At 38.3% G+C, this 72,089-nt stretch overlaps 1 protein-coding gene and 1 non-coding gene across 2 annotated transcripts; one reads left to right on the plus strand and one right to left on the minus strand.

Annotated features, from left to right (window-relative positions):
• Window positions 1–14,343: 14,343 nt before the first annotated feature.
• On the minus strand, window positions 14,344–14,415 carry Trnae-cuc. The gene has a single exon. It is a non-coding gene; the product is annotated as a tRNA-Glu (tRNA).
• Window positions 14,416–24,829: 10,414 nt separating this feature from the next.
• LOC124163044 (signal peptide, CUB and EGF-like domain-containing protein 2) lies at window positions 24,830–59,957 on the plus strand. The gene is made up of 20 exons (XM_046539828.1): window positions 24,830–24,848; window positions 31,618–31,784; window positions 32,828–33,073; window positions 33,607–34,162; window positions 34,814–34,930; window positions 36,922–37,188; window positions 37,995–38,303; window positions 43,042–43,158; window positions 43,991–44,233; window positions 45,650–45,772; window positions 46,011–46,118; window positions 46,234–46,350; window positions 47,774–48,032; window positions 50,172–50,275; window positions 52,722–52,886; window positions 53,826–53,987; window positions 54,076–54,270; window positions 55,697–55,849; window positions 58,614–58,693; window positions 59,561–59,957. The coding sequence occupies exons 1-20, from the start codon at window positions 24,830–24,832 to the stop codon at window positions 59,705–59,707; spliced, it is 3,654 nt and encodes a 1,217-aa protein (XP_046395784.1). The 3' UTR covers window positions 59,708–59,957.
• Window positions 59,958–72,089: the final 12,132 nt, after the last annotated feature.

Genomic DNA, 72,089 nt, shown 5'->3' on the forward strand with positions numbered 1-72,089 from the left:
TCAGCTCATCGACATCTCCGCTGCCGGCTCTTTAGGGAACTGTTAGTTGAGTTGCGATGGGTCTGTTAGATAACCGATGTGCCGAGCGTGGGTGGACGAAAAGTTTGAATTTCCTTTCACAGCTTCCAAATCGATTTGCGTTGGCATGATGTATCGCCCGCGGTGGCGTGCCATGCGATATCAGAGAAATTAACTCGAAAGGCCTTTGATAAGAGGAGCCTCATTTGAAATCTCGGCGATAACATTGGGACGTGCAGCTAATTGGTAATTGACACGGAACTCGCGGGAAAAGGACTGCTTGATTGGCAATCAGTCACCTCGTTTATTGCTTGATGAACTTTTAAAAATATTATCTCTAAAGCGATTCGTCATTGGCGTGATAATATTCGAGTGTCTGCGCGGTTCAGGCTTGGCTATACTCATTTCCACATGCTCTGATCCGCTTATTAAATTCAAGAATTCAGCGAATACGGTTTTGCGTATCTGTGCGTTTTTCTGCCGAATACTCGTTGTAAGAGTAATGCTTATTTTAAGGAATCATCGCATCATATTCATTGACGCATTATGACGCTGTATAGTAAAGTACAGTATTATCTAGATTACGTAATCGATAGCTGCCTTGTATTTCACCTTTTATCGTCTCTATTTCTCGATCATTTCTGACCTTTACAGGTTCTTTGCATTATTTTCACCTTATAGTACAACATAAAATAATTATGGCTGCCCTTTGAATGCTTTGGATCAATTTTTTCTCGCTCCCTCTAACCGAATGAGGTATTAGAAACTGAGCTTGTGAAGTTTGCAACTTTCATTCCTTTCCAACTGCTCGGTAACTTACGCATCCCAAAATTATCGAACATTTTTTTTACTAACCTCATGGAATAAAGGCAGCATAGGATATTTAAATATAGCTTAAACTAGTCAAAGTAGTCATATCACTTATTCGATCTTAGAATTCAATATTTAAGTTATTTTCATGGCGTATAGTGTTGATTTTATGCATTTCTGTATTAAATTATTGGTGCGCTTTAAAGGATAAGTGGAGTTATGTGATCAATACAATCATTTGACCTCTGGCAAGACATTGGGAAGTTCTTTTGAATGTGCACCAAAAACTTGAAAACTTTCCCATACATTCCAGAAGTATTAATGATTTTATTAGCGGTTTATTAGTATTTTTTGTGGAGGTACCAGCTTTATTGTCCTGACGGAATCGCTTCTCTTCCCTGGAAGCTGTGCATTAAATTCATACTGTGCATGGTAATTTTCCTCGAGCTTGCTCTCATAGGTCTACATCTACATCTACACAATACCCCGCAAGCCGCATAAATGGCGTGTGGTAGGGGGTGTTAAGACACCAGCCGTTTACAGCTACATAAAAAAGAAAAAAGGTCATTGATATCTCTCACATTCCGTGATATCATTGTTCTTGCTTCGTTTATGTTCTTTTGAATTGGATAAAAATCACTCCTCGCATAGTGAAAGAAGCAATGAAAAATATTTGTATCTCTTATCTGTCACATGAAGGGCTTCTTTTAGTCTCATTTCCGGCCATTGTTGCGTTTATTTTAAGAGTATCTATTCAAATGAAATGTGATAAAATATATCTCAGTCAGGACACTCAAATGAATTTTCTGTTTAAAGTGATGTACGACTTCTATTAGCCCACAACTTATGAAAATTTAGAATGGAAACCATGTAGACAGTATGATTTATAAGCGGGTCTGGTAAAAAATTAGATTCTCAAACTACTAGCATTCACAGTTTCTCTACCATTGGTTAAAAATTGTGGTTAAGGTTCGCAGCTCACGGGATCACTAACTTTTGCGTTCTATGGAACTCAAGCTGCCTTAGGAATGTCTTACTTATCCTGCTGGAAAGAAAGCAATGAGCTGATTTTGCATAAATCAAAACTCCCGAACTACCCAAAATACCTACTCCGTCATCGCATCGTGCATGAAACGCCAAATTGGTGCATAGATCATTTGATGATATCAGCAATAAACCGTGAAGCTTTGCTAAAGTTAAACAAGAAATGGTTATCACAGATTGTGTTGATTTTAAAACTGTAGTGAAGTATATGACTACATTTGGCCAAGTTTAATTTTACGTCTTCCTCAAGCAATGCGATGTGCTATCTTGTAAAAACTGAGATAAATCACGTAAATGATGAAAGAACTAGCAAAACTTCTTCTAGAGTTATTCTTGATCTAATGCCGTCAATGGTGGCCTAAAGGCAGTATACGTAATGACTGTTGTTACATAGGTTTTACGCCTATGTGATATCAGCAATCATAGCCGTCATTGCTAAGACCAATAGTTTTATCACCTCTGGCGTTTTCTGGTCAGCGCTTTTAACAATTAAGGCGATAATAATTATCTTTATGTGAACTAGACGACAAAAGGACGGCAATTCAGTTGACTCACGTGCCCGATTTGCCATTAAGGGGTAAACCACAACTATTCAAAGTGTAAGAGATAACTTCTCAGCAAAATCCATTGTATTGAGTTACAAAGCTCTGCCGCGCTATTGAGCATGCAACTATGCTGGCCCTCATTAAAGCAGTGGTGGATTTTCATTCACACGAAAAGGCCATAATTTAGAGGAGACGCTATAAATAATGTAGTATTTTGATGAACTATAAATTGTCTGGGCGGGATAATAACTCACTCGGGCTGCTGAAATGGAATGCTCGTCCCAGTATGAGAAAAGTTATGAGCAAGCCCTTTCGGAGTCGACTGAAGGAAAGTGCGACGAGTCCTCTATTAGGTCAGGGCTCACACATGCAGTCCTCCAGTCACTCAAAGCTCAAAGGACTCTATACGCTAGCTCTTGGCGTCCTAACACAGCGTCAAGTAGTTCTACGTTGGGCGAGTGGTCCTCCGCCTTTGGCATGTAATAAAACCGTTGAACTCTCGCCGCCAACAATTCATAGTATTACATGTTTAGATAATAGGCATTTGCGCCGACTCCATGGGGCCTGAGGGGGCCCGAACCCCCTAAAAATTTCGTTATTGGTGTGAGGAAAAAATGTGTCAGGCTTGTCGATTTTCCCCGGAGTGTGCAGATATCGAGATTCGAGTTATCAGGGTTCTAATGTTGTACACATGACTCTTATAAAATGCTTAAAACTCACTACTTATCAAATTTCCCGGGGCAAGATCCCCGGTTTGGGCCCCCCAATATTTTTTTAAGTCGGCATTCCTGATAATAGGAATTCTAATAACTATTCATGAATGATTATGAATATCAGCTGCATGGAATATTGAGCACAGGAGTTTGGTGGGGACCTCGAGAAAACGTAATTCACGACCAGGTGATTTTAAGGAGATCATTTATCTTAACTAGCTGTCATATGCTTAAGACGCCAGTGGCCCAGCGAGGGGGGGTTTTGGGGTTTAAAAGCCCCCCCCCCCATAGCTCAGAGAAATTTTTAAGTTTAATCCATTTTACTTAATTGAATTGATATTACTGATAGAATAGTGTAAGGATTGCTAAAATATCCCTAAGAAATCCGTAAAACTCACCATTTCGAATCGTTTATCTTAAAATTCCGCAATTTATTAATATCGCACCTACCGCTTATCCTGGTGGGTATTCCATACCCCCACACTCCCCGGTATTAATTGCACCTAAACCCCCCCCCCAGCCTTAGTTCATAGCTGCGCCTCTGTAAGACGCTAATCCGTAACTACAGACCATCGTGAGTCAAAGTGGCGGCAAGTGAAATTATGTGAAAAATGATTTTTAAAAAACGGGGCAGTCGTGGGACTGGCCGACAGAAGTGAAAACTGAAATCATTATTATCCATTTATTTTTTATATAGATTTAATATTATTAAAGAACTAATTTTTCCAGAAATACTCATTTTTCAAAAAAAATTTAAATTATTTTTTCAGCAAACTGTTTATTATTAAATAAATATTAAAAATACGATGTGTATGAATAGAAAGTAGCATCATTTATATATTAAAATATAATATGCTTTTGTTTCTTTACCGTACAAATTTTTTACATCTATAATTTATGTTACAATGTAATATGCTTTTATTGCACTATTACAATGTTTTTAAAACTAGTTTACATAAAACATTTTATACTTCTGAAAAGTTAATTTACATGTACAGTTTGAACAACACTTTCACCATCTTGACGACCAGCACCATCATCATCACTTTGTAAAACTGATACAATAGGTTTACGGTAGCTAAAATAAGAAATGGACAGTTTTGATTCAAATCTATTTAAAGGTTTTGTAAAGACCGCATCTATTGTAGTTTTATATTTAGTAGTACTGAGATTGCGATCATTTGACATTTTTAAACCAAATTCATTATTTAAAAATTCAATTAATGATATATTTTTATCGTCTGCAAAGTTTATGTTGAAATCTCCACTCAAAATCATTGGCAAATCATCAAATCTTTTTCCAATGTTTTTTGAAGCAATGCAGATGCGTCATGAGAATGTATAAATAAATTTTCATAGAAAAAGTCTCGTATAGCACGTGATGAATTATCCGGAGAAATGTAAACGGCAACCATAATGATGAACTGACTATCACCAGAGTGGCAACGACATATACACATATCGCCGATATCAGAAGTAGTAGTGTTGAACATGCTGGCATGCACATCCATGTAATTTGTGCAATAATAAAGAGTGTCCACATTTTGATAAATAGCTACTCCTCCTGCTGGTCGATTATTTCTTTTGAATCTTGCAACAAAGTTAAAATTTGGGATGTCAATTATTTCATCGCTACCCATATGAGTTTCTGATAAAATTAACACATTCATCTTCTTAACAAGAGCGTCAATTGCTAGATCCTGAACATATTAATAAACCATAACCAAGCATTTTTCATAGCCAGCTCGTCATTAAACGCACTGTATAGAAAAAGTACATATGTACAGTATAGAACTAGAAGCAGACAGATGCCAGTATTCAGTATGTAAAAGGGTAGCGGTGACACAACCTATACCATTGTATACACTATACACACTATACATATGTATATCTCGCTTTAGCGATCGCGGTGTCGGGTCGGTGACGCTCACGCTAATTCTATGCTTTTTCCCCATCCCACAAAAGTGCTTAACGCCGCTAAAGAAGTTTTCACTTCAATAAAAAAATAATAAGTGGATCGCTCTGCTCTCATAGCCGCGTTGCGGACTTTTTTGAAAACAGATTAAAATACGCCCTCGTGGCAACATAAACCAAGCTTCCACGAGACGGACTAAGGCTTCCTCTACGTAGTCCCATTTTTTATGCGAAGTGTTCTTGGAAACGAGGAAGGGAGATGGCCAATGGATATACTATAGCTTTTAATATGCTTATTTTTGTGAAGTAATTAATTGTTGTGGATTTAGTTTGTTTATTGATTTAATCGTCTTGATGCTGTCTTCAGTTGATCAGTATTGTAAAATGCTGTGGTGTTGTCATTGTAAAATGGTGTTATCCGTTGGAAATGAATAGATGTATATATAATTAAATAAATAAACAAAGCTTCTACGATACGGACGGGGGCCTCCCCTACGTAGTTTTCATTTGCCGGCCTCGGTGACGTTGGTGTAAAGTCCTCGCCTGCCAAACCGTAGGTCGCGGATTCGAATTCCGCCTGGGTCGGTGGTCCCTATCCAGGGCATGGATGTTTGTGTCGTGCTTTGTTAATCCTCCGTAGTAAAGGTGTGTATGTGCTGTTTACGGGAAGTTGGAAAATAAATAAATAGTGCGAAGGGTTATTGGAGACGAGGAAAGGGGAGAGATGGCCAATGTATGTACTATAGCTTTCGGTTGCCACAGGTGGATTCGGAGAGCGCTGCCCGTGGCCTTGCCTTCTTCACTTCATCCATCCTCTCTTTCTTAAACGGCGACGGTCTTGTGGAGGGGGTGGGAGGAAAGGGCGGGCCGTTGTGTGGGAAAAGTCGAGGCCGTGCTGCTCCTGCTGCTTTTTGAAGAAAGCTGAGCCCTCTTTATCCTCCCCCGCCCCTCCCTTTAACCGTGGCTGCTGGCTAGTATGGGCGATCCCTTCCACGGCGTGACTGGAGGGGAACGGGAGGAGAAGGAAGACAACTCCTCCTATTCTCTTTTGTGGCCAAAGGCAGTAGGAGAGAGCGAAGGAGAATTGGTGAGGAGGAGAGAGAGGCGGTTGTTGACCATCCGGCTCCCTCGGTGAGTCAGTTGGCAGGCGACGTCGGCCGTGGTTGCCAGTGGTTTCGCTCCTTCCTCTCTCTCTTGCCGCAATCTACCCCAGTTGTGTTCGTTATAGCGGTGTGTGCGTGACCGACAGCGGGCGATCCACTTCGCTACTCGTCCCCTGGTCAAGTGCCTCGCGGGACGACAGTCGTGGTTGCTGATGGGACCTCTTCCGCTGCTGATGCGACCAGTGCAGGGGTCGTGCGACGCTGAGAAAGTGTTCCGTTATTCGTCTTGAATTATTGTCATCCTCGTCATTACGATCGGGGCTTTATGTAGTGTGGCCTGCTACGTTTTTTTTAAAGAAAGACCGCAACGATCGTGGAGTTCAGTGACGTTGTACTCTTGTGAAAGGGTTATATTGTTGATCCTCTTGATAATCGTCCCCGGTGTTTTGGTCGGGACGTAGCAGAGATTTCTGGTTATTTTTTTGCGTTTTAACTGGGCTCTTGGTACTGCTACGACCAGAGCATTAAACTGTGTGTTTTACGAATGTTTTTAGGAAGTCATCCTCGCCACTACCACCGTGAATTTTTATTGAGTCGTGTGTATTTGCCGCCGGGACGTCGTGCTGAGAGCCTTGAGTCTTGTTGAAGGCGTTATCTGCAATTAGTACCGGCAGGATTTCTCGCTAAGTGAGAGCCCTACATCGTCATTAAGGGATCACTCTCTCCACTGCTACAGAGGCCTCCTGCACGGATTCTGCCGTTTTCCTCAGTCCTTTCCTGTCGCTTCGGGGAGAGTTCTGTTTCATCCATTTACGTCAGCACCCGGCACTGCTGAAGGCTATTTAAATCCTATCTTAGGATTTACATAAATAGGTGAGTATATTTTGGCATATTTACCTGGTTAGAGTGTGCATGGAACGAGAGCGATTTTCAATTTCAACATAAGCGATCAACATTGGAATGGGAGTATATCGAGATGGGCTTCATTGGCCGATTCCGGCAATAGCATTTCGTTTTCACGGTGTTTAATTGTATTTTTATGTTATTTACATAAAATGTCATGCTCATGACGAAGGGGAAGGATTTTTAAGGATTTTTATAGCATCAATTTATAAGTATTTTTTTAGCTACCTGTTTCATTTATTGCATAGTACTGAAGTTGGATTTTTAAATGTTGACTTCGGTTTTTGGCAGCCACCTTGAGCGATTTTGTATACATTTACCCTGAGTATTCTTCTCCCGAAATCCCAACTGAGTGTTGGATAAGAAGTTAGATAAGAAGGCAGAATGGCCACCCATATCAGGATTCGAATATCTACTTAAATGGAGATCTACATTTTACCCCACAAGCCGCCTATAAGGCGTGTAGCAGGGGGTGTTAGGACACCAGCCATTTACACATAAAAGGAAATGCTCTAACGAAACTACGACTGGCATTTATTAAAGTCCTTTATGGTTCGGGGGATGAAGGAATTCCCGTATCTATCCGTTCGGCAAAATATCTCTCTTAATTGATCGCTTCTATCGGACCTGGAGATGCATCAGAATAAGTCCAATCTCTAGTTTAGTGCTGTGTTTGGGTTCCACGAATACATCACTCCGTCCGTCGGATGAAACGTTATGCCCAAGTCCCTTTGGCGCCTTCACTTCCGCTTGACCGGTCCATTTTTAGTGTTCTATAACTCGTTCGGAACCTAGATATCATCTCCAAATGCATGGGGGGATAAGACGAACCCTCGTTAAAATCTGGGTGTATACCAAATTATTCAATTTTACCTCTGCAGTTTCGCCATTAAAATAAGATAAGTAGTGAATGCTTCTCGGGTGCTCCATGAGTAATCTCAACCCAGGTAATGCGGGATTACCCGAGAAGCACTACCGGCATACGCCGGGCAATCATCAGATCTTTTTTTCAAAATTAAATAAAGTAAAATTTCTATATTTGAGACTCGGGTAACGGGTTTCTCTCCAGTATTTCCTCCATTCCCTCTCCTCAAGATACCATTTATTCGTCTGTCGTTTCCTCAAATACCAATCAATCACATGTAGAGACTGATTTTCATATTTCGTCCTTGAAAACTAGCTCTCCGCTTGGACCAACCTCGACGGAATCTCAGGATTATGTGGAACACCGAAATGTTTTCGCTGGCCTCGACTGGCCGGCGCGGCGTTCGTGAAAAGGAATTTTACTTGTTGTTTGCGTCCTTCAGACTTTGTTAGGAACACCTTTTGGCTATATTCGGTAGCGAAAAGCTAGTGTTGATCGTTCCAGGAATATTCGACGTCTCTAAGGTATTTCATCGAAGTCATTAGTAATTTCTGACTCCAGTTTATCTTAGGTATTTGAAATGGAAACAGAGCTCTTGCTGAAATACTTACGAACTTATTCATCTTATAAGTCATTCAAAGCCATGTTTTCAGATACATCATCATATTGTTGTGTCATTGCTAAAAGTTATTTTCTTTGGGAAAGTCTCACTGGTATTTGAATGGTCCACCATGGTGATCTTTCCATTCTATTCGGGTTTTCACCGCGTCCGTTGTCCTGACGACGCTGGCTGCAATGTCGGCGAAACTGTTGTCACTAAAACACAACGGACGCGGTGAAAACCCGAATAGAATGGAGAGATCATCTAATCAACACCGCGAAAATCTTCGAACCTACATAATCCACCATGGTTTTTAGAATGAAACTGGAGATAGATTTTTTCCGAGAAAAGAACCTTAGTTTAAGTAGTTTCTACATTAATTAAAAGCAGTTATTGAAGCACCGTGATGTTAGTGAAACAATGGAATGACCAACAAATATTATCTAAAATGATGCACTTAAGCAGCCATTGAATAGAAAACTTGTTTTCGAAGAAGAGTAATTTAAATCTCTGTATTTGATGGGCTGTCCATTTTATTATCGACGACTGCGGGGTTTTTAGTTGGTTCAACAAAAATAATGTGGTTCGCACTCATACCTGGTATTGATAGTTTTCATGTCGCTTACTTGAAAGGAGCCTTTAACTGCTCCGCCTCCCAGAAATAATAACTTCTTTGTGCGCTATAGGATCTATTGTGTCAATATCAAGCCCTCGAGAAATCGGATGTTATTTCACCGAAGAAGGAATACAATTAATTTGCTCATCAGGGCCTTGGCGTGAATGTGTATTGGACATTTGTGAAAGCTACGCTGCTAATAAATTGGATTTGGACTAACGAAAGAGGAGACATACGCTAAATTAATTAATTAAAATGTCAGTAAAAATAGGCCAAGGAGAACGCTTGCTATCAATTTGTTTGAAAAATCTACGCAGTTAGTTGAAATACAACCGTGTCAATTGTTTTTAGTTCCAAAAAAACTAGTAATGGAGGAAGGTGAGTTTGATTTAGATCATTTTTCCACTTTTGTTGACTTGTGAAGAATATCTTTTAATAAAAACGAAGGTGTAGGATTTAGTCTTCAGGTTTTACAGTGGCAAAGTACCAATGTGGAATGGAGTAAACATTTCATGAATTTTTATGCATTTTGAGCGATTTTTGGCTTAGCACATGAACATAGCATTGAAATGAGTGAATAATGCAATCCGAGGTTTATCCTCATTAGGATTCTATTTCATGTGATAATGTAAATTATTTATGTTGTGTAATATATGTAAAAATCATCACTTAATTTGCAGTATTGCTTAATTTCACATTAATTATCATAAATGATATGGTAAAAGTTGAAATCAACATCAGTTCATTTCACAATTCTATAACGTGCATTTTTCATATTCACGCAAACTTACCGCAAATTGCACTATTTAAAATTTTCGCGAGTTTGAGCATTGGTGTTGATAATTTTTTATTGTGCTGGTGTATGTGCTCCTAAGTTTGATAAAATCTGCAGCTGTATTCATTGTTTACTTTGTATGTGGCAACCACTTAGGTTGGACGTGTTTTTATGAGCTCGGTGAATTTCAGCTCACAGTACAGTGCTTGTTCATAAATTTTTGCCCCTGTCTCCATATTCGCCAGGCATTGCTCTGCGTGACTTTTTCCTGTTTCCAAAAACAAAGAGAACCTTAAAGTGTCCTCGTTTTACAAGCATAAATGGCATTGAAGCAAATAGCTGACAAAGCTGAAGGCTATCCCAAAGATCGAGTTTGATAAGTGTTTCTAGGATTCGCACAAGCGCGAAAAATATTTATGGGGGACTGTTTTGAAGGCGACAACATTGATGTAGACGAATAAAAAAATATTTTATTCACAAAACTAAAATGCCCGTCATTTTCTGAACGTACCTCGTGCATATTTAGTATTTTATTCGCTAACTTTTTCTATTTCTTGTCATTATACAGATGTGAGGCTTCCAATGATGGCCTCTGCTTTTGGTACTGCGCAGCTACCATGCGCGCTCTCGCCCTCTCACTATGCGTATCTTAAGTAGCAATTACCTTGTTCTTAATGGCACCATTTCTTTGGTATTTCTTGTGCACTCTCGGAGTGATACTTGAGGAAATGTGACACCCAATGCAATCATTATTCATGGACGCGCGACCCACAGTCATCCCTTCACTCCGCTTCCGTTTTCTCACCCCTTCCCTTTTCCAATATTTTTTCGTTTTAATTTCCGGTGCTGCATAATGATTCTGCGATTTGCGGTGAATGGAATGCCAATCTTGTGCTTTCATTCATAAAATCTATTTCAGATCTTGAGATAGAGGGGGATTATCATTCCAAAATCTTAAAATTTGGAAGTAGCTCTCGAAAGAGGAAAGGTCAAGAGTTGAAAGCCGTAGCGCAATTATTTTTTTATGGTTTATGTGGTATATGGGTTTGCTATATCCAGCGGACTTAGTCAGTAGAGCTATTTCTTCCCATGAATTATCTTTCCGAGGAATATCATCATAACTGTTAATTTACCGGTGAAGTTAGAATTACCTTAAACATTGCACTAATCACGCCGGATTACATGAATGAGTTTACCGTGTTAAGTAAGATGAAGGTTTTTAGATATAATTTTCTTAGTGTCTATTGCAAAAAGTTCTATTGAAATCCTTACTTGCAATTCGTACTGAACGTGCTTTCATATTTGCTCGTAAGTATGGCTCAAATAATTATCAATCATGTTAAATAGCAGGAAACCTGCGGAAAACTGGTTTGGCACGTGGTATATGGATTTGGTGACCGACTGCTAGCTTCCTCCATGCCATGAAATAAAGAAAATTGGGAGGGTGGAAAGAATTTGGATGCTGGCGTCAGCGGTCTCTTTATAATCTCAGAAAAAAGCGCCAGATATAACCATGCCTTTAAAGTGGTGGATTCGTGTCTACGCGATCGAAAACAAATAGTTATCGTGCATATTTGAAAAAAATTGCAATCATAGACAAAATCCATCGAATTTGAAAAGCAACAGGAAGTTTAAGAGAAGGTGGATTCTCGGACCAACCATCTTAACGTAGACTTCATACATATAGGGCTGAAACAGGGGTCAGGCCTCCTCTGGATAGTTAGCGACATCGCTGGGATTTAAACCCAGCCCTTTTAGCGCGTGAAGCCACTTCATCGACCTGATTATGTAATGTATGCATCGGCTTCCATCAATACTCATCGAGGTGAGTGTAACCGTAGGCCTGTGGTCACAAACACGTTATGAGTTAAAACTGGCACTCGTTGAGATGTCTAACAGGGTATCACCTAGTGAAACGGGACTGCACCACCAGTCATTTCTGCCCCTACTATGTATGTAAACTTTTTGGAATTCGCTAAATCAATGCCCAATAGTGGGAGCTGTATGATCGGTGTGGAGGTGATCGTTGCAAACTGTCATTTCGATGGATAAGTTCTAACAACACGTATCTTAAAATTTGGCTGGTTTGACACAGGTATCTTAAACAAAGTGTGATAACATCAAACAGTAAAATTCAAGAAAAAACAACTTTTGTTGGCAAATGTATCAGTTTTATGAATTTTTGTTTTTATCATTTCAGTGTAAAATTAGAAAAAACAAATCGTTTCTTTGCTCTCCTGAAAAGTTCCTATTATTGAGACAGTTGTTGTTAGAACTTAGCCATCGATATGTATTAAATGTTGACGACTGGTGTTTTTTTTTATCAACTTTTAGCTTTGATGCAAAAAAAAACACCTTTGAGCTTGTAAAATGCGTAGTTACTGGCCAGCAGCCTTTGAATGGAGACACGTAATAGTTCAATTCCGAGTTCACGTAATGAATTACATGCGAATTTGTGATCTACATCTACATTATACCCTGCGAGCCACCTCAAGGGTGTTTGGCATGGGGTGATCAATCACCATAATCCAAGAGAATCATCCCCAACGGCATACTACACGGTCATAAAAATATGACGCATAGTAACGAAAAATACGAGCAAATTCATTCAGAGGCAGAACTTGTCGACGCTTAGCTATTCTTGTAGTAAATGCGTGCAAGATTAGAACAATAGAAATTTAAAAACATGCAATGAGTCGTCCTAATGAGTGAGGCCATTAATTTTATTAATCGAGAAATCGTTGCTATCGTTAATAATACGAGGAAATAATGGCTTTTTAATTCTCTCTGTCTTCTCTTTGTTCTCTATTTCCTTTATTTTCTCCTTATGATAACGTCAAAGATAGTTGGACGATAAACTAAGGGTATTTTTCACGTCGTATGACAAAAAATTTCTCCGAAGGATAACTCGTCTTCTGGAGTATCTGTTGACAGATTTTTGCTCACGACATGTAAATTCAATGGGAACCTCATAAGGTTAAATTTTCGACCTTTTCAGCGAAGTATGACAGCTTCAATCCTGTTTTTTATGTAACATTATGTGCAAGTCTCGTCCGGGAAGGTGTAAACTTCTTGTTTATATTCCCGAATGGGCCCCTGAAGGCTCATGCGTACCGAATGCTATTAATGCGTAAATTTAATCGATGAAAATTATTTCAGTGAAGTAATTAATGAGAGCGTATTTCTTGGAAGTCATCTCATAATGTATTGATAACATAAATCGCAATACTTAAATTTAATCGATAAAAATTAATCGCAGTGAAGTAATTTATGAGAGCATCTGTCTTAGAAGCAATATTATTATGTTTTGATGACATTAATCGCAATATTCTAGGAATCCGTCAAAAAAAAAGATAAATATGAGCTCAAGCAGTACAGGGGAGGGGATGTTGAAAACAGTGTTCCAGGGTAGGATGTTGGGTGAACGAGGGATAGGAAGGAAAAGAGTAGGTTTTTAGATGGAATGAATTGTAGTTGCACTTATTGTGAATTTAAGAGGGAAGTCAATTAAGGCTTCTATCGGAATACTTCTTTGGTACTCCATGGAAACCTTACCTACCTTAATCGTTAGAATACTTTAATGATTATATAAAATTTTAGCTAAACTCCAAGTAGTTCCTAAAATGTGTTTGCGTTATTGTTGACCGAAAATGAGTCAATGAAAAAGACAAAGTACGACCGGTCTAGCGGGATTGATGCGTCCTCCGAAACACGTGGGTGGATTCCGTGAGACTCTTTGGGAATGGGCCAGCTTTCGACACCCTTCCCTCCACTCATCCCTTCCTCCAGTCCGCGATAATCTTCACCAATGTCCCTTCCCCAACACCCCTCCCCTCACAATTAGCTGTCCCATTGAGAACTGTGTGGCTGGTTTTTCTTCCTCGAGGGACCAAGCCATCTGAGGCTTACTTAGCCATCTCCTCGGATTTGTGCGTAGGCGTTGGCAGTTGAGTGTGAGTGGGAGCAGGAGGAAAAGGGAAAGGCCACGTGCTCGGCACGGCGGAAGTGAGAAACTCAAAAATATCTAAGGAAGGCCAATGAAGGTGAGTGTGATAAAAAATAGTAAAATGTAGCCGTGGGATAGCATGGTGGCCTAATACTGCAATGGTCTTCAAATTGCTTTCTGCGGTCTTTTCCCGGAGCGTCGCGACGTGGTGATCATTGTTATTTCCCGAGTTTATCCACTGAAGTAAAGCTTAGGGCTAATTTAGGTAATTTATCGAGAATATCGAATGTGAACGTTTTCCCGAAATCTGTTTCAGTTTAATTTATTTTTATTAATCACCTCGAAAATAGCACAACTTGATCCTTATTGTGAGGGGCTGCCTCAAATAACCATGGACGAACATAAATATCCTTGCGTACGAACATAAATAACTTCAGTTTGGCAGGCGAGGACTGTTCTCCGCCTCCATTGAGACGGTCTAAAAAAATTATTCCGCTACCGGGAATCGAACCCGGGCCTCCCGGGTGAGAGCCGGGTATCCTAACCACTAGACAATACCAGACGATATGAAATAAGTATTGAAACACTGTAATTGTAATGGGGAACTACTCATTGCTGTACTTTTTAAAACTGGATTTGATGCCAAATTCATCGCAAATCATTGATCGCAATGATCAAGCATCGCAAAAAATATGTGTGGTTTATCATGCACAATTTGTTTAGGAATTTTGATGAGACCTTTCCTCTTCCTAGATAAAAAGGCATTTTTTTACGATTTATTCGATTTTTTCAATTACAGCCTTGTGCGTGTCTTATTTCAATAACCCACGAATAAGAGTGACGTTTTTGACAATTCCTACGAACGCAAACTATTAAGTAACCGTATTTATAATGGGAAACTGCTCATTGCAAAATATAATCCTTTAATTGTATTTTTATAGCGTATCTTTTCGTTAAATTAGATAGAGAAATTAAAAATTTGACTGTGTAAATAGGGGTGAATAATATGTCACACCCGCGTGATTCAATTGAAATTTAAAATCGACCCTGATGAAATTCGGGATCTAACTATTCCGAGGCACAGCTTATACTACCTGGATATAAATACTAGATGAAGCCTATGACACTCCCAATAAACAATTCTTGCGCTACGAAGTCACCCGGGGGAAGTAAGTGGCCCACTGACCGTGGAAGTCTGAAATGAAAAACACGTCTTTAGTTTAGCTCGAGGCGAGTTAGTATATCAAGCTTCGCATGTGTAAACAAGGGAATAAAGAACACGTAAGCGCCGGAAACAACTTACTTTGACGTGTTATTGACGAGACCGATTAGCGAAATAAACTTTCTATCACAGGAAAAACGCGCATCAGTCGTGAAATCGATTTAAAAGTACTTTTTATTTCTCTTGGTAGACAAAACTATCTTATTTCCACTAGTTAAATTATGGAGAAATGGGAGTATTCTTAACTCGCTGGAACCTTAGGCTGGCACTGTCAAGCAGAGACGCAACAAGGAATATGCTTTGGGGGGAATGGGATGGCCTACGGTGGCGACCCCCCAAGGCAACCGGGAGTCCGGGAAAAGTTTTGAAAAATGACATGCCTGGAAGTACATTTTACATAATTTTGGATTAAAAATTTAACTTTTAAGCGGATGCAGTTATTATGTGTCAAAATTAGGCAATAGTTTTAAATATTTTTTAAATTTCTCTGAGGCTTCTCTTGGGAGGGGGGGGGTTCTATCCCCTCACTCTCCCCAAATAGTTACGGCACTGCTGTCAAGGGTTCTTAAACAAAGCACAATATTTTTAACGCGTCGTCGGTGAAGACGAAGTTTCAGAAAGTGCGGGAAAGGAATTCTCTATGAAAGGCCCTGGGATCCTTTAATAGTTACTGCAGTGACGTATCACCTATAATTGTGTTAATGTTTCGACATTATTCTCACGACCTCTGAATAGATGTTGGGTCGACAAATCACTTTGAAGGATATTGATGCCTTTTCAATTGGCGATAAAGAAGTGGGGCTCAGGAACAGTGGTGCAGCGAGGGGGGGGGTTGGGGGATAAACCCCCCCCCCCCCCAGAGCTCAGAGAAATTTTTAAGTTAAATCCATTTTACTAAATTGTATTGATATTACTACTAGAATAGTGAAAGGATTAATAAGACATCTCTCAGAAAGCCGTAAAAATCACCATTTTGAACCATTTATCTTAAAATTCCGCAATTTATTAATATCGCACCTGCCGCTTATCCTGGTGGGAATTCCATACCCCTCAAACCCCGGTATTAGTAGCACCTAAACCCCCGTAGCCTTAATTCCTGGCTGCGCCCCTGCTGAGGAAAACAAGGTAGGGTGTGGTGTTTTTTTATGTTTAGTGGAACAAAAATCATTTTAAGTCATTCATTTCAACGTTGAATAGTTTGGAACACGAAGAAATATATTACGTTGCGTTTTCATGGACTGTACTCAGTGCATCAGTAAAAATGTGTTATTTTGTACCAGATTTAGCGTAAATATAGTTAAAAAAGCATAAATACAAAGATTTTGTAATGTAGAAGACCTAAGCAATATTCGCCTTTATTTATAATCTTGCTAATCCTTTCCCGACGTAAAGGTAGTATTTTTCATTGTTAAATAAGTTTAAATCTATGCTTTGCATAAAAATAGTTGCTGCAGGCATGAAAATTTTAAATCATGGTCCATATGCTCTGGTTCAGTTTTCAGCTGTGTTCTGAATAATTATCTGACCTAATTTGAATAAAATGATGATTTTTTATATTTAACGCTACATTTTAGGTTCTTTGCAGTAGAAAACTCATATTTCACCAGTAAATCTAAAATGGTAATTGTATATTTTCTTGCATCATCTACTTAAAAATTGTCAAGGATTTTTTTTTCATTTCACATTCCTCCTACTTTAATGTAAGTTATTGCGTTACAAGATTGCGCATTGCATCCAAGAAACTCCATTTTTCTATTTTTGTTCCAATTTCACGTCAATATATTTTGATAATACTTGGGTCTATGTGAGCTGGATGTCAGAATTAAAAATAAAGTTTCCCGACCTTTTTCTGTCTCAATAAACATCGCTCATGATGTGCTAACATTGGCTTTCAAACCGCTATTGTCACTTTAAAATCGCATTTCTTGCTGCGGCCCATATTTTCATATTATTATTATTATAGTATTCTACCGATAAAGGTAGGTTCCCATGGAGTACTAAAGAAGTGATCTGGGAGCCCCCCTTTCCTTTCAGCACTGCCTTCTTCAATTCACTGTAAGGCCTACTCCCTTTCAGTCTATCTAAAAATTCTATTCTTTTCCTTCCCCTCCCTCGTTTCCCTAACATTCTACCCTCTAACATCATTTTCAACATCCCCTCCCCTTAAATCGAAACTTGAAGAATTTACGTGGTGGAAGGGCTCCATATTAATAATGAAAAACACTTTGTTACTTCCACATAATTTAATTTTGTGTTTATAATTTAATTTTGTGTTTTTTTAATAGTCTAATTTTGTGTTTTTAATTATAATTTAATTTCGTGGAAGTAACAAAGTGTTTTTCATTATTAATCCCCTCCCCTGGAAGTACTCCCTCCATCCATACCTTCTGTCTCCTCCATATCTCATCTAAAAGCTGCCTCTCCTCGCCAACCATATCCAGCACTTCGTCGTTCCTTTTCCTCTCAGTCCATTTCACCCTCTCCATTCTTCTTCATACCCACATCTCGAATGCCTCCAATCTTCTCTCGTCTTCTTAATAAAAGCAAAAACCGATTACAATGCTGTAACAACTGGCGCTTTAAAAAACTTCTTGTTCGGCTACAATGATATCCGTGTGCGAAACATGGTTCTGTCAATTGATTTTCGGAATCAAAATGGCACGATTTTATATATGCGTAATCTGAGAATAAAAGGGAATAGGCTTGATTGGGAATTGAAGAGGGACGTTCACAGAGGGGAGGAGGGACGGGTGGGGTGATAAGTTAAATTTTTCATGTAAACCTATAATATTTTTATTAATTATTATATTGGTGTAAGGTCACCTTATTTTCCCATATTAAGTTCTCTATTAACGAATTAAAAGTTTGATGAAAAAGGCGCTCGTTTTATTCAAATTTTGTCATGTTTACGAAACAAGACATCCCAAACCCCACTCTCTGAAATGGAAAAATATTGAAGCGTTTTATGCATATTAATGTGCAATGGATTCGCTCTGGTCATCATTGGAAATACTAGACCTTGTTACCATTGGTAATAATAGGCAGAATACTGGTAGCTTGGAAATTTAAAGCGTTTCCGACACATCATAGACCACTACAGAAGAGCCAGATTAGCTGTTGACGTATGGCAAAGCCGATTCCTGGAGTAAGTCATCAACTAACCCCCGAAAACTTCACGGCTATCCTCACGGAACTCAGCGTGAAAACTCCCGTCAACAACCCTCTGTCATTGTTGCCACTGCTCAGCGGCCAAGTGAGGGGTACCAAGGGGCAACTAAGTGGCTACTATGCGCCGTTCTTTATTGAGGGTGACAACCTCTGTGACAGCTCAATCCGTCACAGCCTACCCATGCCTTCCCCATGTACAACATCGGCTTCTACCTGCTCACCGAAATGGAAAAAGCAGACATTTGGGTCCCAGAGCGGAGCCCTGAGGTACTCCCGTGAGGGGTGGAAACCCTCGGAGTGGAGAACAATCTGGGTACACCTGTTCCTTCCTCTCTTTCGCTGTCCCTCGACCTGCAGTTTTCACCCACTTTGAAGGGAAGTCGTAGATCTTTATCCCTACTTGGCCCCTTTTTTTTGCTCTATACATGGCCAGTCAACCAGGGTATCCTTGGGGTAGTGGAGCGGGGAGAATGGTTTCCCTAAGCATGGAGGAAAAGATGACACCTTAGCACCGCTGATAAAGCATCATTCCTTGTTTATGCCTTGTTACTGCGAGGCCGGTATGGCTTAAGTCACCGTCATATTTTTAGCTTTGTCTACTTATCATTATTGGTATGGTTGCCCAATTATGGTTCTGTTAATATTTTCTGAAAAAAAATTCGAATCAATTAGAGAGTAGAAAGCTAGGGCAGATAAAACATTTTCCTGGCTGATTACCACAGTTTTTCTATTAGAAATAAAAAAACATACCCTTTATTCTGCTCAACGCATCAAAAATATATTTTTAGATTTGTGTGCTTCCCTTTTCTATGCAGTTTTGTTTGCAATTCAAATATATCATAGGTGCTTCAGTATTCGTAATGAATAATGCACATTTGAGTATCATTGTTTCTCGACTCATTGGATAAGTTATTCTTTAATGATTTGTTCTAAATTTCCATTTGTTACACAATTATTCTTAATTCTTTTTGAACAGTGAAGAGTAGTATGGTGGTAACTAAATTGAGGTTTGCCTCTTTCTACATGATAGTCTGGGAGACGCAAAATTTCCCTGCGGGATATCCCAGATCCATTTAACCCTAGTTTAATTTATCCTAATGTCGTAGAGTATGAGTTCAATGCTGTTTTGATGTAACCATAAAAAATGCTACTTTATTCTTCACCCTGCTCTTTCAGGTTAGGCCCCTCGGCAGGGCCCTTTGCCTTTTGGCTTCGACCCGACTAGTGGTGAAATCGGAGCCAGAATACATGAGGTCTTCATTTCCTCGATGAAGTTCCTCTCCCATTGGACACTTTCTCGTTTCCCTGGTGCAGACAGTGCGTGGGATAGAGCGAACAAAATCTGGAACTGGTGAAGGCAGTGTGAGAGGAAACAGCATGAGGATGAAGGGTTTACTTTGTTTCCTCGTGCTGCTGGTATTAACCTGGATCGTGGGCAAGTATATTTGGCAATTTTGAATGTCTTTTTATTTCTGAAATTATCAAATCTACTCCACCTAAAATTATCTCTGACCCGTTAAGTCATAATACCAGGTGTGCGGTGACGATTTTTGCGTTTCTCTTGTTGATAACCCCATCCGAGATTTGGACTTCCATTATTTCTCACCGCCTTATATATATAACTATTCATAGGAACCTTTCCTCTTAGCGAGAGCAGAGATTTTAATGAGTAGGAAATCGATGAATTGAATATTATCAAAGCAACGTTCATTTAAGTAGGTGTTGGAAAATAATGCAAATGTTAAGGAAAGTTATGAGAAAACAATTCTATTGTTAAGGAAATAGTTTTAGTTTTCTTGAACGCGATGTCTAAAGTCAGGTTTTCGCAGGTTTTTCACGCCCCCCTTCTTATGTGGGCGTTTTCCTGCAGTGGGTTTTTTCGCTGGAGGATACTACACCCTTATCCTCATGTTTTTTCCCACAAACAGAAATCTTTTACACAAAATTTTCACATAGCATAGCTGTTTATATTTTTGACATTTCACAAACAGTGTATATTGTATATCCTTAGTATTGTAAACGTTTGTCTACCATTTTTAATATGTTTGCATTGACGCTATCGAGGGGTTAGGTGGAAGAGGAAGATGAGGTGGAAGACGCCTTAGTCTCAACCTCGCCAGAATAAAGGCATTTTATTATTATTATTATAAAGTCACAATATATTGGGATTAAAATGTGCCTTTCATTTCCATCAATTTTCGAAGAGAAAGAATTACTTTTCATGTAAGTTCAATGACGTACCCTGCGATTTACTTTACCTCTCATATCCTGAAAAAATTACCTGTCTGAGAAATTTTTGGCATGCCCAATTAGTTTTTGTGATCATGGAGGGGAAATACATTTCGGGGGTTCATTGAGTGGGGATACTCCCTAGACCATTTCCCCCACATTTTTGTGGTATTTAAACCGCTTTCGTTTCGGCCTTGAAAGTTACCAATTTTTCGTTTGCCCTCGTTCCTGGTTTATTTGCGGGCATCGGTGGTGGCGGAATCAAGTCCTCGCCTGCCAAACCGAAGGTCGCGGTTTCGAGTCCCGCCTGGTTAGGTTGTCCCTATCGTTGTTAAACGCTATTTCTCACGATTTAAAAGGCCTTCAATGAGCTGTATTCGGGGCGATGAAGATAAATAAATTATAAATTTCAATGGCCCCTTCATCTCATGTTTTATTGAGCATTATTTTTCTTTTTGTTAAAATTCAACGTTCAGAACAAATTTTCTAAAATTAAATGAAGAACTGGAAATCTACTGTTAGTTTTTATCATTAACTGCCTCTCAGGTGCTTAAATTATTTATATTTCGATTTGTTGTGAAGTTTTTTGTGGTAATAATAATAACAAATTGTTTGGCAGGATTTAGCTTCATGGAGTACCTGTACAAAGGTAGAGATATCACTGCTATAAAATTTCTGAAATGGTTTTTTTTCTAGAGAGAATCATATCTTTTGATACATGTATGTGAAAATTCTGGACTGAATTTTATACTCATCTCTATTTTCATAAAATCTTGAAATGTTTTTTTATAATACACAGCTGAACTACTGGCTTCGTTAGACAAATGAAGATAGCAGTAAAGCTATGTGAAACTTTCGATCTTCTGTTTAAAATAAACGCATAATTAAAAAACACTTGGAAGATTTTTGAAAGATGCTCTGTGAAAATATAAAAAAAGTTCTTAGGTTTTCGATGGACATGTCCGGAGGAGAGGTGATTGCTGCCGCGTCTCCTGAACATAAGAATCGTAAATCTCCCATAATATTAAAAAAAAAAGGCTATTCGGGCTTCCAGCCGGGTGGTCTCCCTCCATTCTGCCGACGTTTTGGAACACGAGTCGGGTTCCATCCTCAGGGCTAACCTAGGGTTTACCCCTGGGTTACCCTGGTTTACCCTAGGGTTTAACCTAGGTTTTAGCCCTGAGGATGGAACCCGACTCGTATTCCGAAACGTCGGCAGAATGGAGGGAGACCACCCGGCTAGAAGCCCGAAGAGCCTTTTTTGAATATATTCGCCGGGAAAGCATCAGATTTTACTTCCCATAATATTACCACTTATAGGATGCATAATTCTCTTTTAAGAATATTTTTGAGCACTAATTCCTGTAACTCAATTATTGAATCACTAGTGACCAACTGGCTCCGTAGAGACCGTCAGCGTGGACGGCGACGCAACCCTCGCGACTCTAGAAGTACCTGCTCCCTGACGCCTCCGCTTTCGAATTTTTCCTCTCAATTTATGAAACTATTGTCCGGAATGAATGGGAAAAAGTACCTTTTCAATTCGTGTCTATTCGGAGGTATGTCTCGCAGAAGGTTTGAGATGCATACGTAAAAGCGAGCATGTTTATAGAAAAAAGAGGTAGCTACGCACTTTTTTATATTTTCGCTGGGCATCTTAAAAAATTCTTCATTTTTTCAACAATGCAGATATTTTTAATAGAACAGCAATATTTTACACAGATTTTCGGATGTCTTCATTAGCCTAACGAAGCTAGCAGTACAGCTGTGTATTAGTAGAAAAAATGTCAAGATTTTATGAAAACAGAGATGAGTACAAACTTCAGTCCAGAGTTTTTACATAAACGAATAAAAATTATTTCTTCTATCAGCACACTTGCTTAAGGTGTTATAGTCTGGAGTGATTGGGAAAAAGTAAATTCTCAATGCGCGCCTGTTCGCCGGTTAGTGATGAAAAATCGATTTCGATTAAAATCTAAAATGGAGTTGTAAATGCCAAATATGTAGAAATCGAGATTGAGCCTTGATTTTCGAATTTCGATCAAAACTCGATTTTTTTACTTCGATCTTGACCATTTCATTTGATCTCAGTAGCCCTACTAATGGCCTATGATAATGTCACCCGCTCCGTGTGTAAGACTTTTCTCTGAGGCCAGTAAAATTTGAAAGCACGCCCTCATTGATCAAGAAAGCGATGGTGGGTGGCGTAGCATGGTGGAACTCTTTCATGATGCACTAAGGGTAAGAAAAAATCGATATTCCTAAAAAGTTTAGAGAAGTCGAATGGTTCTATGTGGTGATCCCAAAAATTTAATGTGGGTGTATTTTTTAATTTCTACCACTAATAATTAACGTGTTCTGATTAGATTTAATGGGATTTTTTCACTCGTCTCAAATGTGTGTTCTGAAAGCTTCTACGAACAGTAAACGTATTTCTGTACACTCTTTAAAAAAGAACAGTTGATTTTTTCGATTAATCGATCTTTCGGTTCAAATTTCGATTTTTGATGAAAATTCGAGTTTTTCCATTGCGATTAAAAATCAATTTAAACCGATATTTTTCCAATACCATAGCCGTTATGTCTCGCAGAAGGTTGGAACAGCATACAAAGGTGTGATTTAGTGAGAGGAAAGAGACTTGGAAGGTGTTAAGAAGAGGCAGGAGGTGAAGGCTAATCAAGATTGCCTCAGTGAAGTAAGACGTCGCTTTGTCTTCATTTGATCCGCTGTTGATGCGTGGCGTATCTTCCATTTCGCTCATTGCTTCCCGGGTCCGTCCTTCGCTGCGTACTACGTCCCAGGCGAGCTGTTTGTTCCGCTTGAGGATTAAGGGTTCTCTAATCGCAATCTTAAGCACGTTTTAGCAATTTTTACTCTGTCAAGGACCATATTTCAGTCAAGCATGATTTTCATTCTGAGCAACCCACCTTACAGTGAGATTAATGGATGGAAGGCTTGAATTAATGTTTCAGAGTCACAATCCTCCATCTTTATTGTTTTTGGTCGTGCAATTGTCCATGCTGTGAATTATCCAGGGTAGGTATTTGCTAGGAAAAATTTTTGTTCGTTTTGGAGTATCATTTTTCCGTAATAAAAGCCGTAATGTCAACTCAATTGGTTAAATTTCATAAGTTCCGTAAATATGTGCATTGGAATGCAAATAATGGACGGTTCACACAAACTTAAACTGGCGTAACATGACCTAACCAAGACCTACCGATGAAATATTCCACGCATTAAATCTCAGTCCGAGTATCACACTTGAAAACGATTTAAGAGACCTTTGACTCGTTTATATGACTTTCGATAGATATTACAATTTTCCTTGCTACTAGCTTTTTCCAAGAGACATTTGATCTTTTTCCAGCTAAAGACCATTCAAAATGGAGATAAGGCTCCTTAAGCTGTCGTGAATAAGAAGCCGCTCGTATCAAGTGTGCAAATATATAGTTACGCTTAGTTAAGTCGTGTTAAGTTATTGTGAATCTGGGTTAAATTAATTAATTCCGGAGGACGCAACTACTTTCTGAAATGGAGCGTGTGGCGGATATTTGAACTACTCTTTCTTCATTTTAGTCATTTTTGCATTGCATAGTATATTTTAAAAAGTTTTTGAAGACATCTTCGAACCATATATTCGAATAAGATACTATACCATACCAATGGAATAAAAAATACAGTAGATTCCGGTTATTCGGGCCACAGGGACAGCGTTTTATTTAGGACAAATCTGCAAGAACAAAACGCATTCAATGGATTATCTTGACTCTTCTCAGGTTTATTGAAACGAGGAGACACTTAAGCGAGGCACGTGTCGGTGGCATTTTCCTAATTATTAAGTTGAGGTGAAATTTTTTGAAGTCTATAGAAACAAATTAAGAGTAGTTCCCTCAGCATTTAGCTGAAACTGTGAACCTGTCCTCTTTAACCCTCTCTCACAACGCTTATGAAAGCTTCAATGCTATTATTCTCGCAATTTCAGGAGAAGCACACTTGAGTTGTTCATATGTATTCTAGTTTAACACGTACAGGAGCACTAAATGCTTTCGGGTTTTCCATCGGGTAATTTGTTCCATTGATGTTGAGGGCAAGAGTAATATTAAGTAAATGACAGCTCATTCATTAGTAACGCGTGTGAAGCACCAGATCATTTTTCATAGAAGAAAATTTTTAAAATTTAATTCACAATAATTTTACGTTAACTTTAAACGTCCATTGTGCAAATTTACGGAATGCTTCGGTTGGAAAGTGCAGATAATTAATCGGGGCAAATAGTATCGGTACCGATGTCCAAACAAACCGGTATTAACTGTAATTTAGCATGATACACATTGCATCAAATCACACTTTAAAGGACATGGTGTACGAAGTTTCAGGTAAATCAGGGAGTGGAATCGGCATTTGTCTAGCCGCCTCAGAGGGCGAAGATGGTATTGCAATTCCCACACCTTTTGCGGTCGGGAAAGAAGCAGAACGTGCGCGTGGGAAGAATTTTACCACTGTTTAGTTCGTAGGAGGTAACCTTTTTGCGGTCAATCCGCGCTCATCTGTCACCAACTCCCGACTGTGGGCGTGTTTCTACTCGTCGCGCGCTGCTCTTGATCCAGGCTCGTGGATTATTAATTGTACCCCTCGCTCTGGGACGGTCATTCTCTGGAACTACGTGTGATCATCCTGGATTAGCTCTTATTTCTCTCCTCTGACGCTCAATTTATATCAATAATGTCGAGAGGAAAAAATGTATTTGCGGCTGTTGACTCCGGCCAGGTGTCACTCGCTGCTCTTAGTCGTCGTTTGTTGTGGTGGCATTGGTCTTGCGATTGACGCGGTCATCTGCGTCACTTACGCTGTGCTCCCCGCCGTGTGAGAAACTGTGAGCTGCTGAGAAGGATGGGTGAGGGAGCGAAATTACAGGAGAAGGTGCCCGCTGTCGTTATTCGAAGTCGGGAGACGCGAGGATGCTCGGCAGGAATCCATTATAGTTGTAATGGCCGTTTTACACTGGGCACGTAATTGCACAATCTGACGTTTGCACGTATGTGCAGTCAAATTTGCGTCATGTAAAGCGGTTAATAGGGTGGTTTTTCTACTATTTTTTATTGCCTAAATCGAAAGATTATTACCCCTAGAGTACGCATTTCACGCTTTTAGATTTTTAAATGACGATATCTATTTTTCGCGATTAAATTAAAGTGAAAAATTTCAAGCGCGCGAAAACGCGACGGCTAAATATAAATGCTGGGAAAAGCCCGTGTGACGTCATTCTGGTTCCCGCTGCTGCCGTGAGAGGTGACCTTGGGGCGAGGATATGAGCGCCGCTACGATGCCGGCTGCTAGCAGGTAGCGCTTGGCTTAAATAAGGATTATTAACACCTTATCAAACGAAGGAAACTTTCCGACCATAGGCAATTTTAATAGTTGATTATTAAGAGATGATTCCCTGAGCTCTGTGTCTCAGGCATGCATTGGTAATCTCAGACGATGTATAACTCATATCTAGTCGTATAGAATATAGGTCCCTGTGACATCACGTGGAGTGGCATCGCATGGGCGCCAATCAGGCCTTTTTCAAATAAGGTTAAAATTGGCCATTAACATTCGTCTAAACTGAGATTTCTAATTCCAAATAATTTGTATATTATGAATACACTAATGTTGGGTAACGAATCGCAATCAATGCCTTTCGTTTTCTTTGATTTCTTTGATACCTACTCTATTACGAGAATGCATGGTCATGAGGTGACAGAATAAATCCTGCTCTAATTCCGTTCGTGAAATCGCACAATTGCACGCTATAAGGAGAAATAAATACAGATCTAACATGCGTAGTTACATCCCCCTGTGTCATGGCCTTTAAATACGATTCATTAAACGTATTCCGTTGTTTTGGGAGTGTTTTTTTCGGAATTCACTTATCATTTTAGAATAATAAGAATACCATTGCGTTTCTACGAATGTATATTTATTTCATAACTTCACCGCGACCTAGATTTTGAAGAGGATTTTCATCACCAGGCACATGCGATGTCTTATTCTATTACCAATGTTCCTGATATTATTAATATATTTAATTAACGACAATGTCAACAATAAAATTGGTAGAAAAAGACGTCGATGTGCCTAATATTGAAGATCCTCTTCTAAGCCTAAGTCCCAATAAAGTATTTCAATTAATGTATGTAAAAAAGCCATTCTAATTACTAAAAAATCATTAAATGCACCCTTAAATAAGCAATGACATTGAAAAATTATATTCGTGGACATTTTGTTAAAATACTAATGTCCAAATTAGATTGTTAAGAGAAATGTACGAGTTGTGATGACAGTGTTATCCGGATATTTCTACCTCCGGCACTAAAGCTGCAACTAATTAATTTTTTTCTATTGGTCTGTGTGTTAAAATATACTAAGGTCAAATGGCACTTACAGGTTACGTTTACCATGTGAGGCGAATTGCGAACAAAATCATAAATAATGAAAACCATCGTGAAACATTAATATAGATATTGACATTAACACGGGCTTGCAGGAATGGTGCTTATCATAGTGCATAACTGCAATTTTTATGTACTTCTATTGGAATACCTCTGCGTTAGAAGCTAAAAAAACTCTTTATTCCAATTCTATATCTCCAAGAGCCCAAAACGTGGTTGTAAGAGAAATTTTCCAGCAAAGGAAATTCCGAACGTGATTCTAACCAATCGGAATACACCGTTCGGAAAGAAATCGGATCGGAATTGTTCCGATCACTGTAGAGCACATCGCGTGCGTGTCTCTGCTGTATTTTATAAAAATTATTTGAAGTATTAGACGAACTTATGAAAATAACGTTTCCTAAACCTCTCCCGTGTTGTGTAAAATCAGTTTTCAATTAATTTATCAGTTATCTACAATTATTTATCGTTCAACAGCTCTTGCAGATTATTGCAGGAGATTTTCTCTGTCGTGCGGAAGGAATTCTTTATTTTTTAATCATCAATATTTATCCTTTTCACCTCATAGTGGTCATTTTAATTTCAAGTTTTTATATAGAGTTAATGAAACGTCGTAGGTGCATCTTATGGTCAGATTATCACGTCTTCGTGATGAAATGCCGTACAGCTTTTCTATCGCGTTGACATCGTTTTTATATTGTGTTAAGTGATTGGTTCCTTTATCTGAGGCCATTTGATGTATCTTTTTGCGATAAGGGGGAAGTTAAGGATGAAGTTGGATGATTTCTATGCCCTGCAAAAAAAAAGACCGATGACGTAATGGATGAGATTGGTGGATTCTCATGCTCTGAGACGTCGGAGTTTCCTTCCAGGTGTCGAACGGTGCCTTCCGCTTTGAATTGACTTTTATTTTTAGATCAACTAATCAATTCCCAGTTATTCGTCCCTAAGGCGCTATCTGTACCTGAGTGAGACGTTATCTGGACGTGAATGACGCGATCTGGCGCCATCAATCTCCCTGCTAGTGGTTTGATCTTACTTCTCGTTTGTTGGGTCCGCCGGTAGACCAATCAAATCGAAAGGCTATCTCATTTCCGGCACCCTAGGTTCAGAAAAGGTGGGCGAAATTAGTACGCAAATTAGCCGCCTCCCTCTGATGGCGCGCCCTTCAGTCTTGTCTTTCATCCCCCAGGTCGTACTTGTCCTTGCGTTTAGGTGCCGAACGGGACGGGTCTGTGCACCTCACCGAAGTGTGATATCTCTTCATCGCTTGGGAAACTTCGTCAATTAAGGGTGAAATAGTAGGTTCGTTTATCCCCACTCACATGTTCGTTCCTCGAGACACATATCCAATGCTCATTCAATATGTGTGTTTGAGGGAACGTAAGTTTTTTACGGAAAAAAACTCCATTAAAAAAAGGCTAAAGAAGGTTTTGCGGCTAGCTTACGAAAGAAACTCGCTCTGGGAAGATGTATCCGTTTAAGTGTTGTCTCTTTCAACGCGATTTACTCTCTTGTATTCGTAAAAATATTTCATTATGGTGAAACCTGCTGCTCTACTAGATTTCTTGGGAAAAAAATTCATCTAATTTTATATTTCTGCGTAAGATTTTCTTTACGACATGTGAAATCGTTTTTACTCTCCTTGGAAATGTTTCCAGTGAATCGCGAGACAATTTTTCTGATGATACCAGGAAATAGGACTGACAATAAACCTAGTCCCTTAACTGCTGCATTGGACGCGTTCTTTTTATTGATTCCAGAGACGGAATCATCGGGAAAAGGCCAGTTAAAAGGTTACCTTTTCTTCATTTATTTCATGAATTACTGCGAATGGTGGTCTCCTCTTAATCCGCCGCTGTCAAAATGAAATAGTGAATATTCCAAAAGTTACTCTGCCATCGCTGAATACGCATTATTTTGCACTTCATTACGATTGGAAATTAATTATAAGTCGTCAGTGACCAATTCGCGCCCAGAGAGCATCGACATGTGATAGGCGCACTGTAGAAATAACGCGCGCGCCGGACTCCTTCGTTATCGAATTCTATAGTTGGAGTACAAGTCTACTTAAAGGCCTTAAAACGAAGGGAAAGGAAGAACTATCATGACCTATCGGGTAACTCGGGGGGTTGTCCATTTCTTATGTTGGTGAGTGGTGAGCTGCCCCAGTGCCATCTATTAGTTACCCTTGTGGGCCAAAGCAAAGGGAGTTTTCTGTGTATAAACCCCCGCCGAAATCATCGCGTCCTTAGTGCAATTGGCAGAGCACATGGCCGGCAACCGGGAGGTTCTGGGCTCGAGTGCCATTCAGGCCGCATTTCTACCTACTGATCTCTGGATTTTTCCATCTACCACAGCACCGTTGTCATCGTCCTTTTTCTATTATACTCTCCAATCCTTTTCTTTCGTTACCTGTGAATTTATTTGTATGTTTGCGTTTCCATATGGCTGCACAAATTGCGACCAAAGCTGGTGTATAGATGCATTCCATGTTCCAAAACCTCGTAGTGCTACTTTTAATCGCGTCCGACGCGTCTTATGCGTCGTTACCGGTTATTACGACCAGGGCCGTAGCTAGGAATTAAGGCTGGGGGGGTTTAGGTGCAACTAATACCGAAGTGTGTGGGGGTATGGAATACCCACCAGGATAAGCGGTAGGTGCGAGATTAATAAATTGCGGAATTTTAAGATAAATGGCTGAAAATGTTGAGTTTTAGGGCTTTCTGAGGGATATTTTATTAATCCTTACACTATTCTGTTAGTAATATCAATCCAATTAAGTAAAATGGATTAAACTTAAAAATTTCTCTGAGCCCTGGGGGGGGGGGGGGTTTATCCCCCAAAAACCCCCCCTCGCTGCGCCACTGTTGTACGACACGTCATACAATTTCTTCGGTTGGTCATCCTGCCTGGTAGGCACACCTTTTGACACGCTCAACTAGAAAACTTAAAAATCCAAGAAATGATCATGAAATCCAAGCTCGAAGTTTCTCACTTCTCTGGGTACTGTCCTTCCCGAGCAACGCCGGGTGGCCTGCTAGTGATAAATAATCTGTAAAGGGAGGTTGGTGGAGGGAGAAAAACGAGAATAGTGAAAGTAGCAATGAAGGATTTACGAATGTGGCAAAAAGTGTTTAAACAAGGGCGTATTCGGTATCATAACTAGGGGGGGGGGGGGCAAGCCAATTTGTGACATTTTACCATGGAAAAGGTGAATGAAAACAAACATTTAAGAAAATCATAAAAGCACTTTATTAGTTTATGAGATTATTTCATTGAAAAAATTTATTTTAGTTTCATATCTTATACAAATACATATCATTTTTTGTGGTTTTAAAGAAAATTTGTTGAATACTTTCGTTTCAATTCAGTGCTGATTATGCTGAAAGACTTATGCGATATTAGCTTCTTTTGCCCCTCGCTGGGTACGCCCGTGTGTTTAAAAGCTATAGATCATAAAGATCGATAAGGAAAAATGAAAGAGTGGAGGAAATATAAGGGCATTAATTGATAAGGAGAGTTTTAATGTGAAATAACACTAGAAAACCACTAAAATGAGAAAAGTCAGGATCGAGGAAGTTTATTTTATGAGGTAGGTTAGCGACTGTGGTCTGTAAAACAAATACTTATCGCATATGCTATTCAAAAAAGTTTTGCAATCATAGACAATATCCAAGAACTTGAACAAGCAAATTATGTTTCCCGAAATTAAAGATTATTGAACCCTCATATTGTAAGTACTTTTCTAGCTACTTGAGCCAACTGTGGCATCATTTTAATGTAGCCAAAGTGAATTGTTCCAGCATTAATTTGCAAAGCCACATTAAAAGTTCAAAAACATGCCTATATCTTATTTTTATCATGATTTTTAAGGTAAAAAATCATTTTATCAGTTGTTTGTACGAATGAAATGGATATTCTTTTGTTAATCTACACTTTTATTGTGTGTAGACCAGTATTGCTGAAGTAATCTGTATGAAATGGAGACTTTAAAGTACTATATCCAGAAAAGTTAAGATAAATAGCCAATTTTTTGTGGCTCTCAGCCGATGAGGTGACGTTTTTGAGAGGAGCATATTTGGATACTTTTATGTAAATCACATGTAATTTGTTTCTGGGGCAACGTCCTAATGGAGAAGTTCATATCAAAATATTTTCCAGTTTTTATGATCCAAAGTTAAAATAAAACAAGCAAAGATCACAGTTACCAAATTCAGCATTTGTGAGTCCTGAAAGAACCTTTTGGTGGTAACCTTATGGTTGCTAAAAACTGCTGAGTAAGCTTTGGATAGGGTGTACCTTACTCATTACTCACCTTCTCTATACTATTTTCTCTGGGAAATATGGTCAAGAGTAGCAGAATGAGTGAATAATCAGATAGGTTATATATTCAAAGAACAATTCAGGTAATAATTATGACAGTAATAACTATGCTTGATTGTACTGATGGTTAATGAAAATTAATATGTACTTTAAAGTACGTATTCAAACACTCAATATTAATTATAGCATAAATTTTGTTTTGTAACAGGTATTTAAAAAAAAAACTAACAAAAATTTTTGTAACATAATGACACGGAAGGTGAATTTGAACAATATGTGTTTTTTTGTTGAGAATATATTATTTTTGTGAGTTTATAAATATTGATGAATAAAATAGTAAAATGCTTGTTTCCTACCTTACTAATCTGGTGCTTATGGCCTGCAGGGACTAGCGCAGAGCACAGTCAAGTGGACATCGACCTGAGTAGCGGAGTGGTACGTGGCTACAGCGAGCAGATCAGATTCCTCTTGACGCCCTCACGGGATGAAGGACCCTCAGACTTGCCGTGTTCCAGACGAGCAATCATCAGGGTGGACTTCGGACGATTCAAGGTGCGAGTCCACGATAGAGGAGGGTGAACAGTGGCTAGACGATTCTAAGCACCTCTCACCTTTTCATCATTATACATATGTTTTAAGCCACTGATTTTGCATCAATTTAAATCAAAAATGGAATAAATGGCAATGAAAATAAGGGGACAACTTTATATTCCAATCACTTTCTTCAGTAGTTTGAATTGATTCTTGCGTCATTTCTACATTTCAATACTCTCCCACAGGCCACCTTGATGGGCCTTAGTGCTGTTTGGTCACCAGCCATTATCCTAAAGGAAATCACAAAAAATATTTTAGGCACCTATTTTGAGAGATTTGGCTGCCTGAACTTGACCTAACATTTATATTAGTCTTTTATTAGGCAGAAGAAAAACGAATTCCTATACCTACCCTTTCATCAGAATCTCTCTTGTATTTTTTTCTGTGGGACTTAAAAACGTGATGCTCTTCTCCATGGTGAAACAGAGACTATGTGTAGCAGGTTACCTGATACTTATAAAGGAGACCTATGGGGGCACCTCATAGAGTTATCAAATCGATGAAAAATGTCCATAAAACTAGCTTTCATTCAGCGATATGACCTTTAGGTTGGCTTCAATAGCAGAATATTGAGCAAACCTCAAAATTAGTGGCTAGTCCAACATTGCATGCTCAGTACTCCGAGAGAACTAGTTGGAGTCATGTGTTTTGGAAATACAATTCAGTATAAAGCTTCTGAAGTCACATCCCAGCCAGACTGTAGAATAAAAAAATTTATAACATTTTATTAATATGTATTACTTTGAAATAACTGCTTTTACATCAACATGTTTCTTTTAGATAGAGATCCTGCTCAGTAATGCAGATCAATTGGTGATTAATTATAATAATTGTAGTGTATAGAATAATAATTGATGTGTCGTATATATATTTGTATTTTGTGCAAGACCTACAGATCTCTGGACAAATACCTAATAAAAAAATTACATATCTCAGTTAATACATTTTCAGCAGTTTGAGTAAGGGAAGTCTTCAGGTGTGTCATTGAATTTCTCGAACAGGTGGCACGAGTGACCCTCAAGTATGGGGACTCCCCCCGGAGGTGGACCTTCCATGCTTCTGATTCACCATTTGCCGATGGATATGGCTTTGTGGTTTCTCCTTCCCCTCCCATTGCTTCTGGTGGTCACCACACCGCTCCTCATGGCGCCACTGCGGAGATGCATGTGCTCAACAGGCAGCTCAGGGTGTATGGGCGGTGGCCAACACCCTCACTGAACCTCTACTCCAAATCTGCAAACAGTAAGGTGAGATCCACTGGCAAAGACCAAAGCATGATTTGGAAACAAAGCTGAAATTTATTTGGAAAATCATCCTTTGTTGGACGTCGGTTGTTAAATGATGTTAAATGAAAGTCATACTCACTCAAAATTCTCGATCATAATCATGAGTGAGAAATTGTGAGCTTTTACATGAAAAATGTTTTCATAAAAATAATTGCATTTTCAACATTTCTGTAATGTGGCTATATGCGAGGTTAGTTCTGTTGTGAATGTATTATGAACTTCACTTATTTACGTTATTCATTTGTGTATGGGTGTGAGCGTGTCATCGCCAAGAATACGATTTCCATTTGTCTGTCTCGTGATCTTGCAATAAAATGTGTTATGGAGAGCCATGCGAGTTTTCGTTGCTGACCAGTATTCAACAAGTTCCACTTACATATTTTGAAAACCTAAAATTTAGATGGTATTAAAGCCACTCAAGCACCCTACCAGGCTGACCATCTTGTATTTTTTATTGATGTTGAATTATGTTTATCTTTATAATCATATTTTAGATGGAGCAGGAAATTTTCTCGGAGGAAGAAACTGAGGAATCTGAGGAATTGATGCGATCAGAAGAAAACACTGTTGCTGTGAGTGGTGCCACAACAAATAGCACTGGATTAAGCCAGGAGACCACATCGTCTGAAACTCCCATTGAGGATGACCGAGTGGACCAGGAAGACACAGAGGATGAGCTCGATGGAGAGGAGGAAGTTGGGGGTGTGGGGCCCAAGCGCAAAGGGTCGGCAGCACCCCCTATGTCGTCGCCTGTGGGCATTGGAGGAGGTGGGGGATCCAGGATGTTTGTTCGTGTGCTGGACGGCACTGTCCAGCCCAATGGCCACGTGGAACTGATAGTAGGGTCAAAGGGGAGGTCCATGTGGTGGAGGGATGAGAGGGCTTCCCACGAAGTGCCTGCTCCTCCAGGGTTCCTGCGACAACCACAAAGGCGCCACTCAGGCAGTGGTTCATCCTCCCTATACTTGTCCTTCAATCGGGTGTTGGGTGGTGACTGGAGGTCTGGGTCGGGACTCTGTTCCGTATCAGTTCAAATGATGGAATCAGAAGGTGAGGAGTTGTCTGAGTAATGGATAGAGGTTCCCATAAAAACCTAAAGTTTGAAAGTTGAACCCCTACGTGTGTGAAAAGTATGTACTATCCTTTGGGGCTTGTGTGTTTATGAATGGAAACGCCTTCATGTCAAAAGCAGCAAAAACTCCAATGTTTCACATTTTTTGGCATTTACCATGCCAAAATTTAACATTAACATTTTTTTCTGGATATTCTGCTTAATGTCTAGAAATTAACTAGGTCCCTTTTTAAAAATTAATTTAAAAATTTTTATTTCTCAGAAACTTAATTTAAATGTTTAAATTTTGTAAAATAATTCATTAATTATCTTTCTCAATTCAAAGCATTCAAAATGAGCGATTGCATTTATTGTCATCTTCTTTATTTCTGCAGACATGCAGTCTAATGCAAAGACATTGTCGTAAAATTCTAGTTTTACAATGTTACATTATCTTGGAAATAATTGAATGTATTATGAAAAGACAAGGGATTTTTTGTTTTGTAAATAAAGGAAGATGATTTACCTAATTTGTGAAAAATCAGTTACCCAAAGGGCAATCGCATGGTCGAATTTGGGTGGAATGACTAGTGTGTTTTGTGTCTTGATTTGAGTTTGTTTTTATCATGTATATTCATTATCTCCGGCAGACCAGTGCCCCACTACTCAGAAGTCCTGTGACAAAAATGCAGTGTGCAAGCCGTCTAGAGTTGGCCATCAATGTTCATGCAAGAAGGGGTGGCAGGGAGATGGGATAACATGTTCAGGTATTTAAATTTTGGCTTCTTTCTGAAATTTATTCGATGTACATATTACATATTTTGGATGTTATAGAAAGGAACCCAAAATTTCATGGCTGTGATGTGTTTTATTCTCAAGTTCAATGATTCAATTGACCTCATCTAGAGAGTAAAATAAATGAAATTGAGGCTTACTCGTGATTAATTGTATGGGCAGACATATTTTTCAATCAAAATTACATATCTATCGTAACTAAGCCTCAATATGCTCAGTATTAATGGAGGATCCATGTTGGGTAAATTACATTAATTAAATGAGAGAAAATTCCCCACAACCGGGAATGAAATCACAGAACTCTGACTGTCTGGGCCAAAGGGGAGACCACTATACTATTTAGGTTCCTTGATTCCCATGGCAATTTATTGGGGTTTATGGTGCTGGTTTACAGGCCTTAATTATCCGCACAATATCACAACACAAAGGAGCTTGGACTTCCAAGAAGTCACAACCAGTTGAGAATCTCAAATCTGCACTGAAACCATGCATTGTGGTTAATGTGATGTACATACTTCAAACATCAAATCGAGCCTCTGACCTATGGCTTTGCAAGGGTACCCGACCGTTTTCCCAAATCGTTTTTTCTGACGACCTTTTTCTTGAAAGAATTTTTTCCCGAATCGTAACGTGTCCTCTTTCCCGAAAGCTTTTTTCCTGAAACCCTTTTCTCCGGAACATTTTTTACCGAACACCTTATTTCCCGATTGTATAAAAATGAGAGCATATTTTTCATAACCAAATATATTCATACACAAGATACATCATTTAAAAAAAAAAGTATATTGTGCGCGATAGCTCTAAGAAATTCAAGAAAATTCCTATCGTTCTTGTAATCTTCATATTCTTCTACAACCGATTTCAGCCTCTCATGCATGTCGTGCCATTTCTTTTTTGGCTTGCCCTTGATACTTTTCCCAACACTTAATTCAATCAAGGCAATCTCTGTATCAGCTTGTTTTTTCTGCAGCTCTTTTACAGCTGAGTATTAATCCGGGTGGTTTTTCCCGACTAGTAACCTAAAGCGGTTATTCCAACCTTCAGATGCATTATTTGTTGTTGCATAACCTGCTTTTGTAGCTCGAAAGTTGTTTCAACGTCTTCAACTGGAACAAACGCTATAGCTGCCATCATATGAACTGTCATTTTGAGGGTTCTATCTGTTGGGTCATTGTAAGGGACTTAGAGTCCCACTTGTTGAATTTTACGATAAATAGCTTGTTTTTTATACAACCGGGAAATAAGGTGTTCGGTAAAAAATGTTTCGGAGAAAAGGTTTTCTGGAAAAAAGCTTTCGGGAAAAAGGTTATTCGGGAAAAATGGATTCGGAAAAAAAATTCGGGAAAAAGGTCGTCGGAAAAAACGATTCGGGAAAAAGGTAGGGAATCCTTTGCAAGCCACTATACAGACCACCACTGTCCTTGTAAAAAGTGGAGAAATGTTAATTTAAAGTGTGGTATCTTGGTAAATTGGTGGTAAAAAAATTAAGTGGTGACAGAGGGAACTTGTTTCAACGTTTCCTCTATGTCATCAGAGGCATCCTCATGTCAAAATTAATTTAAACTGGCTTTCTGTGAAAAAGGTACAATTTTTTACACTTAGAAAGTGGTTGCTCCTGTTTGAATGCTATTTTTTTCATGTAACTTTGCACTTGAATATGAACAAACAGGCTTTTATAAAATCCATATCCCAGGGAAGAATATAATAATTGAGTTAGCAAAAAAAATTGTTGTTGTTAAAGAAAGCAGGTATTTTCATTATTTCAAGTGTTACAAAAATATAATTTAGTTATTTAATTTAAAATTCACTACCCTCAATGCATGTAGACTAGATTTAACAATTGCACTTCCCTACGAATGAGTATTGCACTGCTTGTAGGCCAAAGCAGTTAATTGAAATCTTAATTTAAAACTTTGCAAATCAAAGGATACTGATTTGCCTCAATAGTGACTTATCATTTCAGACATTGATGAATGCAGGATTAGAAATGGTGGCTGCTCACACATATGCAAGAATGAGCTGGGCACACATTCTTGTGAGTGCTTTCCTGGTTTCACTCCTGACCCTGAAGACCCAAACAATTGCATTGATGTTGATGAGTGCTCCATGCAAAATAAGTTGGGGATGCCAATGCATGCGTGCGATCACAATTGCCGAAATGTTATTGGCTCTTATGAATGTGAATGCAGAAAAGGCTTTCATCTTGCCTCTGATGGACGAAGGTGCATTGGTAAGGTCATCGAATAATAAGTTTTTCACAATTCTATTTTCTCCTCTCTCAAAGCCTTCTTGAATGCCCCTTACCCATACCTCTGGCTTGAGCAAAGATTGCTATGCAGGTTATCTCTGCTATTCATTTAAAAGATCAATGTGTTTTTCCTATTCAAATGGAAAGTAATGATTTATTTCCTCCAAAGTAATTCAAAATTGACTCCTTTTTACATGTACTATTGGTCAAAATAGTTCCAGCAAAAATGGAGTGGCACCACTTATGCTCCAAACAAAATTTGTCTGTCACTGTGATTGCATTTTTTCTAAGGCCACAAACATGAAGATCCAAATATAAGCATTGTAATTGAGCATAATTACAAATGTTTGCTGAGGTTTAGCATGGCTTAATCCCTGTTTAAAAAGTGCAACTTCAAAGTGGGAAAATGGGCGAGAGTTAGCATATACAGTTGGGTATGAGCTATGCTAAAATTTCATATGGTTCAAAGAAATTCAATTTTACCTCTTTGTCGACACAAAATGGTGGTATTGAAATGACTGAAACAATTACAAACACGGAGGTGCTTTGCATACCATGGTGTATTGTCCATCATTCAGTATGTTTCAGGCTTTTGGGTAGAATTTAGCTCATGATCTGTTTAAGGCTCATTTAAGAAGTTGACCCATTTTTGGAAAGAGTTTTAAAACAATCCTAACGACTAGGTTTGGAGTCTTAGGGCTAACCCTCTTTTCATATAAATATGTTATGAAATAATATTTCATTCGGAGTTAATATCACCTGGTTTAAGAGGATTATTACCTTTCTAGCTGGACCCAGCTTATGCCCACCTTCCCTTGGGTGCAAATATGGCTGCCAAGTGGACTTTTCCACCCATGTTGGTGCCAGAGTGGGGGTCAAGTGTTCGTGCCCTCGGGGATATGTCCTTGATGAAAGGGACATGAAGTCATGTGTGCCAACGTGCAGCATAGGCAATGGTGGATGCCAGCATATATGCCACGATGGCATCCAAACGACCTCCGTCCCTGCTCAGAAAGGAGAGGTGCATGGAAGGAGAAGAACGTCCTGCTCATGCCAGCCCAAGTACATCCTTGGAACAGATGGAAAGACATGCCATGGTTTGATGAACTACATACTTCTTTGTTCATGAATATATGTACTTACAGTACTTACACCCTTGCATCTCGATAGAAATCCATTACATAGGTCCAATTGTAAAGTTAATTCCATTGTATCTTGGATTGGCAATATTTCTGGGCAAGGAATCAGTTTTAAGTTTTCCTGGATATCACACAATTACTTATACCAATTATTTTTAAAAAGCCAAACCCGGGTTTCAATGAATTATCATCATCTTCAGGCGCAAATTATCAAGTAATAATAATATTATTATAATTTGCACCTGAAGATGATGATAATTCATTGAAACCCGGGTTGCGCTCTTTAAAATTAAGTGGTATAAGTAATTGTGTGATATCCAGGAAAATTTATAATGGAATACCACGAAGTAAATCAAGAGTTAGTGAGAGTTAGAATTTTGAATCAGTTTTCATTACAAATTTTGCTTTGTTAAAAATGTTTATTGTGCACAAATAAGGCATAGATGTACATATATAGATGGTGACATAGTATGTGATTGGAAACAAAATCTGCAAAATTTCAACTTTTTCAAAGCATACACAAAATGCCTCAGATCATGTGCTGAATCCACGGTAAGTTGAACAGATCATTAAGCGTAGGTACTCTGATGTGTTGACCTTATCAATGGAGGTGGTCAGCATTAACCCAACGCATTAGACTATGCCAAATGATGTGGGTCTTCACACCAATAACTTAAACTCTTTTTGAGTGGAATTTGAGTGTACTGTCAAGGTGATTTTCACAAAGTTTGCTAGATATCAGATTTTTAATTATTTTTAGTTTTTGGTTTTATTTTTTTAATTTAAATTAGGGATGGGTCGAATAGTAGATTTCTCGAATTCGAATATCGAATTCGAATATTAAATCATTGCTCGAATATTCGAATACCTCGAATTTCGAATACCTCGAATACTAAACGATGAATGTGAAAATGTTTGACTAGGTCGCCTATGCAGCAGGAAACCCAAGATTTTGGCGAGTAATTGTGATTGCCTTTAAAGGATTCAAACAGGAATTTAGCTGATTAATGGAATATTTTAATTTTATGTAAACAATAGGGTAGTTTCCTTCATTAAAGAAAACGAAAGGTATTGATTGTGATTCGTTACCTACCATTAGTGTATTCGTAATATACAAATTATTTCGTTCTAGAAATACCGGTTTAGACTAATGGCATTGTTCAATTTTACCTCATTTGAAAAAGGCCAGATTGGCGCCTATGCGATGCCACTCCACGTGACATCACGGGGACCTAGTTTCTACACGAGAGGATCGGAGTTTTACATCGTCTGAGGTTACCAATGCATGCATGAGCACAGAGATCAGGGAAACATGTCTTAATAATCACACAGTCTGTTTGATAAGGTATTAATAATCCTTATTTAAGCCAAGCGCTACCAGCTAGCATGGTACTCGGCTACCTGCTAGCATCCTGCGTCGTAATAGCGCTCAGAGGCCTCGCTCCAAGGTCACCTCACTTGCGGCAGCGGGGACCAGAACGATGTCACGCGGAGTTTTTCCCGGCATTCATGCTTACCCGTCGCGTTTTCGCGCGTTTAAAAATTTTCAATTTTAATTTAATCGCGAAAAATAGATATCGTCTCATAAAACTCTAAAAGCGTTAAATACGTACTTCAGGAGTATTAATATTTCGATTTAGGCAATAAAAAATAATAGGAAACCACCGTATTTGAGCATTACGCCTCCGTCGTATTTCTTCTTCTTCCCGGTATTTATTTTCCTGCGCAAAATGCTTAAATAAAGTCAGAAATATGTCGTGTTTGGTCTTATTCTTTTTTAAATTACGCGCACATTACTAATATTTCAATCCAATAAAGGTGTAATAACAATTGCCGAAAGTCATTGTTAGACACCTTTCGGGCTAGTAGATGACTCATGCAGCAGTTGACCTCGAGAAAGGGGGAAATTCGAAGCAGGTAGGTAGAAAAAGGTCAGTGGGCGAGAAAAGGGGGTGGGTGCGAGACAAGTTTTTATTTTTCTCGCGTAACTTGATATTTTTTGAAGCTAAGGTTTTTGTAATACAATCCCTGCGCGAGCTGGGATCTTTTGTTTGATTTCGGAGAAGAGGAAATCGTCAAGAGTGGGTGAGGCGAATGCTGAATGGAGGGGGATAGCAGATCGTGGGAAATGCGCCAATGTCACTATCCCACGGCACTGATCAATGTTCCTCCTCGACTCGAGTTCCTCCCTATGGTAGTTTCATCTCCTGGGGAAGATTCAAAATAAGTGCCTGTCATTATTAGCCACAAAGGACACACGGCAAACACCTCCTCTCATTTTATCAAAAGATGGATGCGGGAAAATGGTCAGTGGGGAGAAAGAGGGAAGGGTGAAACACGATTCTATTATTTTCCGGTAACTTGATATTTTTTTCAAAGCAGAGGTCTTCGTAATACGATCCCTGCACGAGCCGGGACCTTTTTTTGTTTTCGGGGAAGAGGAAATCGTCTGAGGGGGTGGGGCGAACGCTGAATGGATGGGGATAGCGGATCGTGGGAAATGCGCCAATGTTGCTATCCCACGGAACTGAGGTTCTCCTGATAGGGGACACCTGGGATTTTCGGATTTTTTTCATCCGATCAATTTCGGTTCCCCACGTCGAACTCTTTTCACCGCTCGAACCCGTGAATTTGATGTATTTCGTCAGCTTGCCTAAAACAGCGCTGCATGCACTAGACGACTAGAGTTCTCATTTTTCCGAGTCAACTACCAACGACGTGCGAGCGACAGTGTATGACGCGAAATTCAAAGTATTCGAGGTATTCGAGACGGTACCTTTGGCATAACTATTCGAGATCTCGAATATCGAATACTTTCTATTATTCGAGGTATTCGAGTATTCGCGGATACTATTCGCACATCTCTAATTTAAATAATGCAAAAAGGCTATTGTCTGATGTTAACGTGAGAATTTAAATATATGAATGAAAAGACTACCTGGAAAGAAATAGAAAAGTCACGAATTGGATATAAAAACTACACTTATAGGAATACCACACTATTAACAAATGAATCTAAACCAAATCATACAATTTTCAATCCTCAAATTAGGGATAGTCGAATCGGATACCTCGGATCCAAATATTCGCGAATATTGCCCTTCATCGGATACATCGGATCCTAAGTCGTGGAAGACATCGGATCTGGATCCAAAATTTTAAATAATAGCTTCAGTGAATGCAATGCCCCATAAGGGTGGAAAGAGTTCCGATTCTCTCTTCGAATGTTCCGTCGCATGTGATTCTTGTCCTACTCATGAACCGTTTTGTTTGAAAGCTCTTGGAGAAGTTACATAGCAGAATTTCAGCCATGTAAAATAAAAAAGGCAAAATATGACTGGTACATAGTGTGACTCTTCCCAAGAGATTGAACAATTATCGGGGGAATCTCAGTGTCATAGGATAATGACCACTCATAAGTAACTACGTAGCAGAGTTCAAAAAACCACCCTCGGCTGTCCATCAGCCCATGCCTCTGTTGTTTTTTTTGTATCTGAAATCACACAGACCATAAATTATTGCCTTCTAAGGAAAATATAAAATTACACACGAACAATTGAAGCATGTTTCATCCCTACCCCATCTCACCTTATTTGGCTTGCTTCAATTCTCTGTTTCTTGATGACAAATGCTAGATGAGTGACTTTCTGGGCCCAAAGATGTCTCAATAGCTTTGACAATTGGATTACATGCACGGGAATTAAAAAAGAATTAGACCAAACTTCAGCAATATCTTGTGATAATCCCGGTAACTGGATCTCACAAGAAAATTCTTTCCTGAAACCATGTTGATACATGAATAGCCAGTGATTTTTATTCCAGAATTTATACATACTAGAAATTTTTTCAATTATTTTACACACTGCAGGCATTAGGTACATTGGTCTATAATTATCAACTTAAGTTTTATTGCCCGCCTTAAAAATGGGTATGATTGTTGCCAATTTCCAGTCAGAAGGCAAGACCCCATTATTTAGTGTGATAAAGAGGTCTTTGTGTCAGTCAGTCATAGAATGATTTTATATTCAGTATTTACTTTTTAATATTTTTTAGCATAAAAAGGATTGACTAACTAGATTTGTCATGATCTCAGTAACTGGATCTCGCAAGAAAAGTCTTTCCTGAAACCATGTTGATACATGAATAGTCAGTGATTTTTATCCCAGAACAAATTTTATGCAAAATTTTCATCAAAGACTTTTTCTACAGATCATTAGTCAATCAACTAAGATGAACACATAATAACTGTTTTTCTTTCTTGCATCATAAGGTTCTCTCTTCTTTGGTCTTTGAATGAAAAATCTGGATTTTTCAGAAATCGGTCCTGTACTTGGCGAACCTAATCTAAAATGTAATATCCTGTTGAAAAATCGTTTTTCACTATGGAATAAATGTTGGGGTTTTTGTAAAGATAAATTTTAAAGTAATATTTTACAGAAAATTAGTACATTATGAATACAATTCTGATTATAAAGACCTTTTTCAAAGTGAAGCATAAAGCTGTAAAGTATGTTATAAATGATGTTGATTTATCTTACAGTAATCTGAATTGATTTAACATTAACTTGGGAGAGAAATATAGAGTAGGGCAAATTTGGTGTTTAAGAAATTCTATTAAAACATTATCGCTCTTATTTAAACAAAACCTCTGAGTGTTTATGCCCACATTTCAAAAGAATAACGTCTATTCTTCTAGCATCATGCTCAGTGAACAATGGTGGCTGCCAGAAGAGATGCACTACAACAGCAAAAGGAGCTGTTTGTAGCTGCCCCATTGGATACATGCTCAATGAAGATGGGAAAAAGTGCTCTGGTAAGTGTGGCAGCTGTCTTCCTGATTATTGGTAAATACAGTGCATTCTGGTTAATTGGGACTCAGAAAAAGGTTGTCAATTTACATACTCGTCCGCCCTCCCCCTTCACCATAGTAGTGGGGAAGTGTCATCGTCGCTATTTATTAATTTATTAATTGACACCTTTTTCCGATTTTTCATTCATCGCCTGATGATGTGGCCTGTAATGGATGCGAAAGTTCGCACGACAATGTGCAACATGTAGCTGCTCATGAAAGCCGTTAACAACGATGCCTCTCGTGCAAAAGCCTTCGTTCCAAAAAATTAGTGTCTGATTTGTGAATGAAAAACTTTGCTGTTTCTACAATTTGGAACTTTATTTTCCTGACTAGTTTCGATACACTGTATCATAGTCATAGGATGCATCAAATTAGTGTCTCCCTTACTTGGGCAAAAATTTTTTTTTCAAGAAAAATCACATCCTCCACAGTTTTATACTTTGGGTCAAATGATCTTAAATATAAAATTTTTATTTCATTTGGATGTAATAGCTCAAACTAAAATAATGATTGAACAGTGTTCTAACTTGTTTTCAATCCAATTTCATTTTGAATCCATGTTTAACTACTATGTAGTTGAACAAGAATAGTAACCAATTGTTAAGGCCTTCCCCTGTTGATGCTTCAATGTATGTCATCCCATCTGCTTTTCCATTAAAAATTTTCACTGCTTTCAATGCTTCCCTTTTCATTCTGGTGCTGAAGCCATTACTGGGTGTGCTTATTCATCAGAAGCTTGCCGATGATTCAGCCACCAATTTTGTTACTAATGGGCTGTCTCAATCATTTTCAGATATTGATGAGTGTGCAAGTCGGAATATAACGTGTGAATATGGATGTGCAAACAGCATTGGAAGTTTTGAGTGCCTGTGCCCCTTGGGATATCGTTTGAATCCAACAGATGAGAGAACCTGCCTGGACATGGATGAGTGTTCCATTGAAAACACATGTGAGCACAAATGTATCAACACCCCTGGCTCCTATCAATGTGAATGCAAGCCAGGATATCAGAGTTTTGGGATCTCTCACTGTGGAGGTAAAGATAAAATGTGTTTATTCGGCATTATACGGTATTGGAAGTGAATCTGCCCTGTCCCTTTTTAAAATAAGTAGTTTTTATTAATCCATTCATGCCTTGTGTTCCATTTTTTGAATGACTGTCGCCACTAAAAAATTTAATGCCCCCAGCTCTTAAAACAGCAATATATGTGTGTGACACACTTTTTCTTGCCGTGCCTCTTTATTAAGTTATATACATAATAGCATTGTGTTATCAGCATATTTGGTATGTTTTGCTGATCATTCACAGCCGATGACTAGAGAAATATTGGTAATTTTTTTCAATGCAGTTTTCCAGGGATCGTCTCCAGGAATATAGCCATAACTTTCTGTCATTAGGCCCAAATGTTTTAATTTTGTTCTGACATGTTCATTGATTGATTGTCAGTGATTAAAGCTGCAAGATGAAAATTGTGATATTTTATACTTATGTGATGTGATACAAATGAGGGAATCAATGTGACGTAAGGACATTGATCAGTTGATAATTTTTCGAGGAAATAAATGCATAAATAAATTTTTAATTACTTTTGTACAAAAGGAAGAAAACATATGAATATCATAATATGGAATCATGCATTTGCAACTTCACTGCTGGGTCATTCTGATTTCATAGTACCTTGATCATTGAGAAATTTAAGCTTGTGGATCTTCTTGAATCTCATCGCTGAGAGGTAGCTATGTTTATATCGATACTGATGGTATTATGTACTTCTAAGCCTAGCAGGACAAACGTCATAAAATATCGTCCTATCATAAAATGAAAATTAATGGTGGCCTGATAAATATATTAATTTTTCTGAAAGTTCTTGAGTTTTGCACTATGAAAATCAACTCATATGAACTTATTTTCAACCAATAGTGGCAACCAATAATTTTCAACCAGTGGGGCTCTTTAGGGAACTTGCAAGGAGCATCTAAGTAATTAGGTAATTTGATTAAAAATATTATCTAGAATGGTAATTTATTGTAATTCTAATCTCAAACATCACGACAAATTAGCTAATTTTTCATTGCATTATAAATTTTTATTGCATGGTACATATGTATTACTAAGTGGCTGAGCTTGCTTGGTGGAGAGGGATTTGTAATATTAAAATCTTTTTTAAAGCATTTGTGAATCACCACAGAATTATATATATAGTCTGCTGGATATGTGTACATTATGAACAAAATTTTGGCAATTGTGATATTGATTTTAAATTTTTTTCAAAAACGGAAAATTTTGTGAAAGTGATCAAAATGAAATGGAAGAAATAGAGAAGTGTTTAGTCGATTCTATTAATGACAAAATTTTTAATAGATATATTTTAAGAAGGTATTTCTATGAACATATAAAGAAAATTTTATTAATATTAATATTATTTGAAATGTAGAATTATTTTTTTTTCAGATATAAATGAGTGCCTCATTAATAATGGCGGTTGTAGTCACAACTGTATAAATACTGCTGGCAGCTACTATTGTGCCTGCGATACTGGATATCAACTTCATGCCAATGGAAAGGATTGTATAGGTAAGCTCATTTTTAGTAGAAATTCAGAGCTTCTTGGAAATTTCATAAATTAGAATAAAAGCTAATTAGAAAAAAGAGAATGTCAATGATGTATGGGAGCTAATTTTATCATGAATTGATTTTAATTCCAAAAATAAATATATATACATGAATGTGGTGCTACTATGCCCTAGAGGCAATGACTCTCTTCCTGAAAATTATCAGGTGCCGTGTGAAAAATAAGCTCATTTCATCTCAGGAGTTGAAACCTCAAATTCGTTCTCATGTGGACAGCAGTTGAAGTACCAAACTTTTTCGGGAGAAACTTCAACGGAGGCTATGCATCAAGGTGTCTCAAGATGTCTGGGTAAGGTTTGATGTCTCATAATCTTCTACCGAGCCAAGCTGAGACAGTTAATTAATTAAAAATTAATTTCACCATTAAACTCACTAATTTACTGTGAAATTATTTTTAATCACAGATTCTGTTTCATCAACCAAGTATGTGGTGACAGCAAGATTTTTCTTCACTGGAACAAAATGCACATCATTGGCACAGATGAAAGCAACTGCAGAAGCACTAATTGAAGAGCTAAATGGTATTTAATGATTTTCTTACATCTAGCATAGTCTAAAAGCTTTAAAAAACTTACATTGATTTGTAATATGTCTGTATTACATCATAGAAAATTAAATCCATCATGAATACCTAATGATGGATGATATTAGCCATTGCATCAAGGCTGTCTATGAAGTAACTTCCGTTTAAGCACTATATTAGAAGTAGTAGGTGCAGATGTTATATTTCTGTGATTATGGATTGAATAAGTTAGTATTTAATCTCAATGATAATGTTGAATAGTGCTTGGAATTGATAAAAATGGTAGCGTCAATTGCAATCGAACTTTTTCATCAATCCTTCTCACCTTTGGTCTTGGCTCCAAATAGTTTTCATACATTGATGCCAATGAAGTATTTGCCAGTGAATGAACAATGAAGTATGAAGTAAAGCTGTTATTGGCTATTTAAAGTCAATATTGGCAAAGTTCTATGAAAAAAGGGCACGTATTTATGACTTGATTTTTATAGAATAATGTTCACCATAATTTTTTAAAAAGATTATTGCATGGGTAAATAAGGGAAGGAATGATGGAGAATCGGGAATTTTTTTGTATCCAATCACATGCCTTTTTTATAGCCTATTGGGGATTACTATGTGAACAGTTATCATAAACAGAAATTTCATGAAAGCCTTTGGCATGTTGCTGCGGAAAACTATTCTTGCTGTATACCAGAACATCTGTTAATTTTTTCCATCCTTGTGAAACTGAGGTGGCCTAAATAAGTCACTTTTATCTATAACAGTTCTCTCAGATGATCATTAGACTTGATTATGTATTTTGAGCTTAAAACTGGTAAAACAGCTCAATTTTTCCCGTTAGCATATTATCCCAAGCAGCAATCAATACCTCAACAACATCCAGACAACATTTTGTCGGCCTTTGCATATGACAACCATACCATATCCATGGTAATCTAATTAACGTTGTATGGATACCTGTCAAATATCCAAAGGACACGTCAAACAACATTGCAGGTATGTCCACCATGGGTGGTAATGCAGGTCCATATTACAACATCTCTTAGATATATTCACGACGTCTAATTAGTTGATAATGGCTGAACAGTGAATGGATGAGTAAAAATGGTTTTTGGTATTACCCAGACATGCAAACAAAACATTTGTGATCTTCAATTCTATATGCTACCTATGGATACTGTTTGGAATAACAATTTATTGATATCGTGGATCTTACAACTAAGATATCTATGCAACATTATTTTAACAACTTATCATGGATGTTCCAAATAGCGTATCATGTAACATAGTCAATGCATCCATCATGATATGACAATGTGTTTTGGCTATTTCAACCTTATTTAGATATCCAATGGATATCGTCCGCTGCTTGGGATATTTTTCATGTACAAGATGGTTTACCTTTTTCCTTACTCTTCCAGCAAAGAACATTCAGAACTGTTCCAGAGAATGTAAGCTTCAAGTGACAAGGGTTAGATGTGAGAACTCCAAAAAGGTGCTGAAAAAATTAGGGAAGGAGAAAGGTGATGTGATCAGAGTGGTTTTTCAAATTGTCTCCTGGCCGTCTAATAGCTCTGAGACATGTGCTGGAAACTGTAAGAAGAAAGCAATATCGAGGGTACTCTGGCAAGCTGCGACGCACCTGAAGAGGTCCTTGAATGGTGCCCGCTTTTCTGTTAAGTAAGTCCTTTTTCCTTTGATTAATTGCTTTCCTCAATCTTTTCACATCATGTTTAAAAAGTTTCTCGAACGGTGGTCACTTTTAAAGTAATCTCTCATCCTGGCATGTTGCCAGTGGTTGTCTTTGGAGCTTGGGCCCTCCGAACTTTTTTCTCTTTTCTACCAACTGCCGGCGATACATCCCCCATGGGGGCTACTAGCCCAACTATCCTTTGACTTTCCCTCAACTATTAAAAGTTGTGGATGAGATCAGGATATCAGGTCCAAAATTTTCTCAGAAAATCAGATAACATAAACTGCAATTGCCAGTGCCTTAAATTTGAGTTTTTGTTTAAAAAAATCAGGTAGATTTTGGCAACAAACTCATTTAGAGACCTAGCCGTAATAACTGAGACCCTTTTGCTTAAAACCAGCGATGGTTGTAAATTTCATCATCATGCAAATGACATTTATAGCTTATTTAATGACATTCATGGTTTTCCGATGCTTGGGAATTGAAAGAAAAATGCTAGTATGTGTAGGCAACCCACGTACCACTATAGGACCCTGACATTTTGGGAATAACCTACTGGTAGCTTGTCTATGGTGGCCTATAATGCTGCTTCAATGCTATTCTCACTTGCAAATACATATTTGCTTGTTTTTAGTTTTGCCAGCTCTCAGGGTACAGCTCCTATTACTGTCCTTCACGTACATTCCTCAAGTTAGGTAGTGTTCCCGAAAAAGGTTATTTAAATTGCATTATTCTTGTATAGTTCTTTCATTCTATATGATGGCTGCATCTCCATGGCAGGCTTTGATTAACAGTTCATTCTTAATATAAGAGCTTTTTCAGTGACAGCATTTGTCTCGATAGTATCAGTAATTTGAAAATGTCTGTATTTAAGATAAAAGTACCATCTCTTTTGAAGTTACCTATGTACATATATACTTGGGTGCCTCGTTTTGCCACTTTGTTTTAGGAGTGATTCATAATACCTGGTAAAAGTTGTGTACCCAGATGGGTATTACAAATATGATTTTTTTCCAAATCTGTTAATATTTATCTTCTGTTCGCCATTTTGCCTTAAAATTTCAAAATTTTTAACGAAAAGTGCTAAAAATGTAAATAATTTAAATTTGATTTGTGCATAATTTTTTGCAATTGGGTATGATTTTGAACTTTCATTGAAATTTTAGAACGAATGTGTCAGCTACATTGTTGTTAATTATCGAGAAAATGACATTTTATCGTGCCCCCAAAAGAACTTTTGTGCGGCAGGCAACCCGAAACACGTAGCCTTATTTTATTCTATGCATGCAATAAATGATGCAAAAAAGAGATATTTTCTGTCAAAAACGCAGTGATCATGGTTGAAAATGTTAAGATAAGTCATGATTAGAGGAGTTTCCCTAATTATGTCATACATTGTCTCCTCGAGGGCAGCAAAAATGGTAAATTTTGTGTAACAGTTATGTAGCTCTTTCCATTCTTGTCTTTTCCTTATTATGAATATTATGGGTATTACGAATCACTTATAAAAAAGTGGCAAAATGAGGCACCCTAATATATATTCTCCTTCTGACTCCTCTAGAAGACAGACCATTGGGTGCCCATGGTTGGCTGATTTTCAGTATTCATTTGCTGAAGGTCTCTTGGTCCTCTTTGGAACCTTTTGAGTCAGTTAAAAGTGTGGTTGTAACATTGCATTCTCCTCAAGGCTTGGCCTAGTATTTTTCCCTCATCTGGCTTAAGGCAAATTGTAATTCTGTTATACCCAAAATTCTATTTCATCATATTTTTGATGAAAGAACAGGAGCACTATTTCTGCTCAGCACCTTCTTCACTCAGCCACTCCCTAAAGGTGGCTGTTGATGGTGGAATTCTCTAGGTAAGACCCCCCTCATCACTTTAGCCACTGGGAGCCCCACTGTAGAAGTAATCTATTCTGGATTAGGTAATTCTTAACTGGAACCTTTGAAATAAGTCCTGTACATTCGTAATTGGTCCAGGAATTTCTGTAGTGTACATAGTTCAATTGATATGGATAGTGGAATCCACTCTTCCAGCTGTTTTGTCCTTCTTGATTTTTTCTATCAACTTCTTTTTCTGCAAGTAATTAGGTATGTACTGATCTTTTTCTTTAAATTTTTGCATAGGCCCATGGATGAGGAGTTGGTCATTATTCCCAGAAGTTTTCATGCTCGAAGGAGTATTCAGCAGTCATGCCATGAAAATTCCAATCCTGCTTCTGAACATTGCGGTAAATATTTTTTTTTGGTACAGATAAGTGATTCTATTTTCTAAGCATATATATAATCATGAATGCATTAATGGGTAAATGCTATGAATTTATGACAGTAAATGCTGAAATATGAGACCAGAAATGCCTTTCTTGATATTTAATTAAAATGGCAATAAATACTATGTGAATTTCTTACCACTTTCTCTTCTGTACACTTTTAATGAATTTCTTTCTGTGAATTGTGTCATATTTTGGTTTGAGTGACCTTACAGTTACATGCTTCTGCTGGTTACCTAATCTGTCTGTTCAGAGTAAAAGTGGGTTAAATGTTTATCCCTACTTGCTGCTTTGGCAAATGGGAGTTAGAATGTGGAGGGTTGAGAGGAGAGTTCACAGGAATATGCATGTTTTTGAACGGTCAACTACGAGTCAGAGTAATAAGAATTGTATAGGAGTGCAGAATTTTCCAAAAAGTTGAGGAGCAACCACCCATGTCTCCTCTCCCTTTATCATCCCTAATAACCGCAGTGGACAAAGGATCCAAAGTGAACCGTTGATAACGGCTTTTGGGTGCAGCTGCTTTGTCCTGCAAGCTTTCGCATCCATTACATTCCGTATTTTCATTCATCGCCTGATGATGTGCCCAGTAACAGATGCAAAAGCTTGCACGACAAAGCGCAACACGCAGCTGCACCCGGAAGCCGTTAGCAATGATGCCTCTCGCTGCGAAAAACTACGTTCAAAGCGATCCAAAGTGAAACCCCAAAATTAGGGATGGTCGGATCGGATACCTCGGATCCAAATATCCGCAGATATTGCCCATCATCGGATACATCAGATCCAAAGTCGCGGAAGACATTGGATCCGGATCCGAAATTTTGAATAATAGCTTCAGTGAATGCAACGCGCAATAAGGGTGGAAAGAGTTCCGATTCTATCTTCGAATGCGCCGTCGCATGCGATTCTTTTCCTACTCATGAACCATTTTGTTTGAAAGCTCTCCCAGAGGCTACATAGGAGAATTTCAGCCATGGAAAATAAAAATAGCAAAATACGACTGGCACATAGTGTGACTCTTCCCAAGAGATTGAACAATCATCGGGGAAAATTCAGTGACAGGAATTTGAAAATGCATTTGGATCCGAAAATATCCGATCCAAAAGATCCGGCTCCGAAAATCAAGGATCCGATCCAAATCCGGATCCGATAAAAATCCTGGATCCATCCATCCCTACCCAAAATGCTAATGCTCTTTTTATCCTGTTTAATTTTTATTTTAGCTTGCCCCCTTCAATCATGATCCTTAATCCCCATGTCAGTTTATTACCAAGAGCTATTCTCCCTCCCCATCTCGCTGTGTTATTACCCTAGGAAAAACACTGACATGAGAATTAAGGATCATGATGGAAGGAGGTGAGCTAAAATAAAAGAAAATTAAAGAAGATAAAAAGAGCATTATGCATTTTTGGGTTTCACTCAGGATCCTTCGCCCTCTGAATCAGAAAATGATTCCTTGAGGATGTGGAGGAAGGTGATGGGTGAAGTTGGTAGGAATATGGTATCTAGATAGTATTTATGTCTGTTTTATGTCCTTACCCAATAGAAATAAAATACATGCGGATGTCAATTGTTTGGAAATTGAAGGAGACCAAACCTTAAGTACAATGGCAACACAGCTGCAATAGAAAAAAATAAGTATTATTCTATATTACTGAGCAAAAATAAAAACATGCAGCATAAGAGATTTATGACAGTAATTAACAACAGTTAATTAGAAGGTGATATGTATGATGATTAGGGGCCCTAGAGGCCCTGTGGGTGGAGAACTTAGTTTCTAATCCAAGGATTCTGGGTTCAAATCCCACTTGAATTCTTCAGGCTCCCTAAACAAATATTTTTGAACTTTGAGGTGGCCCTTAGAAAGGAACTAAACCTCCCTTATCAGAATGTATAAAATTCATGTTCTGGTTGCTTAGTTTGGCAAGACATCTACTCAAAACCATGCGAACCACCCTGGACACTAAAGATGAAGCACTGAGGGAGTATGTGAAGGGAAAGCCATTCTTGTGAGGTAAAATCACTCTTAGCTATGAAAAAGTTGCAGGGAAGAGGGTTTTCACTGACGATCATGAGTGAAACATGTGTGCATATGTCCATAGGAGGATTTAGGGGGGATGCGGGGGCACGTGCCCCCCAGATGCTTTAAAAATAGACAAGATTTTTATTAGGGTAATCATTATGTTCGTTTTATTTTGTGTATTACAGAGCCTCAATCATTAAATTTAATATTAATACCTTTCATATATGAATAAAGAGAATATTTTATACAGTAATTGCTGCATTTTGTTTTAAATCTCAAATATGAGAAGACCAGTCAGGCCCCCCTTGTGTGTCCCCCAGAAAAAATCCTGGATCTGTCCCTGCACATGTCAATGAATTCTTTTGCTTTTGTTTTTTTTTACAGAATTTTGCCACCCAGGGACATTCTCAACTACGGGGCATCCTCCTTGTGAACCCTGTCCTGTCGGGACATACCAACCTGATCGTGGGAGACTCAACTGCATTCAGTCAGGGGTCAAGCAAGCATCAGGGGTCGGAGCCAGATCATTCTTTGAAGTGGCTGGATCAGGTTAGAACATCCAATTAATCACAACAATACAGTTTTCTCTATATCACTAATCCTCTCGAAATCTGTTCTCAGTGCTAAATGTTCTTCCTTGAAGGCGTTTCTTGTCGTGGTTCCATCCTTATAAATATCTAAAGTTTTGTCCCATATCACAGGTTTTGCTTCAGCGGGCAAAATAAAAACTTCAGCATCTATTCCTTTCATTATTGTTAGGAGTCCACCAAAACACACAAACTGAAACCAAAAACTTAAACCAGAAACTAAGTCAAAATAGAACCGAACCAAAAGTACTGGAGACAGCTCCCACACAACTGAAACCATCTAGTGTGAAAGTGTGCATTTGTTTAGGTGGATCACTTAGCAGAAAGACGATACGGCAGCTGTGTGGCTCCAAAGGAAATGAACAACTACAATGTGACTAAAATAGTGCCCGTATTTTAACCATATGATGTGAAAGGTCTCGTACACTTCTTCGGTGTACTAATAGAAAAAGGCCCTTGTGGTTTATTCCTGCACCGGCAAAAACATGTAATGTGCAAGGAGCATTAGAGACCTGTAGGTGGTACATGCAATCCAGTCCCATTAGATTGGAAAGGGGTCGGGAGTTGTAAAAGAAGAGAGAGAAAATAATTCTTTGGACCCCTCTAAAGCCTTGGGACCCATAGAAAACTGCCTGCTTAGTCATGTACCTCTTATCAAATTTATTTGTTGCAATTTTGGTGCCAGAATAAGGAATGCAGGATAGGCTTAGGAATGTAACTTGGTTGTTATTTTCTTCATTGGGTTATATTTCATTGCCTGGAAACCATTTGTAAAAGTAGTGGGTGTTTTGTTTCTGGCTCACCAAGCTACGGAGATTCATACATTATTTGGATCCCTTTTATTTGGTTGAATTAAAGCTAATTTAATTTTTTGTAAAAATATGATTTGTTTTACTTTCAGTGATATGTGCCCCAGGGACATTTTTCAGTAAGGAGGCTAAGTCATGCATTCTATGTCCCAAAGGAACTTATCAGTTTCGCAAAGGGCAAAACTTTTGCATTCCTTGCCCTGGAAACTCATCTACTGATTATGCTGGAAGCAAACGAGTTGATGACTGTAAAAGTAAGAAAATCTTTTTGCATCATATGCTTGATCAGTCAAGCCGAAACTTAGCCTCGGAAATATTGTTACCATGTATCTTCCATTGCAGGAGGAAACTGTGTTAGTTTCATCAACGATCTCTTTGGTGTGATTGAATCTCCTAATTACCCTGGAAATTATCCTAATAACATTGACTGTACTTGGATTGTAAAACCAGGAAAGGGCCGAAGATTGCTGGTTATTGTCCCTGATATAAAATTGGCCAATGATAAGTGTGGTGATTACCTTGTTATGAGAAAATCAAGTGAGTGGTAGACATCAGTATACTACTTCCTTACAATGTTCTCTTAGATGTAGTACACATATGAAATATTATTAATTAATTTCCGCGTCTTTAGGCCCTCTTTGTGCTTTCATAATTAATCATGTCAGTCAAATGGAAAATTATAGTAGCAGTGTCTGTTCCTTGGCCAGTAATATTACAATGACATCCATTAAAAAAGTATCCAGGCTCTTTCACAGTAGTTTCACCCGGTATAACTCGATTTTTTATAGATATATAACTGTATATAACTTCAAATATGAGACCATTCTGAGAGTTTTCACTAGTTCATTGTAGTTTAACACGTTGCGTACGGATGGCGAGAATTCTTGTCATTTTTTTCCTGAACGTTCCAGACGGATGGCGAAGATTCTCATCATTTAGGCACGTCAACCTAAAAAAATTTAAAGTGTACAATACGTATTCGTTAGTGCGTTTTCAGTAGTTGTTCGTTATTCATAATGAATTGATGCATCATAACGTTTGATTGGATAAAGTTATATTCTAAACATTAGCTTTTTAACCATGTTTAAGCCAAAGGCATTAGGCCCTAATAGGCACATATTTCCAATCTTGGCATTCCTAGGTATTTAAATACACTGGTACACAACATGTTAAGTAGTATAACTGGACTTGACGCAACATTATATGGGCCAAATACAGTTTTCTGTTAATTGTAACGCATTATAAGAAGTATAACAGTTACATCAACAATAATCCAGGTTATTTAGAGCTCTGTGAAGATGATCTCAATTAATTCCATCTGATGTGAGAGATACGTCATGAAAAAGTCTTATGCCAGATATGCAGAGTGTTTGGTGTACTTTACACCATTTGCTGCATTTTCTCAGAGATAATATTTATTCAGCTGAAGGATAGCCACAAGAATCAGTATATATAGGTCTTAGCCAGTTGAAACCCTATTTGGGAGGAATAAACTTAAAAGATAGTGTGACTGTGATGTAACTGCGGCAGTAGAAGTCTGATGAAAATTTAGTCATGTATTGAATAGGAAAATGAAGCTAATTTTAAAGTTGATATGTAGTAGGTATAATCATGAGTAGAAAATTTATTTTATTCCTTAGAAGTGATAATGGGAAATAGTAAATTTTGGAGCAATGACTGCTATGTGAATTGAGTCTGTACAGCATTTGTCATTCAATTTATGTTTCACTTTTGGAGAGAACCTGTCTGGCTCGTTGCCAAATTTGATACAATTTTCATTCATACTGTAATATCTGGTCCTTTTATGGTCTGAAAGAAGCCGAAAATTAAAGATCTTACTCTTTGTAGGATATAAAATAATATAATTGTAGTTTTTACGATAACTGGTGTTCATTGTCTGGACAGTTAGTCTTATGATGTACTCTATTGCTGTGTATATGATATGATTAATTTTTATTTTCAGAGTCACCATACTCTGTTACCACTTACGAAGCATGCAAGTCTTCCAACCATCCAATAGCTTTCACAGCACGCACCAAGAGGCTTTGGATGCAATTCAGATCAGACGGTAACAATTCTGCAGGTGGATTCCACATACCTTTTGTTACATACAATGGTAATGATTCATTTTGCTTTCTAAGTGTTAGTAATATTTCTGTTATCTTATTTAATCAGTATATTCTTGGGGATAAAAATTTAAAGGAAATGGTTTAGGTTCATTGCTAACCCTCGTATGGATTTGCAAATTTAGTCACGTCGTTGGATTTATGGCACCACAGCGGCACTGCATTTTATTTTTTTAATATCTTTCAAAATTTGCCTTTATTGGTATGTTTTCTGATTGATAATGCTTCTGACATCTATTATCATTATTTCTCACCATGTTTTGCTAGATTGAACCAAATATTGCAGAAATTATAGCAAAAAATCTTGTACGCTGCATTATTTTCAATTTGTTGTTGTAATACTCTCTATTTCTGTTCCCTTGGTCTTTTATTTTTAAAGAAAGTTTTAATTTTGGATGTAATGGCCATTTTAAATATTTTTTCATGATATGCAATGCTTGTTAAACTCCACTTTTTAATGTGTACATTGCCATATTTTTTATTTACCTTGATACCTACTAAAAATGAGGACCAAATACAAGTCGTATGTGTCCATGTGATATATTTTGCTTCACTGCGTCCAGCCACATGTTATATCTTTGCATTGTACACAGAAGGCCGAGTTCTTAAACATTAATGATTGAAAGGGTGAGGGTGAAGTGAAAAGAGGTGAGTGTTATTTTGTGATTTTCATAGGATTCTGATAATCGAGACTAATGCTATGAATATTCTGGGAGCTTATATCCTGCAATTTCTAAAAATAAAGTCAGCTGGGATTTCAAATATAAAGTATATGGGGAAATTAGCGATGCGTCTAAGAATCCAGCACCGCTTTGGAGGTGGGGCTAGGAGAGTCGGTATTTTTTGCCTCCATCAGAGCCCATTCCCTCACTGGGGACGTTTCCTTAGAGATGGAATGGTAAATATGATGTGGGGGAGCACAGCAGATGAGGTTTTGCTTCTTTGGTGGGCAATTCAAAATAGTTATTTCTAAGGATGTTGGGTTATTGGTGGTAAGTAAGAAGGAGCAGGCGTCTATTTTCTTTGGTCCGGCTCAGCGTGAGGGACTGATGGAAGAGCTAGTGTTCTGGGGTGACGAAAATACCCTCGTGCTGGGAGAACCCAGCTCACCTTTTCTTTCTATTGTACTGACCCAAACATTAAGACCATCTATACTTGCCCACTAAGCTTCCTTATTTGTCATTCACCACCTACTTCCTTCCCCCCATAAGTGAATGAACTTTTCCCCACCCTTAATGACCCACCTGAGGTAGACCTTCTTGGAATGAAGGGAGGGCCACCCTGGGGCATTTTGACAAGGCGTGTGTTCCCTTTCCCTCATGCAGCGATGGGAGGATAAAGAAAGAGCAAGCTATAGTGTCTAATTGTCTCCTTGCACTCTCAACCTTTTTTCACAATATGGATTTTCTATGCTTACCTGGTATTCTAACAATCCTGGTATTCCCTAATCCTTGTCAGTGAACACACCACCGTGTATCTTCACCCCTTACCCCTTCACCTTAAAATAACATTCCTGGCATTACTGATCTATCTTCTCCTCACTCACGTTGGTAAAAACCTGATGAATAAAATCTCTAGGCATTTGAGCACACAAAGAAATGAGAAATATGTTTACAAATTTTACTATGTGGTAAATTGTCTATTTAACTGCTCATCATGAAACGATTTTTACCATGTGAACACTGAACTAATTCTTAGGCAAAAGAAATTCTTTTCTGTCAAACAATTAGTTAGGCACTTATCTTGATTTCACTCCATTGATAAACAGTAAAAATAACATTAATGCCATTGTGTGGACTAGTGCAGTCGCAAAGGAATATTTTCAAAACAGAGGTACAAGATGAATAACAGTAACCATGCAATGTGTTCTTCATGGTGGTCAGTGAAACCTCTGAATCTCCTGCCGAATTACAGCTACTCATTCAATGAGAAATTTCCACACGAAGGTAAAAAAGCAATATTCTAGGAATTCGGATTACACAATGTGTTGAAATTTTATTAGAATTGCAGCTTGGTGTAATTCTAAACATGGTAACCCTGGGATTTACCCTAAGGTGACCAACACCACAGCAGGTACGCGGATGCGGAGCGGAGACTGTACCCAGCAAAAATACGTCGGAGGCCATGGAGAAAAAAATCCTTGACTTGCCATGAGTTTCTAAGAATAGTTCTTGTAAAGAGATTAAGTCAATGAACATTATAAAGGGGCAAAAATTATGATTCTTGGCTAAAAGACAAAACAAAATTAGTGTAGTAATATTTTCGTTTTATTAAACAATTTCATTTTGTTTATAAAGTTTAAAAATTCAAATAATATGATTATAAATAGATTATAGCATTTCATACAAAACATAATAACTTTGAAATTAGCATTGAGAGTGCAGTCCCCGAGGTAGCAATGAGGAAAGTCTCGGGGGCACAGAGGTGCCATAAATCCAACAACGTAACTTTTTCATTGGAGGCCAATAAAATGAAAAGTATACACAACTATGCAAGCAAAAATATATTTATAGATTGAGAAATAAGAAAAAATATACTCCTGAAAATTTGGAAATGATCCATGAGGATGGAAAATTTTTACATCATTTCTAAAACCACGAGTGCCGCTAAGGTGCAGCGAATCCATGAGGGTTAAACTTTGTATTATCATTCTTGTGTTAACATGATGCATTTGATGGCATTTTTACCTTTGAAATTTAAAAATTATATTAACCCATTGGTTTTATATATTTTTTTCTGGACTTTTTCATGTAGAGGAATACCAGTCTTTAATTGAAGATATTGTTCAAGACAGCAGACTATATGCATCAGTGAGTCACCTGAGGATTCTACAAGTAAGTTCTTTTTCTTGAACATTGACACATTGAACTTTGCTTTATTCTCATGAGAAAAAAAGAGCAGGTGCTATACATCTTGGATTTATTGTTTTTTGTACATACTAACAATGGACTCCATTTTACTCAGACATAGGCCACTGTGTGGCATTTTGCTGATACATGGGGGTGATGTTTCGAGTTCTAAGTATTCTCTTATTAGAGTTACTCTATTCTTGTAATACCTGTTTTTTCCTTAAGACCTTGCTTTATTCTATCAGCTTTGCACATCAGTCGCTTTGGTGGTGTAGATAAATGTGGTAGGATAGCATAATTTCATCAAGCAGTCATGGTGATTGGCCTTTAACATTGTACTTTACACCCATGATAATGTTCACGATAAAGATGATTGCAAATTAATTTTTCTATTGGATACCTATGTTCAGGGTTTCAAATATAATTACCAATCAAAATTCACAAAATATTAATGTCTGCATAGAGGATTTGAAGGAATAATCTGTTATCTTAATCAACCAATTAAATCATATCTGGACAAAATATTCAGCAATAGAAATGAGAAACTTTTAATTATAGAGAGAATTAAAAGATCAGGAGATTTGTGAATGTTGGAATATTATGGAAGTGAATTTCTGCATTAAAGCTTGGAAGAAATGTCATTAACCGAAAGAGTCAATAAATGGACTCTTTTTTTGCAGTGGAATCCAATATTATACCTGCATTGATTTTTTTTGTATTTTGTCAAAAGTGAAAACAATGAATTTAATTAGGACAGTTTATGCATCATATGCAAAATAGATTATAGTCAGATGAGTTAGTGAGATGAGCTGATTGCATGAAATGATTCATGGTTGCCTTGCTACTTTTCAGGATAGGAAATTGTTAATGGCTTTGATGGAAGTCATTGCACAACCTATTAATTACTACAAGTATGCAAATGACCAGAGGAAGATACTACCCAGTTCTTTCATTCGGTTGATGACTCCCAAAGTGAGAAAGTTCTTCTCATATCGGTGAATGTGAAATAATTTTGATGGAACAGTTCACTGCAAAACATGGTGAATAGTGGTGCAATGAATAATGATTTGGATTAAGGAATGTAAAATACATTGATAATTCAATTTTCTACCTTATGTGCCTGACTAGCAATGATTCATTGCAATTTGAACATTTTTATTTTGTTCACTTTGAGTGAACTTATGATTTAATGTATTGTTGACATAGCTGATGTATAGTTTTTGTATATATATGTTTTTAATTTTTTGCATTCCTCATTTTTATTTTTTACTATAAAAGTAGACAATTAACATTAAAGGAAAAAAAAAGAGAACAAAACATCCAATGTACCCCTGGAAAATAGAGTTCATAAAGCAGACAAAGAAAAATATAGCATAGATTAAAAATATAGTAGTACCCTGTAACAACGATAATGTTTGATCTTACGATTACAATAGTTTTTTTGTGAATAGAGAAATAGTCTATGAAGTGGTATTTCATCAAATTAAGATGGTACTTATTTGAAGGCTGAGAAATGCAAATACTGCCAGTTTAAATTTTTAAACTGCGACAAATATTGTGGTGAAGTGGATAGAGTTAAGTTTTACATTACCTGGTAAAATAGAAACATCAGGTAATTACAATTATGACACCTTTGAAAATTTGTGTCGATTAGGAGAATAGAAGTTATGATTGCCCACACATTATTTTAGGAAGAATAGGATGGATAAATGTGTTTTTGGGGCTTAAAGGGTTAAATTCATTAGTGCTCATAGATCCATCATAGAATCAAGAAAAAAGATAAAAATACATTCGCATTCCAATTGACTTGTATCCACATCAACCCATCCGCACAAAAACCTATGGTATTAAGCTCGTCTGTGTTGTCAGTAAACCGGAATTAGGAGTTTAGTCTGTGGGATCAAAGATCAATTTGCCGCTCCCCTCCCCTGAACTCCCCCTCGCTCACTCCCTCCCTCACCTGTGGCATAGCCAGGGGGAGATTCGGGGGGTCCGGACCCCCCCAAAATATGAAAGCAATTATTTTCCTTCATTAAAAAGATATTGAAAAATCATGTATGAACAATATATTTCTTCATCAAATGAAGTTTTTTCGATTAAGTGTTCAAATTAATTAATAGTTTAAAATCCTCTACTTAGTACCCAGTCTTTAAAAAAATTTTCCCCCATGGTTTTGGACCCCCCCAAATGAAATACCTGGCTACGCCACTTTCCCCCACCACTAAAATATAATCCGTAAGCTAATGTTTTAGATACGATAGTTAAAAATACTCTACGTATGTTTGCTATTAAGAAGATTTATTTTAATCATTTATTGATTAATTATCATTGCTATAAATTTAAATTAAAAAATTAAATAAATTTAAAAATTAAATATTTCAAATTTTGCCGCCCCCTGAAATTTGTTGCCCTGGGCAGGTGCACCCTCTGCCTCGACCTAGTTTCGGGCCTACAGTAAGCTAATCTATGGCGAGAAGTAGTCGAAAGGCAGCCTTAAATCCAAATCTTAATCCGTCTTCGGGATTGGGAGACCGAAAGATAAAACTTAGAATATTATGAAAGAAGATCTTCAAGTCGGGCTCAACATGTGTTGTCACCAACCGCGCATTTAAATGGGTTTACAAAAGTCGCCACTCGCGTCGCTAACGGACGAAGTGATCCGAGTCATGGGCGTACCCAGCGAGGGGCAGGTGGGGGGGCTGCTGCAAGAAGCGAAAATTGCAAGTCTTTATGAAAAATCAGTACTGAATTGAAACGAAAATATTCAACAAATTTTCTTTAAACCCACGCAAAATGATATGCATTAGTATAAGATATGTAACTAAAATAAAACTATTTTTTCAAGGAAATAATCTCATAAACTGGATTGTCAATATGGCCGACATCAGTGAAGATCGTTGCGCTTTGTGCTCCGATAAATTTGACGATAATAGCATTATTATTACGTGTAGATTTGATTGTCTGGCTAAATTTCCAAGTGTACCAATTTAAATAAGGCTAGCTTAAATGCCTTAAATTCCAGCCGAGAATTGATTTATCAGTGCAATAACTGTCAAGTTTTGCCTGCGCGCCAAATCAGCCAAGTGAAGAGCACATTGTCTCAGCTAGTGATGGGTCAACAAGACTTAAGATCGCTTATTGAAGGCCTAGTGTCTAAGGTTTCACAGTGCTGTGATACCATTTCAGCTCAAGACAATCAAATACGGCAACTCAAAGATGAGATTCGTGTTTTAAAAAACAATAGTGGCAACCAGTCTGGCACTAAGCAAAAGATCGTAAAATCCGTATCTTTTGACGATCGCTGCCCCTCGAATGTGGCATCTGAAAATAGTGACACTAAGAAGATTTACTCTTCCATGCTGAGAGTAGATTACCAATCAAAAGAAAACCTAAAGACATCGGCTGACCCAATTACATCCAGGGAAAATGCATTTGTGCTTTCGACATCTGCGCGAAAGATTCCGATGCAGTCTACTGATGAGACAAACAACGCCGCTTCTGAAAAATTGGGGGCATCATCTCCATCCCCTAATGGAACCTCTTTGCGGGAGGACATAAATAAGGAGAAAAACAACGACTTGGAGTACACTGTGTACGAGAGCAAAAGAAATCGGCGGAGGCCAAAAAAGTTTGGAACTGCAAACGCCAGCTCGGGCTGTCCCTTTAAGGCGTTGGAGAGGAAGGCGTATATCCACGTTTGGAGGCTAGAACCACAAACCAAAGATAAGGAAATTAAAGATTATCTTGAACAAAAACTGAATTCTACCGTGAATGTAGAGACTCTAAATGCCAGGGGTCCCTATGCCTCATTCAAAATTATTGTCGATTTTTCTAAGTTAAACCAAGTCCTAGATGCTAGTCTGTGGCCAGAGAATGCTGCAATTGAAAAATTTAAATTTAATAGAAACCTTATGTTAAGTAAAGTAAATGGTTCTGCAGCTGGTGTTCTGTCCAAACAAAGTGCCTCATTCTGACTAGAACAGCCCATAAAAGTGATGACTCTTAATATTCAGTGTTTGAGAAATAAAATAGATTGTTTAGAGTTATTAATAAATGAGAATTATGCTGATGTAGTGTGTATTACTGAACATTGGCTCAGGCCGGAGGAACTCATTAGTGTGAACATTGATGGTTTTTATATTGCCGCAGCATACTGTAGGCAAAATTTCAAATGTGGTGGTGTCCTTATCTTTGTCCGTAATGGATTATGTTCCAATGACTGCAAGATAATTGGTAATTTATGTTTGGATAAGGATTTTGAATGCTGTGTAGTTGATCTCCTCATCAATAAGCAACATGTCTACATAATGAGTGAATATAGATCACCAACAGGTGATCAACAGCTATTTTTAAATAATTTAGCTAAGGTTTTAGAGATATCTTTATGTACAACCTACTTCATGATTGTGTGTGGGGATTTTAATATTCATCTAGATCAGAATGACAATGTGAGGGATAATCTAGTGGATTTAGTCTCGTCATTTGATCTAAAACAAACCATTTTCCTACCTACTAGAGAAACGTCTAAATCTTCAACTATAATAGATAACATATTCACAAATCTGACCTTCAATAGTGGTACTGTGATAGAATCCCATCTTTCTGATCACAAAGCCTTAATAATATCTGTTAATATACCAGTTGCTACTAATTCCTCAACCAACAGTGAAACTCGCCCTAAAAAAAGGTACTTTACAAAAGAAGCAAAGGATGAATTTTGTAATATTTTGCAAAAAACCAATTGGGAATTAGTGTATGGCACTAATTCTGTCAATGAAAAGTTTGACACTCTTCTCAATATTTTTCTCACTATTTTCAATGGCTGCTTTCCTCTACAAGCAACCAAATCAAGAAAGCTTCATAATAAATCTTGGGTAACCCCAGAGATTTCTCGTATATCAAAGGAATTAAAATTCCTTTGGTCAAGATTTAGAGATACTAATGATAATAGAATAAAACACCAGTATTCAAATTGTAAAAAGTTCTACTCCAAATTAATAACTGATACTAAAAGAAATTTCAACGTTAACTCCATTTCTTCTTCTGAAAACAAATCCAAATCAGCTTGGAAAATCATCAACAACTACTCTGGTAAATCACAGAGAAAAAATTTTATTGACTCAGTCCTTGTTGATGAGGAACTGGTGTCTAAACACAGTGATATAGCCAACCATCTTAATCACCATTTTCTTAGCTCCCTTGAAAATTCATTGCCCACAGATCTTGCTCCCCAATCACCTAGAGGCCAAAACATAGTCACATCAGTAGCCAAAAACATTTATCTCTATCCAACCTGTGAAAAAGAAGTGGAACAAATTATAAACAAAATTAGCAAAAAATTTTCAGCTGGCTGGGATGAGGTGCCATGCTCACTCCTTAAGGGGAACTGCAGTAAATATATTTTAGCTCCCATTACCCACATTATCAATGCTTCTCTGTCTTCAGGTGTATTTCCCGAGAAATTGAAATTTTCAGTTGTCATGCCTCTATACAAAAATGGGGATCACGAGGTAATGGATAATTATCGCCCTATATCAAAAATCTCTGTATTCTCTAAAATATTTGAAACTATAATTGCTAACAGAATAATGGAATTTCTAATAAAAAATAGTATCTTATCTAAGTCCCAATTTGGCTTCTTAAAAGGGCATTCTGCTGAGCTTGCTTTTTACAAATTTCTTGATTCTGTACTTGATGGTCTAGACAAGCACGTTCACACACTCTGCATATCCTACGATCTTAAGAAAGCTTTTGACTCGGTTGACCATGTGATTCTTCTTCATAAACTTCACTGCTATGGGCTAAGAGGTATTGCAGCAGATTTAATACAATCTTTCCTGTCAAAGAGAATGCAATGTGTAACTATTTCTAGTAGTAATATGAAAAAATGGTCTTCCTCCTATCGGGAAGTTGTCAGAGGGGTTCCCCAAGGCTCCATCCTGGGACCACTGCTATTTTTGGTTTATATTAATGACCTACCTAACTCGTTAAATGGTGAATTATTTATGTATGCAGATGATACCAATCATTTGATAAAGCAGGCAGGAAATGTTGTTCTACCAGCTCAGGAGGCTGTCTCAAATATGGAGAGATGGTGTTCCCTGAATAAGGTTGTAATAAATAAGACTAAATCATCCTATACGTTATTTCATCCATTTCAGAAAAAAATTGACCATAGTCCATACATTAAGTTTATGGACAGTAGTCTTAGACGTACCACAGATACTAAATTCCTAGGCTTGTATTTAAATGAAAGCCTCAGTTGGGACAGTCATATTGACTATCTTGCCTCTTCAATTGCCTCTGGTTGCTACTTGATCAGAAGAATGATAATATTAACAAATACTGACACAGCCATCACGCTATATTATGCTCACATATATAGTAGACTGAAATATGGCATTGTAGCATGGGGAAATTCCCCTAAATCCGAACGAATCTTCAAATTACAAAAGTGGGCCATACGAATTATTTGTAATGCAAGACGAAGAGACAGTTGTAGAGACCTATTTAAAAAACTGAAGATTATGCCTCTGTCTTGTATTTACATGTATGAGTCAATATTATTGGTAAAAAATTTTGGAGGTAAATTTAACTTGAAGACAAATGAAAATGTTCATAATCATGATACGAGAAAAAATCTAATTATATAACTAGTACTCACAACCTTTCTCTGTTCAGCAAAGGGCCTGCATATATGGGATGCAAATTGTTTAACAATTTACCAGATGGAATAAAAAATGTGCAAAGACTAGAATGTTTTAAACATAAATTAAAAGAATATTTACTTGACAATTGTTTTTACAATGTAAAAGAATACTTGTATAAAGACATGTAATATTGCTGTATTTTGTTTAAATTTCTTTATATATGTACTGTCACTTTATTGACGGGGCCTATATATGTCACTACATATCAACGGGACCAATAAAATATTTATTTATTATTTATTTATTTATTTATAAACTAATGTTACAACTAGGCTTGCCCCACCCCTAGACCATGGCATGCCCCCCCCCCCCCCCCTAGTTATCATTCTGGGTACGCCCTTGATCCGAGTTTCACAGGGAAATAAAGTATAATTTGGGGTGTTAACTGAAATTAACATACATGGTCATGTGATCTTTCTTGTTCATAACTTTTCAATACTATTAATCTCAATTACAAACATTATAATGCAAACTATTGGAAAAAAAAGTGGATCGCATTCACTCATCACCGCGCCGAATATTTTTGAAAACATTTAAATGCGATCGAAGTGGCAACATGTATAAGCCTTGTATGGTATGGAATTGGGTCTCCTCGGTACAGTCCCCTTAGATAAAACTATGATCGGTGCGTGGACGCGAGGATTCTAACTTCCAAATTCCTTCCGCTTGGGCATTACCAGTAGTTTTTTTTATAGGACCCTGCCATTCGACTCCAGGCCCGTATATTTGACTCTAGTCCCGTCACATCGGCTCTCGGCGATGTAAAGCTCTCCCCGCGAAGGTCACAGTTCTTGTGCATTCTGTGCCAGCCTGCGAGTTTTTTTTCGGAATTTCGCCCCATTCATTCAACTAGTGATCGGTGCATAGGTGCACGCAAACTTAAGGAAACGATAGCTGCAAGCTCACCCTGAACGGCTTGTCAGCGTATATGAGCGACCGCGTTGAAAGCTTAGTCAGTTGTTCATTCTCTGTTGGCATCGCCACAATTTCTGGTGGTCTTCGGCCCGCACGGGACAGCTGGAGAAATTTCACTCGCTTCTGTTTAAGGAGAAGGCATAAGGAATCGTAGTTATTCCCAGAAGAGATCATTCCTGTTGTTTGGAAGAACTTTCCGGTTTTTGGGATTTCCGATAGGCCATTCCATTTCTTCTGGACGATATTTTGTCAAGTTGGTCACCAGAGAAACCCTGCAGGATGGCGCGCGAGAAGGAATGGCAGTACGACAGGAGGCAGGCAGGAGGTAACGGAATAAATTGGAAGAATTTCCATCCGATCCCCGTGGAAACATGCGACCAAAATTTTCTTGTTTTGGGGTTGGTATTGTGCTTCCATCGTGTGAATCGTCTTCGCCTGTGAATGTTCTGTGCAGCACACCCGTAGTAATTCAACGAGCAGTATTGAAGGTATCCGGCATCTGCTCCCATAGCGGAATCTACTGCAGTGCACACCAATGTGAGTGCGGAGCAGGGTCCAGCCTTGTCTATTCTTCATGGCTGTAAGTAGAAACAAGTTCGATATAGGTATCGCACAAAATATCTCCTATATTGGGGTCGTTATAATACTGCTGCGGCTCGATTATTTGAATTTCATAACCACTAATATTCAATTGTGGACCATATGATTCCGATAGTAATTGGCGAAATTCATTGACAGCCGTGTCTTTATTAGAGTTGATACATTTGCCTTTTAATTAATTGAACTGCTAGATACTCATACTTACCTGGACCATATTTAAATCTTCCAACTTGTGCTCCCTTTTGAAAATTCTAGAACTGCACTTGTCACTAGAACAAATAAAACCCCCCCAGAGCTCGGAGAAATATTTAAGTTTAATCCATTTTACTTAATTCTATTAGTATTACTTACGGAATAGTGTTAGGATTAATCAAATATCCCTCAGAAAACCGTGAAACTCGCTATTTTGAAGCATTATTCTTAAAATTTTTCTGAAGGAGCCCCCCCTCCCCGCAACTTCCGCTTACCCTGGCGGGTATGCAATATCCCCATACCCAAAAGTATTAGCTGCGCCTAAAACCCCCCCTAGCCTTAATTCTTAGCTGCGCCCCTGTTCTCAAGTACTCTGTGGTGCGCCTTCTTTTGGGTATCCACTTGTCATATCGAAAGCGGAGTGGTAAAATAATCAGTCCTGCTGCTTGTGAACAATTTTTCGCTTCCCGTTAGTTACATTAATCAAAATTGTAACACGGCGACCACTTATAGTTGCCGCCACGTTCAGGGGCGGATCCAGGATTTTTTTCTGGGAGGGGCACAAGCAAGGCCGTATCCAGGATTTTGTTCTGGGTGGGACACAAGGATACCTCGTAATACAAAACGAACGCAATGATAATGGGACCGTATTAAAAATCTTGCATATTTTTGAGGGTCTGGGGCACGTGCCCCCGTGCACCCCCCCTGGATCCGCCTATGGCCACGTTGTCAATAGGGTGGTTTCCTATTATTTTTTTATTGCTTTAATCGAAGGATTATTACTCCTGGAGTACGTATTTCACGCTTTTAGATTTTTAAATGACAACATCTATTTTTCGCGATTAAATGAAAAGTGAAAATTTTCAAGCGCGCGAAAACGCGACGCTTAAGTATGAATGCCGGGAAATATCTCCGTACGTCGTATTTCTGGTTCCCCCTCCCGCCCGGTGAGGTGACCTTGAGGCGAGGCTTAGCGCTGATACGTCGCAGGATGCTAGCGGATAGCTGAGTACCTTGCTGGATGGTAGCGCTTGGCTTAAAAAAGGTTTATTAATACCTTATCAAACGAAGAAAACTTTCCGAACTTAGCCAGTTTTAATAGGTGATTATTAAGACATGTTTCCCTGAGCTCTGTGCCTCATGCATGCATTGGTAACCTCAGACGATGTATAACTCCTATCCTCTCGTGTAGAAACTAGGTCCCTGTGACGTCATGCGGAGTGGAATCGCATGGGCGCCAATCTGGCCTTTTTCAAATGAGGATAAAATTTGACCCTTGCCATTCGTCTCAACCGGTATTTCAAAAACCAAATAATTTGTGTATTATGAATACACTAATGGTGGGTAACGAATCGCAATCAATGCCTTTCGTTTTCTTTGATGAAGGAAACTACCCTATTGGCGGGGATCGGCTGGATAAAAGTGGAGCGAGTTCTTGCGAAAGCGAGCCGGAAGTGCACGATCATATTTTGGGAAATTATTGACTCTCAGTGAAGTCGAACTTTCGTTCTCGACGTGAATTTGAATTTTATTACTACGATTCCATTGCAGTGGCTTCGGAAGGTCCTCGTAACGCCCTGAATTTGAGGAGACCACTGGTCGAAGTCCTTGAGATTCTCCACAAGTCTTCGGGCTCGGAACTTGGAAGGGACAGAGGGGGCAAGTGCCCCGTGCGGTTGATTTGAGGGGGCGGCAAATTTTGAAATGTTTATTTTTAAAAGTTATTCAATTTATTAATTAAATTTGTTTAACAATGATAATTAATAGGGTAGTTTCCTTCATCAAAGAAAACGAAAGGCATTGATTGCGATTCGTTTCCCACCATTACGGCATTAATAATATACAAATTATTTGGTTTTAGAAATACCGGTGTCGCGAGGGGTGTTTAGAGAGCACTAACGGGACTCCTAGCGAGATCATCTCGTCCACCAGCGCTCTCATCCCTCCCTTTCGCATCCCCTCTATGGTAGCAATTCGCCCTTTGGACCTCAGTATTCCTTATAAATACCAGAAGTTCGAATGAAGGGGCAGTCCTCTCCTTGACCTATACCTTGCTGGTCTGCGCCCTCGCAAGACCCTCGGTCCCTTCCCTCCAACGCCGGTCTGCGCCCTCGCAAGACCCGCGACTCTTACACCTCCAACGCCGGTCTGCGCCCTCGCAAGACGCGCGACTCCTCCATTCCTCGCTACTTCCGCCGTGCTCAGATTACCAGACCCTCGGTCCCTTCCCTCCAACGCCGGTCTGCGCCCTCGCAAGACCCGCGACTCCTCCATTCCTCGCTACTTCCGCCGTGCTCAGATTACCGTACTCAAATGTACGTATAATATATAATAAATAACGGCCAACCAACCAGGTACTTTTATTCCTCCCTTAATGTCACGACGACACCGGTTTAGACGAATGGCAAGGATCAATTTTATCCTCATTTGAAAAAGGCCAGATTGGCGCCCATGCGATGCCAATCCACGTGACGTCACAGGGACCTAGTTTCTATACGAGTAGATAGGAGTTTTACATCGTCTGAGGTTACCAATGCATGATTGAGGCACAGAGCTCAGGGAAACATGTCTTAATAATCACCTATTAAAACTGCCTGAGGTCGGAAAGTTTTCCTCGTTTAATAAGGTATTAATAATCCTTATTTAAGCCAAGCGCAACCAGCTAGCATGGTACTCTGCTACCTGCTAGCACCCTGCGTCGTATCAGCGCTCAGAGCCTCGCCCCAAGGTCACCTCACTTGGGGCAGCGGGAACCAGAACGACGTCACACGGGAGTTTTCCCGGCATTCATACTTACCCGTCGCGTTTTCGCGCGCTTGAAAATTTTTACTTTTCATTTAATCGCGAAAAATAGATATCGTCATTTAAAAATCTAAAAGCGTGAAATACGTACTCCAGGAGTAATAATATTTTGATTTAGGCAATAAAAAATAATAGGAAACCACCCTATTATTAAAATATTGAACAATGATATTAATAAAACATCTTTATAGCAAACATGCTATGTGTAATTTACCCACCACATCTCAAAAAATTATCTTATGGATGTATTATATTTTGGTGGTGGAGGAGAGGGGGAGGGAGCGAGGGAGGATCAGGTTAGAGTGGGCCGCAAACTTATCTTTCCACACGACAGAACTCCTACTTCCGACCCGGCTTCGGGATGTACTATGTATTAAGAACAAACGTATGTAATAAGCTTTATCAGTTTAAGGATGTTAGAAGGTGGCCTAGTGATCCGTCTAATCCAAATAATGCTGTGTATTGAAATCTCAATGATGACAGGGGGACGAAACTCGAAAATAAAAAGCTTCAAAAGCGCGGGGAAATCAGTAGAGAAGAAGTGGGTGGTCCAGCTTCAAGTCTCGACGAACGGGAAGGGGGAATCTATTAATGTGCGATATTTACGGGTAAATGCGAAAGTTTTTGAATACCTCCAACAACATCTTGTATGATCCGTAAAAAAATGTATAGAAAGGAGGCATAAATTGAGTATTAAAACAGACAAAATGACATTGGAAGATAATGTAATTTTTATGATATGCTACTGATTGAAATGAGATTTTTCTTCAAAGCAGTTGAATTGCAGTCCACTTTATGGAAAACTTTACATCCCAGTCTGTGATGCCACAGAGTGATGCTCTAGTGGGCATAGTTTGTTGATAATAAGGCAATTGGTTGAATTTAGCATTTTGTTTTAGAGTCTACAATTACTCATTCGCGCGAAGAATTTTAGCATATTTCAGGTATAACCAAGAAGATAGCCCATGGATAATAATGAGTTGAGGCCATTGGGGCGAGGGTATAATTTTTACTACATTTTCAATACACAGCCCGGTTATTCCACTAACAATAAGTTTCGGCCAAATCGATATATTCGACCTATGTTGTATTAACGAGGCAATCGAGTGCTCAAGGAAGCCTGCTGTTTTTAAAGTATTCAAAAACTTATTTCGGAAGGAATTTCTCTACTTGTAATTACAAAATAAATATTGATTCCAGATTGGCGCCCATGCGATGCCACTCCACGTGACGTCACAGGAACCTAGTTTCTATACGAAGAGATAGGAGTTTTACATCGTCTGAGGTTACCAATGCATGCATGAGGCACAGAGCTTAGGGAAAAATGTCTTAATAATCACCTATTGAAACTGGCTAAGGTCGGAAAGTTTTCCTCGTTTAATTAGGTATTAATAATCCTTATTTAAGCCAAGCGCTACCAGCTAGCATGGTACTCTGCTACCTGCTAGCATCCTGCGTCGTATCAGCGCTCAGAGCCTCGCCCCAAGGTCACCTCACTTGGGGCAGCGGGAACCAGAACGACGTCACACGGGAGTTTTCCCGGCATTCATACTTACCCGTCGCGTTTTACTTTATAAACATTGACGTAGTATTGATCCAAACTTAGAACGCACTTTTTATTTGATCCAAAAATTTTTAATTGAAGAATACCGTCCCAGATTTCAACGGTTGAACGTCACTGCGTAGGTACCGAACAACAAAAAAATACCAGTTTGTATACGTTTTCTCAGTTAGGGGTTGGGGAAAATAAAAATTTTGGGGAAATGGCTAGAGACACTTGGCTGGCTTGGTTTGCGATGCATTCAGATCCCTCTGCTCTTATTATTCCCCTCTTCTTATTATACTTGAAATATTATTCAGGACTCTTGTTAATACAGAACTACATCAAAACAATTCATAATTAATAAATTACAGTGGTAAAAACGGTAATACACCGAGCGTTTAAAAGTGAATAGCGGGATTCTAACGCTTATTATTATTATTAGTCTAAACTTAAGGCTATGAATGATGCATCAAACTGAACATTCTGAAAACGTTTTTCATAAAAGCCTACAAGTGCTCCATGTGAGCTATAGCTATAAATTCAGTGCAGTAAATATAGGAAATCGTCAAACTCCGATATTAATTTAGAAACACCCGGTATTTTACTTATTTGCCCTCCT

Source organism: Ischnura elegans, chromosome 7 (assembly GCF_921293095.1).
Source record: "Ischnura elegans chromosome 7, ioIscEleg1.1, whole genome shotgun sequence".
In the NCBI taxonomy this organism is placed as follows: domain Eukaryota; kingdom Metazoa; phylum Arthropoda; class Insecta; order Odonata; family Coenagrionidae; genus Ischnura; species Ischnura elegans.

Coding starts and splice junctions, on each gene's coding strand:
- LOC124163044 (XM_046539828.1), top strand. Junction 45,773..46,010: donor CAATGGAAAGGATTGTATAG/GTAAGCTCATTT, acceptor ATTTCATCTCAG/GAGTTGAAACCTCAAATTCG. Junction 46,119..46,233: donor AGGTGTCTCAAGATGTCTGG/GTAAGGTTTGAT, acceptor TTTTAATCACAG/ATTCTGTTTCATCAACCAAG.